General features: G+C 41.4%; 4 protein-coding genes across 5 annotated transcripts; all 4 read right to left on the reverse strand.

Moving 5' to 3' along the window:
- Positions 1-1,323: 1,323 nt before the first annotated feature.
- Positions 1,324-5,827, reverse strand: SPTSSA (serine palmitoyltransferase small subunit A). Its single transcript, XM_051621435.1, has 2 exons — positions 5,551-5,827; positions 1,324-2,564 (listed from the first exon to the last, which is right to left on the reverse strand). Exons 1-2 carry the CDS (start codon positions 5,651-5,653, stop codon positions 2,461-2,463), a joined length of 207 nt encoding a protein of 68 aa, XP_051477395.1. The 5' UTR covers positions 5,654-5,827; the 3' UTR covers positions 1,324-2,460.
- A 990-nt stretch (positions 5,828-6,817) lies between these two features.
- On the reverse strand, positions 6,818-12,892 carry EAPP (E2F associated phosphoprotein). Its single transcript, XM_051621434.1, has 6 exons — positions 12,607-12,892; positions 11,879-12,060; positions 10,504-10,602; positions 10,031-10,154; positions 9,090-9,209; positions 6,818-7,601 (listed from the first exon to the last, which is right to left on the reverse strand). Exons 1-6 carry the CDS (start codon positions 12,678-12,680, stop codon positions 7,337-7,339), a joined length of 864 nt encoding a protein of 287 aa, XP_051477394.1. The 5' UTR covers positions 12,681-12,892; the 3' UTR covers positions 6,818-7,336.
- A 116-nt stretch (positions 12,893-13,008) lies between these two features.
- On the reverse strand, positions 13,009-41,165 carry SNX6 (sorting nexin 6). 2 transcript variants are annotated; one of them, XM_051621478.1, is made up of 14 exons: positions 41,098-41,165; positions 40,902-40,949; positions 36,235-36,339; positions 35,287-35,397; positions 33,594-33,715; positions 31,518-31,641; positions 29,657-29,752; positions 28,104-28,209; positions 26,238-26,313; positions 24,945-24,984; positions 23,747-23,833; positions 22,672-22,831; positions 21,543-21,628; positions 13,009-14,852 (listed from the first exon to the last, which is right to left on the reverse strand). In XM_051621478.1, the coding sequence occupies exons 1-14, from the start codon at positions 41,101-41,103 to the stop codon at positions 14,799-14,801; spliced, it is 1,221 nt and encodes a 406-aa protein (XP_051477438.1). In that variant the 5' UTR covers positions 41,104-41,165; the 3' UTR covers positions 13,009-14,798. The 2 variants fall into 2 exon arrangements, with proteins under 2 accessions (XP_051477438.1, XP_051477439.1); XM_051621479.1 differs by lacking the exon at positions 13,009-14,852 and adding an exon at positions 14,859-17,893 and having other exon boundaries at positions 40,902-40,952; positions 41,098-41,125.
- Positions 41,166-61,313: 20,148 nt separating this feature from the next.
- On the reverse strand, positions 61,314-67,114 carry CFL2 (cofilin 2). The gene is made up of 4 exons (XM_051621681.1): positions 66,984-67,114; positions 65,173-65,480; positions 64,996-65,072; positions 61,314-64,904 (listed from the first exon to the last, which is right to left on the reverse strand). The coding sequence occupies exons 1-4, from the start codon at positions 66,984-66,986 to the stop codon at positions 64,792-64,794; spliced, it is 501 nt and encodes a 166-aa protein (XP_051477641.1). The 5' UTR covers positions 66,987-67,114; the 3' UTR covers positions 61,314-64,791.
- Between the last annotated feature and the right edge of the window lie 4,278 nt (positions 67,115-71,392).

Raw genomic sequence — 71,392 nt, forward strand, 5'->3', positions numbered from 1 at the left:
AAATAAGCAAAGACACTAATAACTTCAGTAAAGCTAGGGTTCAGCTAAGAAGTTTAAGGCCCACTGTTCATAGCTCCCAAGACGACAACAGTCTTCAATCAAATACACATTAAGTTCTTAAATACAGGAGATAAAACCATTATTTTCTCATGAGCATGCATTTGAGAAAATTAAATAAACCTAAAAGACAGTATATTTTATTAAAAAATAATTCAGTTGTACAACTTAGGTACAACTCCTGATTTCAACAGAAGTTGCATAAAAAATATAACAGGACTTATTAAAAATCACGATTATTCAGTAAAGGGTCATTTTTCTCTTTTTGGAAACTTAGAATCATAAAATCACTAAGGTTGGAAGGGACCTTAAAGATAATCGAGTTCCAACCCCCCTGCCATGAGCAGGGAACCCTACCACTAGATCAGGTTGCACAAAACCTCATCCAACCTGGCCTTAAAAACTTCCAGGGATGGGGCATTAACAACTTCCCTGGGCAGCCCCTTCCAGTTCCTCACCACCCTTATAGTGAAGAATTTCTTCCTAATATCTAACCTAAATCTCCTCTCTCTGTTTAAAACCATTACCCCTTGTCCTATCACTATCTTCTCTGATGAAAAGCCCCTGCCCAGCTTTCCTGTAGGCCCCTTTCAAGTACTGGAAGGCTGCTATAAGGTATCCCCAGAGCCTTTCCCTCTCGAGGCTGAACAGCCCCAACTCCCTCAGCCTGTCTTCATAGCAGAGGTGCTCCAGGCTTTTGACCATCTTGGTGGCCCTTCTCTGGACCCTCTCCAACAGGTCTATATCTTTCTTGTGCTGAGGGCCCCAGAACTTTACACAGTATTCCAGGTGGTGTCTCACCAGAGCAGAATTAGAAGTGCAGAATCCCCTCCCTGGCCCTGCTGGCCACACTTTTTTGATGCAGCTCAGGATGCAGTTGGCTCTCTGGGCTCCAGCACACACTGGCGGCTCATGTCGAGCTTCTCATCAACTACCACCCCAAGTCCTTCTCCTCAGGACTGCTCTCCAGCTATTCTTCCCCCAGCCTGTATTTGTGCCTGGGGTTGTGCCGACTCAGGTGCAAGACCCTGCACTTGGCCTTGTTGAACTTCATGAGGTTGGCACTGGCCCACTTCTCCATCCTGTCAAGGTCCCTCTGGATGGCGTCCCTTCCCTCTTGGGTGTCAACCACAGCACACAGCTTGGTGTCGTCAGCAAATTTGCTGAGGATACACTCAATCTCACTATCCAAGTCTCTGATAAACTGATAAAAGCAAGCAGCATTCAGAAACACATTACATTCTCAAATAAAGTTTTGCATCAAAGTTCTGCTTTTAAACTTTTATTTCTTAAACAAGAACAACAAAAAAATCTTCCACTTAGGAAAGTTGTCACCATCTTACATTTCAGAATACAAAACTGAAAAAAATCCCTATTAAAAAAAAAAAGACAGGACTTCAGCCAAGTATTCAGCTACTCATTGCTGTAGTTCTAACTCAAGTCCATTTAAACCCCTATGTTTTGGTCATTTGTAGCGAGAACATGTTTGGAACACTAGCAGCAATAGAAAACCCCTTTAAACCCTAGACATAGTTACACTGTTGTGTGAAAATTAGCAGAAACCATAACCATTGGAACATAATAAAGCGTCCTGTAAAAGTACAATTGAATTTGTAGCTAGAAAAACAGAGTTGATTTAAAGTGCTATCCCAAAGCCTTATGTGGGCCTACATTAGTAAAGAAGTCCTTTTTTCCCCCACCAGATAAAGCCAAGAACCACAGCACTACTCCAAAAATAACAAATGCAGCCTTCAACACCCCACCTCCCCCACCCTCCTCCAACAGGTAGAATACAGAAACTTGAAATAATTGCCAATTCCGAATTCAGGTTATATGCACAAATATACTGTTGAACAAAGTCTGGACAGCAAACAGTACACCTGAGTTGAGTCATACAAACTAATTTTTGTAAATAGGGTTAGACTAACATATCCATGTCTCTAATATGAATCTAGATGTATTTTCTTACAAAACGCATTAATAGAAATACCCAGGCAAATACATACCGTACAATAGCAAAAGCTTTAAGCCCCATTTAATAAGATGAGTTTCTGATTAAAAATAGAAGGCAATTAAGAATTACTCAAAATTACAATTAAGAAAAGCTTTCACAGTGCAATATTGAAACTGTCACAAAGTTAAGAAAATACTGATATCAAATTACAATCACAATGTTAAAGTAGACAAAACTACTATACAAGGGCAAGTCTCGTAAAATTAAAAGGAATGAACACAACATAGGGGACATCTCATGTCCCTGCTCTACATATCTTGTTTTCTAGTCTTCAGAGTCATAACGGTGTCTTTCTGACACTGGTAGAATTCTTGTTAGAACTAAGAGGTGCATTCTGCTTTGTAGATCAGATTTCAAAGCCCAGTTACTTCTTGAAAATACGTTCTTCATCACTGCACAATTTCAAAGTAGTGCAATATTGCCATGATGTGCTGAGGCATGAACACGTAGCCCGTGTACAGTGCCATTCCAACAATGGAAACCAACATGGAATCTGAATTACAGCTGAGGAAAAATGCATTTGAAACAGGAAGTGCATTACACATCATATAACTAAAGCATTAAAACTTTCCTGGTAACTATCTTACAACATTACACTTTTAAACCAGACAGGGTCAACTGTACGCAGGAATGACAGCTACATGAAGAACAAACCGAACACCAAAAACTAGAACACTGGTAGAAGCAACTGGCTGAATTATGGAAGTATGCTTTTCAAGTTATCCACTGCCTTGTCATGCACACAAAAGGACAGTCCAAGGTATGGAAAGGTGATGGAGGAACAGTTAATGGGTACTGAGAATATACAACTTTTTACATGCATCTTCCTAGGTGCTAGGCAAGTCTTGCAGAAGCCAGCCCCATTCAACCAAGCATAAAAAGTCAACCATCACAAAAAAAACCCAAAGAAAAACACAATAACATGAGTAGGTGTACTGAATAGGAGTTATTATTTGTGGATGAGCTACTCAATTTTAAGCAGACAGCATTAGATGCTGACCTCAGCTTCTTGGAACAGAATGACCTGATGAATTTATGATGCACAAAACACATCTGGTGTGAAAGCTGTACTGTTTACATAATACAGTCAGGAAGCCTCAAATTCATTTCTAGTTTCTAGTGTCCTCTAGGTTCTGAGTCACTACAATATTTGGATTATTTCTCCACCTGCATGTCACACTCAGACTCCTCCTCATGGGGAAGCAGCTCAATTTATGTGTTGTTTGGCATTACTTAAAAAAAAAAAAGTGACAAGTGTTAGCAACATCTTCATGTGCACCTTTCTATTTCACTCACAAACCCTCACAGCATCAGCAGGGGTTTAAGTCAAGTTGTGTACTCGAACAGACACTCATTAGTACTTTACTACAGCAGATCGCACTGCCATGATGCTATCACCTAAACACTCTTAAGATGACCACTTTATTAGGTGAACTCCTAACAAGGGCCTTTTGTAAAACTTACATAGAGAAGTGACATGATAGCTTATAATGCATATGTACAACTGGTCCTTTGTCAAGCTCTAGTTCTTGAAGCTTTGTAAGATTATGTCATTCAAAGTCTAAGGTTTCAGAAAAAAAGAACTTGACATTAATAATAATCTGCTGATACCATCCAACTACCTGCAGAGGTTCAGTAAACTTAGACAGGAACACTATAAAAAGCACTGGAGATTAACAAGCCCGATAACACTAGAGAGCAGTACTCGGTTTCCACAGGTGAAACCAGAGGAGCTGCACATGACCTATGTCTTTGAGAAATCAAATCATCACAGCAGACATGTAACAAATGCTCTGTGACCGACTTCCCCATGGCAGAGCAGAGGTATCCATTATGCTTATTAGACCATACTAACTGCTTGGTGTATTTTTAGTCCCAAAAGATTATACAGTAAGAGATACTAAAATGAAGGTCAACTCACAAACCCACGTTTCTGCATCAGAGCTGGCTTCTGATCTGGAGCGCAGGCAGCAGCAGCGAGGCATAGGGCAGAGCTGCACCCGCACAGCACCTGGCAGACCTGGCCCAGGCACTAAAGGATCCAGTTCGAGGACAAAAACAGTTTTGCTGACCTGAGATTGCAAGCAATAGTTGTGGCACTCATGAGATCTTTAAGTTAAGTGACAATTGCTTCACTGCAACGTGAGCATTTTATGGAAGTAATCGTGCACAAACACTTCCATTCACTTAAATATTTTGCGCAAGTTGAAAAGGTAAATGGTTAAGACAGTAACTCATTACTAGTATCATTGCAAGGAAAGCAAAAATGAAGTTTCCTCAGACGTGGCATAAAAAAGAGGAACATGTTAGGAACACTTTGAAGGTAAGAACATCTACCTAAACCACTGTGCACAGTAAGTCTGGAAATACTAGAAAAGAGAAACAGTAAGTTATCTCCACTTTACTGACTTGACACAGGAAAAAAGATGTCTGATTGCACAGCTGTAACTTGGATGACCACTTATATATAACCAATGTGAGTTTCTTTACAAAATTGACCAGTATCTCAAAAAAAAAGCAGCTTCTCACTACTACTTACATATTTCTGTTACTGTTTTGATAATTTCTCTCTTTGCCTCTTAACATTAATTGGAGATGGCTCAGGGACACTCATACGAGCAATCATTTTAAGTCAAGATCAAAACAGCCACACTTAAGAGAAAAACGCTTATGATGCCGTAACACTTGAGACAATGTACTGCCTGTACGGTAGGGCTGGGTAAAGAAGCAAACCTAAAAATAGTCCATACAGATGCCTTCACTTAAGCATCTTACCAGCTCGAGTAGTAAATACTTATCTGATGAAAAACGTGAGCGAGCACCATGCAAACGTAAGCTTGTAAGGTTTTGCAGCACGCACATTTACTCTCCACTAGACAAATATACAAAAGAATTCATGAAAGACACCTGTAACACAGGAAAGCTTGAGGTTTCAGTGCGAAAGACAAAACTACTGTTAACTCCACGGAAGAAAAATGAAAAGATAGTAACTGCAGGATACAAACTCGTGCTCGAGAAGAAACGGACTGGACTGCCGGACGCCCGGGGACAGGATGCGGAACGCCAGCAAGAGGACTGTTCCCCAACTCGGGCGGCATGTCGGTCAGTGGGGCTGAGGAGCATCAGCCCCTTCCTGCGCTGAGGGGGCAAGCCCGACCCCGCCGAGGCCGCCGTTCCCCTGCCCCCGCCCGGCCCCCCGCCCGGCCCCGGGCCCGCCGCCCCCCCGGCGCCCGCCCCGGAACGTCCCGCCGGCGCCACAACCGCCCCGGCGCGGCCACGGCCCAGGCGCCGCCGGGTCTCCCGCCGGGCACGGAACTCGCCGGGGCGGCAGCGGCACGGCCGGCTGGACCGCGACATCGGCCCCGGAGCCGCCGCCGGGTGGGGGGCAGCACACAGCGGGGGGGCAGCCCCCGGCCCCGGTCGCGGCGCAGCCGCGCACCCCGCCCTTCCCGCGGCAGGGCCCGGCGGCAGAAGGATACTGAAGACGGTGCGCTCCCAGGGCTCCAGCATGTAGAGCGCGGTGACCAGGAGGTACTGGTAGTACAGCCACGACATCTGCTTCCAGGCCGAGCCCAGCGCCATGGCGCGCCCCGCGCTCTCCCCGCCCGCCAGCGGCCGCGACGCCGGGCCCAGGCCGAGCGGAGGCGGGGGCAGCCCGGGCCCGCCCTCCCCCGCCGGCGGAGCCCGCCCCGCGCCCAGGCGGCCGCTGCCCCCGAAATGGAGGCGCTGGGGCCTGCGGGCGGCGGACACCGGGGCTGGCGGGCTGTCCGCGGGAAGCTCGGCCCGGTGCCGGGGCACGGCGCGGGCACACGCCGCACAGCCCTCCCTGCAGAGCCTCACGGCCTCCCAACTGCTATCGGTGTGATTGAGCTACAGGCCCACCGGGAACCTGGGGCGAACTGCCGGTCTCTTCTGGGAGATGGCGTGTGCTGCAGCCTGTTTGCTCTCATGTAACCAAAATGGACGTTCTGGGAATTACAGAGTACCGGGAGACTGTGCTCAGTAGGGCTCACGGGATACGTGGTGAAAATTCTCTGCAGGAGTCGTCAGTGGTCAAGAGAATAAAGCCCACCCAGAAACTTAGCTCAGATAAACGAGATGTTAACATCAGCCAACTCGGACTAGATGAATCCCATATGGATAGGAAAAATGAAGAGGGAATAGATCAATTGTTTACTGCGTTGCCAGAAACCAGAGGGTGTGGGCCAGTCCCGCCCTGTCTGCTAATGGGCGTAAAATAAGGACACATTCCCACAGATTGGCTGGGAGTGGGTGATTGGAAAGGCTGTTAACAGTCTGTACTGACACTCTAGAAGGCAAGTTACATGGTAATCGGGCACCTCGGCTAAGCAGGAAATAAAGAGGAGACATTACTATTAAAAAACAAGAGTTCACCTGTTGGAAGCATGCCTGAAGGAGAAGGATCCATTGTTAACGTTGCACTGGCTTCACAGACTAAGCAAGTCTAAATACCAAGTAGCAAAAGCTCTTTGTGCTTCCATGAGGAAGCTGTAAACCTACTAAAGAAACAAAAAGCATACAAACTAGCTCTGTGGTCATAGATCTCTTCTTAAATTTATTCTTAAATTTCTTCTTAAAATGTGTCATTATGAGGAAAAAGGCCTAGAAAAAAAGTTCAGTATTTTCATCATATACATATATATTTACATTTAAAACTCTTAGCTGTATTACTATGCATCAGTATGTTGGTTTAAATTATCCATGCCAGCAAACTTGATGTATGCGTATCTTCCACTCTGTATAAGAAGCTTTTATTTTTGAGATTTTAACAGGCCAAAAATCCAAATAGAACAACAATTCCTTCTTTATCAGACCTACTTGTGTGCAAATCTACGAATACCAGCCTAAAGAAGCCAAACACACCAAGTAAGAGATGTTTACCACATGCCATAGAAATGACCAATGCAGCTATGGAGAACCAGTTACTACACAGAATTTATTCTAAGCAGCAGTTCTAATACATACTGAAATAATAGGTAGTGTATATACAAGGAATGATCATAATACACTATATTTACAAAATTTTAAACCCTCAATGATGGAACCACCTGATGGTGTGAAAGAGTATTGTCTTCAAATGCATGCAGCCAACTGTACTCCCTTTCAACTTTGCAAAAATACAACCATTATGAAGTTTTCTGACGAAAACATACATTTAAATGACCATATTTTAAAAAGGCTAAGATGCCTACATTTCACACAGTCTTAAAAGAGTGCAGGATTTTTTCCCTCTGCTTTTGCACATTAGCAATGGCTGGCTAGAACATTGAAGAAGTGAAAAACTTCATCTTTATCCATCACAGCCACTTCAGTTGAGCATTCAGTACATAATACAGGATGATACACTTCCTCCTCTTCTTGGTTTGATTGTATAGAGGTAGTTTCTTTGCTGTGCTTCATCTTCTTAGTTCTTCTCTTTACTTTCTTTCTGTATTTCAGAATTTCCTCTTTATTAACAGTGCAGTTCATCACAAACATTGCTCTATATTGTGTTTTGTAAGATTCATGTCTGTTGAGAAGGAGAGAAAATTCGTCATACCATTGGTAAAACTCTGCTTCCAAGAAATCTGTTACCATCACTGGAGATGGGATTACAGATAGAAGTACTATGCCAAAGGGCTGAGAGCCAAATAAATACGAAAGTCTTATGAACAGAAGTCACAACTACAAAAATAATAAAAAATAGAATTGTAGCCATCTGTATTGTTTTTAATGCTGTTTTTTGCTGAAGTAAACACACCGGAGTACAATGGTATTGATACTACAGAATTATGCATTGCTACATAAAGCTGGTGACAGGCCATGAAGATGCGAGTGCAAATGACCCAATACTGGAATTTGTATCTTAAAATGTCTTGCACGCCTGAAATTCCTCATTTATAAGTAACAAGTATTGACACATCACCCTTGAAAAAGCATGTCTATAATAAAATATAAAATGTATTTTCAGCTGTCATCAGTGTAACAGCTGCACAGCTGGAGTACTAGCAAATTCAGGCCTGCACACAGCACCCTTCACGCTGCAGGGTTTTACAGTAGCCTAAACCAGTGTCACAGGTGGCTGCAGAAGTCATATCTCAAATGCTAGCTTTACAGCTTGTTCTGTGCTGAGCTATTTCAGTTTATCAAAACCACAAGAGATCAGTCTGACAATAAAAATGGACAGTTTTCCATCTGATTAGCAAATGGAAATTTTTAACTATAGCACAGAGTCAAGGAATACCAACAGCCAGCAAAGGGAAGATAGTGAGAAACAGCACCCACTACTTAGATTATTTTAGGCTGCCATGAAATTGTACCCTCAACCACCAAAAGTACTCAGTAAATGAGAGGTAGTTTATTCCATATTTTACATGATGTCTTTTGCTTTTCTTCTCAGTTTGAGAGTCCTTGAACTGGTTTAGCGCTGGTTAGTAGGACTAAATAGGTTTGCTGTACAGTCAGATACTGGTGAGCTGCAACACACACTAGAGATTCTCACCTAAATGCTTTCCAGGCACTTTTTAATTTAAGTATCCTCAAATCATAACAGCTAAGACTCAAGCCAAGTAAGACTACACTATCTTGGATTTGCTTAATTCTCCCCTAAACAAGGCACTTGCACATAAAAATAATAGTTAAACTGGAATAATTCCACGCCTCTAAACATGAAGCCAACATATATAAAAAAAACCAACAAACAACAGAAAAACAAACACAAAACAAATGACCACCCACAACTCACTCTGAACTTTATTAGTCTCTGTGAAATGATGTTTTTATATGTTACCTTTTCCACTACGTTCTACCCTGTTCTTCTTTATCTCCACGTTGCAGGTTAAGCTGGTCATCTTTCTGACAAACCAACACTCACCCCTAAATCTGATTCACATGTACCTGCCAGCTCCACCTCGCAAGACTGACTTGATGGTATCAATTGATCCAACAGAATGCACTAAAAATATAACTGACCAAGAAAAAGACATTGCACAAAGATCCCATAACGTTCACCAGTTACCTCTGACAGTCCAAGCATAAGGTTGTCATGCAAGCCGGGCAATTCAAAACAGCATCACTGTTTGGAACAGCTGAGGGCTTGGTCTGCTGCTGCAGCGGCGCTCTCCTTTGATTGCGGTACCTACCCAGCCAAGAAAGGAGGGAGACAAAAAGTGAAATAATGTGCCCTTGTTGTCAGATATATCAATTCAACCTCCAAACCTTTTTTATATTAAAATATACCAATACATGTCTCTTTCTGGACACCTTCTGCACTAGCTCAAAGCACATAAATAAATACATGGGGAAAACACATACCCATACATCTGTTAATTTTGTACAGAGGATTCTTATTTGGAGAAAAAAATACCTCTAGCATGAGAATTTGTGTCTAATAACCCTCTCCTCTGACAAGACAGTTGTCTCAAGTGCAGTGTCTACAGGCCACACACATGAATGTTAACCTTTTCAACATATTTATACGGAGAATTTTGCTTCTGCAGCAGCAACTGCTTTTCTACTTCACCCATCAAAAAACCCTCAGTAAAGCAGCTTTGTGCTGTTCCTGTATTATCTGAACATTTTGTGGCTTGCTAAATGCAAAATTTTCCAAAACCACAAATAAAATATTTAGCAGAAACACATATTAGTTTAGCAATAAAAGTAACATTGTGTATTAAAAATTTGAATGCCAATCTTACAACCTTTTCATCCTCAATATCATTGTTTAGATGAGATCAACAGACAAAACTGGCTCACTGAACTAGGAAGCTGTGATTTTTTTAAAACTGCAAGCTTTAGAATTGTGACATTTCAAAGGCTCAACTTCCATTACATACATGTAAGAATTGTACATACTTTTAAATGTCTATGCTGAACATTCTAAACTGTATTCACCATATGCATGTATATTTTCCCTTTTATGTTAAGCATCCTACAATTCAAATATTTATAGTCTCTTACCCCCTCCTCTGTGAGTCTACCCACTCTTGGTCTCTACTGTCTTCGTCTGGGTCATATAGCAGTTCATCATTGGAAAGAATCCGACGTTGCTGATGTTTTCTGTTTTTCCGGACATCCTGTGTACCTGGAAAGATTTGTGCAAGTACATGTTACATCCATCACACATACGATGAGTTTCCGCTTAAATAATCAAAATACCAGTTTTTCAATTTCCCTTTTCCATACTCACAATAGATCTAAACTAAAACATAAAAGTCTAGTTTGTCCCTCCTCCAAACGCACCACCCCAAAGCATTAAAGCACCTGACATACACTGGGATACATCACAAAGTTGGGGGTACAATGAGATGATACAAGGTGGTAAGTCCCCCTAAAAGGCCGCCTTCAGAACAGCCTCAACCCCCCAAAAGGATACTACAGGATCTGAAAGAGAGTGCTACTGTAAAGATGTCCTCCTCTCTTCAGCCATTTACCTATTTTATCTTCATCTTCTGAGTCGGAATCAAAGTAAATGTCATCATAGTATTTAGAAGTGGTGGCAGGTCCAGTCTGCCCAGTATCTGAGGAAGTACCTATGTGTGAAATTAAAGAGAAATATGGTAAGAACACCCTGCCAAAAGGACAAGGACACAGCCCAGAACAAACCTCAATTTTCAAGTTACTCTATGCAGAAATGCTCTACTTCATCTAGGTGTGTTTAGTAACAGCTCTCCCAATTTATTCCCACATCCTGATGACCCGCAGTGCTTCTCTTATATAATTTACAGAGCTAAGTTGCTGACTCCTTCCAAGATGAACCTCAGGTACAGTTCAAAAGAAAGCTCCCAAGGTACACTCCCTTTAGGCATAGAGGATACCACATCAAATCTGCCTGCCTCTGTCCAACATCATCCACAGTACCTCAAAAACTCCACAAATCTTCAGTCATGTGAAAGAAAGATACTGTTTCACAAACTCCGATTATAATAAAATACACTAAAAAAATCCCCAAAAATTTCAGAGCCACAGCAAAAAAAGACCACGATGAATTGCCAAGCACATCTGTCACAGCTAGGCTGCACCAAAATACTATTCTGTGCTGGATGGATGTAGTGGTATAACGATCACTACATCTTCTCAATCGCACAACTAAAACCTACAGATCAGATTTGCCCACTAACACAGATAAAACTATTAAACCTGCTGAATGCAGAGTGGAGTCCCCATGTTAAAGTGAATATTATGTCGACTCTCCAGGAATCACTTGGCTAGGTGTTTGGTAATAGGTGAAAAGAATACATGCTTTTCAAATGAACAAACAACCCATCTGCTGCACCCGTGGTACACAAACACCAGAATAAATACATCTTTAGCAGTTTCACTATTTGAGGGTACATGTAATTATAAGCAGGTAAGGTATGAAGAGATCAATATTTTTCCAGACTTTTTCCCCCCAACTAATTTGGGATCTCGATCTACCACATTACTCCCTTCTTCAAGAAAGGGCTCCACATATTGATAGCATCTACAGCCACCAGACAAAGTACAAGAGCCTGCTCAAGAGATTTCTATGTACAAGTAGAAAAACAAAACAGAAGCTATACAGGTATTGGAAAAAAGGGGACTGAGCCAACTAAACAGAACTCATGTAAAAGCAGTTCAGAAACACCAAAATCGATCTCAGAAAAGAGTAAACAAAAGCATTCACTGAAGTGACACCTGGTAACCACTTCTGCAGAAGCAACTTCAAACGGCCTTTGACTGCCACCAGACAAACCTCCAGCCACGAGAATCATCAATTAACTTCACACTTTAACTGGACACCACTTAACATGATTTCACATAAGAGAGGTGTTAAACACAATTTACCCGTTTCTGGTGATGCCCATTTGCCTTCCATAGTCCTCATGGTGGTGTTCAGCTCCGCATCCATCTCCTTTTGGAACTCATCATCACTGGAAGACTCGCTCTCCCCAGTCAGGCACTCCCGTATCAGCTTCCGCTTCTGGTCAGGAGTGCCGTGCAGGAGCACATCCACCTCATCTTCTGAGCTGCGAACGCAAGCGTTACACACCTGATGATGCTCGCCAGCTTAGAGCACTGACCGAGTCATTTGGAGAACGAGCATCTGAATTGCGTGGATGCATTGGGAAGCACACATTCATGCGTTTGCGGGAAATGTATTTATTAAAGTGCTATATGAGCTTGTTGGTGTTAAAACTCTGATTTTAACGCAAAGGGGACTCGGCTGACTGGCCGCGCCCCGTCGCGCCGCCGCCCCGGTCTGCGCGGCTCTGCGCGGGGACTGATGTACGCACTGGCACGTACAGGCTTGGAAATGCAAACACTCCGGTCTCAAGGAGGAAGTTCGCTGCGGCCGTTTCGAGGCGATCCTCCCGCACCCCGGGCGCCACCCCGGGCACCGGGCCCTGAGGCAGCCCCGCCGCGCACCGCAGGGCGCCGCCGGCCTTGCCTCCCGCGGCGCCCAGACCCGGGCCCGCTGCCGCCGGGACGGAGCCCCCTGCCCCTTCCCGCCGGCCTCCGGCAGGCCCGCGACAGGCCGCCCCGGCCCGCCCGCGGCGGGGGCTCGCTGGCACCTGCTGAGCGCTCGCTCCTCGTCGCTGGGCTCCTCCACCACGTACGGGTCGTCCTCCTCCCGCAGGCAGCTCATGGCGCCGCCCGCCTTCCCGCACGGCCCGCGCCGCTTCCGGGCGCCGCACCGGCTTCCGGGGCCGGGCCCGCCCGCCGCGCCCGCGGCCTGGTCCCGCCTCACCGGAGGACCGGGCCCCGCGCCCCCCGAGCAGCCCCGCTGCAGGGCCGGGGGCACGGCCCGGGCCGGGCCGGGCACGGCCCAACAGACCCGCGGTCCCCGCTCCCCCCGCCGGGACCGGCTCCCCCCGCGCCCTTGGAGTTCTAACTCCTCGGGTTACGCTTTAAGTATTTTTCTTGGCCATTACAGAGCCAAGGGGCGGAGCTTTAAGAGACACACCCGATACCAAGAGGCTTGAAAAAAATTTAATGAGCTCGTAACACTGAACAACGAGGACTAATCTAAAAAAAATGTTCCCACGTCCTACTTAAAATATTTACAATTTTGTTAACTGTATATATACATCGTGTAATCTTTGTCCCTTATAGCCTATTTATAGATGAGTTCCTTAGGAATTAGACCCGCTATGTCTGGAAGATGAACAGCACAGCATCGTTGTGGAGCCACTGCTGGAAAATGCCACGTACCCTGGTCACGGAGGCTGCGGCCGCGCCTCCGCAAACAGCACCTCCAGCCCAGAAACCTCTGCCTTGGAAACGGCCCGGTGGGCAAGGCGACTGGGCAAGCGTACTCTGCTGTGAAGTTCATCCAATTTGAGGGAAAAAAACAACCACAAGACAAGCCACGCACCTCTGTGCAGCAGTACAGGGAGTCTAATCACAGAGACATTGACTTACATTGACTGGCATCCCCACACATCCCATTCTCCCAAAATTACGCTGCCCTATCGAAGGTCTACAAACCTATATAAAGCAGCAATCTGATTGTGAAAAGTAACTAAGTAGAGACTAATTTTATGACATCCGGAAATTACACAACACAACAGCACCTTTTGGAAAAGTTTCATGGTTCAAGAAAAAGAGACAAACGAACACAACAAACACAACTGGACTTAACAGCCCTAAGTTTTACGTCCAGTTAGCTGAATGAGATCCTCTTCAGGCATTCCTTTATTTGGTATACCTTTACTTTTTATAATCTGAAGCAAAGCTTCTTACCTGTATCAAAGTGGGGCAGCATGACCTTTCACTGATATATAATGCACTTTAACTCCTTTCTGCTACTTTATTTCCCCTTTCTGGAAAGAAAACCACAAAGTTCTCTGAAAAGTATTTCTGCCAAAGAAACTGCAGAGTCAGCCACCTAGTTCAAAACAGTTTAAGTACACTGGGTGGGAAAGTCACAGACAAACTGACAGGCAAACAGATAAACCTGAGAATGCAAGTGGAAAATATAACTGGGAGAGTACTTCGTGTCAGACCAATCCAATACTTACTCCATGGCTTTACAGGATGAATAGAGAAAAAAACCTAATTAAATCAATCTGATTTACTAGAAAATATTAAGCTTACAGATGATACAATGTCTGCATAATTTTAGAAAAATCATTGATTTCATGGTTTATTTTACAATAATTGGATTAGTCTACAAGTTAAGGCAAACATACTAATGCATTTGCTTTTCTTTTTAAATCATAGTTATATAAAGGTTACACAAAGTTCTCCAAAATTTCTAAGAAATGTTCACAATTGAAAAAAAGATTAAGTTTCTTTATATCAGTACATGGGAAAAAAACTAAGACAGTGTATACAATGTCATTATAGTAACAATATTCAAATATCTAATGGTAATATTTAGGCCATTTGAACACTGTGCTTCAAATGGTAAACTTCAGAAATTACTTACAAAGATAGATAAGATTGGCAGCCGTATCATAGTATTCATAACATGAACATAATTATATTGGCTATTTTCACAAAAACAGAGCATTTGGCTTCTGAACAATGAAAGCATATCATGATTAAATAAACACAAATATGTATGTATAACAAGTATGCTGTTGCTTCATATAGACTGGAGCTATTTTCAGGTGCTTATTTTAATTCTTTTGAAAGCAGGAGCTTGCTCATGTGCACTTAGTCAAGTGTTTTCTCCAGGGAAGTGTAAATACCTATTTAAAGTAATGAAAACAAAATCCAGAGGAGGGCAGCCCTTGTTAGTGGGAGGATGGAGCAAAGCTTATGTGTCACCATTTAACACTGCCAGGCAGCTCTGCAGCAGCTGTAAGTTGCCCTGTAAAAATAACAAAAAAAATTGTGATCACATTTCCCTACTTTCTTTTATGTTTGTGGCAAAAATTTGTTTTTTAAATAGCAATGACACCACTAAATAACAACAGATGAGTATTAAGCTTATGTAGACATATGTATTTAACTTGTATCTTACAGAATTTTTGAATGTAGGAGAGTTGTGTCATGGAACTAAATGGAGGCAATCTGAGATTAAAAAATAAGCATTTAGTACCCTTCCCATGTTTACTCATAAGTTTCTTGCTAAAGATCTAGTGTGGCCACAAAAAACTGTTCACTGCAAAGCAGCATCTTAGCAATGAAGCTCAAAGTGATAATAAGTTTTAATTTTTTACATAGCATTGCCATTACTTTGTCACTGGAATATTATTCCCAAAGCAGAAGTATTCATATAGTATGTTGAATTCTGAATTGATCAAGAAATGTTCACAGTTGACAGCACTCAGTATTTCCTTGCCATAGCAGCCATACAAGCTCATAGCTCTGTTCAAGGACAGGCCTTGTTTGAAAGACAACAGACTGGTTTACATGCTTAGACAGGTGATCTAGCCATCAAGGTTGATTAGAGCCATTAGAGCTACAGAACTGATTATCAAAACAAAACTAAGCTTTATATCTAAGGCCAAATTCTGCCCTCTTTTCAAACACCTGTAGGTCAGGTTTTAATCTTACTTAAAGCATTCTGACTTTACCATAAAAACATACAGGTTGACTTTCAGATTTCAGAATGAATTTCCAAAACTGACACTTAAGAGATACCCTGGTGAATTAAGCAAATGCAACCAGGATTTACTTTGCAGAAAAAAAAAAACAAACAAACAAACAAAAAAAACAACACACAAAAAAACCCCACCACACAAACAAACAAAAACCCACAACACCAACCCTGGTATTCACATTTTTTGGTGCATTCATGTATGCTTAGATCACTTTAAACTACTGGCTCTTCACTTTTAAAGAGCTGTAGTGATTTGTTCCCAAACCTGAAATCTCCATGTAAGAAACAATGTTAGGCTGTTGACAGTGTTAAGAGTAATTCCTATCAGGTTCAGATAAAATGCAAGAACAACACAGTCTAAATGCCCAGTTATAGACATGGTTCCTTCTAATTTTTTTTTAATTGAAAAAGAAACCTAAGAAAACTTCAAACAAACAAAAGCTTAACAGTATCTGTAGCTGTGATTTGCATGTACTTGATAAACAGTCCACACAAGTATTAAAGAATTTCTAATTCTTACTTTTTAAGGTCAAATCATTCCAAATGACCTGTCGCAGACAGGCTGAAGGACACTCATCCCTCAGGCCAAAAAAAAGGTATGAAATCATAATTCTGTCCCCCATTAAGGTTCTTATAATCCAGATAAAGCAATTAACTAAATTAAAGGCTTCAAAGTAGATTCCCAGTTACATCCACTGAATCCTTTTCAACCTTCTCCAGAACACCACGATTTTATTTGGGCCTTCAATAGCTTTTTGTCCTTTTATGCCTATACTAGCAGAGGACAGTCACAAGCTATTTAAAAGGCTTGTAATTCTGTGATACAACAAGTTGAATATACATGAGATATATGGGGACCTGGTGGCCTATCTTTGTAGAGTACAAGATTCATAAATCTAAGTTCTCTGTTATTAAACAGCAACTATTAGTTGCAATGAAGTAATGACTGAAAAGGAGCATTTCAGACTGAAGTATAATTGTGGACTGCATGCATGTCACCTATAACAAAAGTGTGACAGTGACCTTTTGGCCATCCCCCATCAGCAGCATGAAGTATACTTGCAATTCACAGGACACTATGTAGCACTCTAAAGAAAAGATGCCCTTTACACATTAGTTACTTGGAGACTCAGCCAGTCAGTCTACCGAAATTTTTCAATCAGGCAAATAATTCATTTTCATTAAATCAAATTTACAAAGCTCACAAGAACAACCTTATTCAAATTATAATAAATTAAGGACAACAGAGGCTGTGAGCCATTACTCTTTCTGGCTGCAACATCTAACATCCTCGACTTAAATCAACATAGCTCGAGAACACCTATAAATTCAGTTTCAAAAGTGTTCCTTGGCAACTTGGACTCCTAAGCTCTAGATATTACAGTTATTAGCAGAACCATGGTGACAGAAATATTCTTTTCAGGAAAGAACTGCTGACAAAGCATTTAACCAAATCCCTTAGCACAGGATTTTGCTTATTCCTTCTCTCAGTTCCAAACAGGCATCTGTTGCTAGTAATGCAATAAATTCTTTTTTTCACAAAAACCCATAGAGAGGCAGGAGTGTAAAAAACAGTATTTGTAGAAAAAGATGTTTTGATTTTTTTTTTAAGGAGGTAGCTATCTTACTAAGTTACAATTAATATGCCAAAAGACTCTAAAGGTGTAACACCAAGGCTATAAATGCTTCAAGTATATGATCATAAACCTAGCAGTTTCACTAGCTATCAAACCTCCTTTCTTGAACATGAAATCCAACACACAAGGACACCTCAAAATCCTGCTGTTTAAAATACTGCTTTAAGTGCAGCTTTTGCACTAAATGCCCAAACACTTAAGCTACAGCTGCATGAAGTCATGAAGAAACAAAGAGGCAGCAAACCAGAAGCTAAACACTACCTAGAGGGATAGTCAGACAAAATGGCCACAGAAAAGGAACATCAATCTGTTCAGTTTATGTCACAGACCAAGCAGAATCTAAAGCTGCAGTTTGGCAGACATTTAAGTAGATGTACAGCACATACTGCTAATAAGAAAGCAGCTCTTTCTTATTCCCAGCCACTCCTACCAAAAACTGTGTGTTCTGACACAAGGGATGCTGTGAAAACAAGACTGAAAGTAAAGCTTAGAAAAATCCAGAGCAAGTTTTAGCTTCATCTTACTACACAGCTGCACACATAATAGTGCCAAGATAAGGGAAAGGAACAGTCATGCATCATCTTCCTTCCTGGCAGTAGTCTGCACTTGCATCAACTCAAAGCAATCTCAATCCACAGTCAGATTTTTAGCTTTTTCAAAAGTCTTGAGCTGCAATCAGGAAAGGATAAGAGGGTATTAGCAGATTAAAACAATTATAAGGAAGTAGCATAAACATAACTGGACAGAGAGGATGCACTTAATATTTGTATATACAGTGTCCTTAATTTACTAAAAGTTGGATTTCCCTGTCACCCTCCAGTCTTCTAGAGCCGCACAGCCACATAAAGCTCAGGAAATGCGACCTATGTCTCAGCACCCTTGGTCATTCTAACTTCTTCAGTGCAGCCATCTCTGAGTTTTGGGATCTGTGTTTTTCTTTCCACACAGAGCAAATAACTTTGAAGAGTCAGTCATACAGCAGCCTTCACTGTGGCTGAATTCCTCCCAAAGACAGCCTCTCAGGTGAATTCCAGCACCAACTGCTGCACCAGTGTGCCATGTCAGAAAGACCCATGACTGGACTGATTCAGAGACAGATGCATCTACACGACATCTAGCCTGCAGGTACTCATTCCAGAAAAACAAAACAAACTACAATAGAAGTCTTGTAGCAAAAGCTTGCAGCAGTGTTATCTGTTGCCCCCAGCCCCTGCTCCTGTCAGCTTTTTTGCTGGAAAGAGCACTTATACGCGAGTAACAGGTCATGTTGCAAAGTCTGGAGTGCTGTGCTCCACACGCTATTGACAAACCAACCCATTTCCAGCTTGGGGCTGCCAAGTCTGCATCTGCCTCCCAGTAGCTGCAAAAGCATTAAGACAGCAGCAGCACCAGGCAAAGTATTTTGTCCAGACCCTTAAAGCAGGGGGCTTTTCATCAAACTTCATTAATTCATAGCCTACAAGAAAAAGTAAGCTTTATTTTTGTTTTTACCAGCCCTATTTTAGCTCTATTGCCAAAGGAATTAAGTGTCTACAAACAGCACAGCTTAGTCCAGCCAAAACCAGGGCTTCTTAGTCTCCCTGAAATAGGAACATTGTTCATGATTTGCACTGCAACAAGTATAAAGATGTCCTCTCCAAGACAAGAAGAAACCTTCATATTCCACTAACGTATGGTACTACCTCAGAAAGTCTCCACCAAAGCATTTAATCCTTCAATACTCTGCAAAGACCAATAAAAACCTATCCATAAGACTATCCTCAAATATGCTGGTTATAGCATTAATAAGAACATTTCACAGTATGTAAAATTGAAAAATATTATCTATTGCACTTGTTAATTCTGTAACAATCCAACTCAGAACCTCTACAAATAAAAGCACAGCAATCAAACTGATCTGTATCTGTAGTAGCTTGTTCTGAATAAATACGAAACACAGGCTTTAAAAAAACAGAACTTTCAAACCTGTGAGAAACAAAATACCCTTTCAACATGTCACAACATTTGTTAACATTTAAATAACTGTCACCCTTAGTAAAAATTACCTTTTATACTGTCAAGCTTTTAACATTCAAAACTGTCTAGTGAATCTTACGCTGCTATTTGATAAGGATCAGCAAAAAAGTCACCTTCAAAAACAGGACTACAGTTCAAAGCTTCTATTAGTCTTCTATACTCCTTTGGTAGCCAATTTACTAAGACAAGGTAAGTCACAGACTGTCTGAAGTAATACATTTTAAACACAGGCTGTGGCAACAAATGAAGAACTGCTAAAAAATTGAAGCTTTTCCAAGTAAACTGAGGACACCAAGAAGCACACATCAAGTAAGCTAAAAGCTACGGAAATTAAGCATTTCCCCCCTGCCTTCTGCAGTTATTAGCTGTCCAAGTTGAAGACAGAGACAGTTTTTAAGCACTCCTTGCCGAGGCCTGTGAAGACTTCAGCAAGGGTCAGTTACAAGACAAGAGGAAAGAAAGAGTGACTTAAGCAGGACAGAAGTCCTGTGGATTCATTCCCTTATTAAAGCATGATTATGTTAAATCAATAAACATGGTTCCAAGTATGACTGTTATAACTATTAATTTCACTAAAAACAATAACCAGTACAGTCATGACCAAACATGGGGATTTCTGGGAGACTCAGGGCTGGATATAGACAGTATTATGAGAAGCTTTAAGAATAGGGGAAACATAGCTGAATTTCTGATACAGCACATTAAAGTAAGCATTGCTTATCTAAAAAAGGAGCCAAATATTCCAGACCTTACCGACTACTTTACCAAACTGAACTTACACCTACAAAGATTTAAAAAAAAAAAGTCCCCACAACAACCTTTTTTACACTGCATTACTTTTACAAACAATGGGATGTTGGCAGATGGAAGAATAACACTGTCAACACTACTGAAAAGACTGTAAAGCAGCAACAAGTTAACTGAGCAACACTATACACCTCTTAATTAGACCTTTCAACAGATATATTCCAAGTAAATTCAAAGCTTGCCAGTCAATGCACTTTCAGATTTGAGATGAGAAGAAGAAATGCTGAATAGTTGATTTTTTTAAAGAAAGCCACCTCCTGCTATAGGACTGTTAAAGAGACTTGTATTTTTCTATTAAAGCAGAGTAGCTAACCTGATGTAACAAAAAGCGTTAATTTTATTTGGATTAAAAGAATCAAATACATTGTGAAGTTGAAGGATAGTACAGGCCTCTTAAAGTTTTTTTTCTTGCAAAAAATTATTTTACTGAAGAGGCTACCTGCAACATTCCTCTGTTGGTAGCACTTTAAAGCCAAAAAGGTTCAAAAAACAGAGTAATGCTGATCTCACTTCAGGCATGCCTGTGTGATCTCACACTTAATAGTTGGCTTATCCTACACCTCAGCTCTCCAACATCTGGATAATCTTAGAATCATAGGGGTTGGAAGGGACCTCTAAAGATCATCAAGTCCAACCCACCTGCTGCAGCAGGAACCCATAGGAAAGATCACACCAGAACACATCCAGACAGGTCTTGAAAGTCTCCAGAGAAGGAAACTCCAAAACCTCTCTGGTTAGCCCGTTCCACTGCTCCACCACCCTCACAGTACAGAAGTTTTTCCTCATGTTGAGGTGGAACTTCCTATGTTGTAACTTGGTGCCGTTTCCCCTCATCCTATCACAGAGAGACTGGCCCATTCTTGACATCCACCCTTCAGATATTTATAGACATTAATAAGGTCCCCTCTCGGTCTTCTTTTCTCAAGACTAAACAGCCCCAGGTCTTCCAGCCTCTCCTCATATGACAGATGTTCCAGTCCCTTAATCATTCTTGCAGCCCTCCACTGGACTCCTTCCAGCATGTTCCTGTCCCTCTTGAACTGGGGAGCCCAGAATTGGACACAATACTCCAGATGTGGTCTTACTAGGGCAGAGTAGAGGGGGAGGAGAACCCCCCCTCTCTTCTTAGAGGAGAAACCCATCTCACAGTAAAATGGTGAGATGCAGTTTTAAAAATAAGCAGGTATTCAAACTGTGCAGCTATAAATATCAAATAAATAAAGAAACATAAACCTGAAGCCAAAATTGTCTTAAAGAAGATGAGTTTTCCAAAGGCATCTCAAGCATACCAATCCATCAGAAAAATTTCATCTATACTTTTTAAAATTATTATTAGTCTCTCTTTTATTCAAGGAAGTTCACATTTCTGGAGGATGCTTACCTTCAGATTGAACTTCCTGGATGTGAAGTGCATATCACACAAAACTAATGTAGTAAGTTTAAATATTATATGCTTGAATAACAGAAATCAGTTTAAATGCAGGCCAAAAATTACCTTAGCATGCTTTAATTCCAGTTCTGCTAGCTCCACGAGATTTTTTCTGAATGCTGCAACTCTTCTTGTCTTAAAGTCTATCAGTTCTATAAAAAATAGAAGTGGATTCATTAACCATACTACAGCTAGTGCTGCCAACTGTTAGCAGACATTCCTTCAGGATGAAAGAAGTAAAGAGAGAGAAAAGGCAAGAGGAAAAACTTTTTTTAAAAAGTTTCATCTCATCACGTTCTGGGATCAAAGATACTGCTGCGCTGTTGGATGAAAGCAAACCATCCTTACAGTTCCTCATCTCCAGCTAACCTTCCTGGACACAAAGCGCTGTTGAAAAAAGACTGCAATGTGGATGCTTTTAAACAGCTAATTCTTTTATTCCACGAGGAGTTTTATTTCAAGTCTAATTCATAAAAGTCTCTAGGGAAGATAAAAATCTAAAACTAACATGAAGAACAGAGGAAGCAAATATGCTTTATGGATATACATTTATGGACAATAGGTTTGCTCATCCTCCACTGTCTCACTTATAGGAATCACTGGCCAGACTTACAGAGTCAAACAACTCTCTTAATTAAACGATACAAACAGAAGAGCATGGTGCTTAAACCTTGAACAGATATGCCCCAAATAATGAGTCAGATGACTACTAACTCATAACAATCTTACCCTAAAAAAAGAGATGAAGTTTCCAGGAAAAATGCAACACATAAATAAAGTTAATTTTCTCTAAAGCTACTGTAACTTTTTAACTTCAATGAAATCTCATTTCATGATCCCTCCCTTTTGTAATGTAGTATCATCTCTGTGAGAGACTGTTGCTTTGACAGAAGAATGCATACCACCAAAAGGGGAATTTCAATCATTCTTTAAAAGATTGCTTGCTTTCACTGCTACCAATTATTATTTTGTATCCCATCCTATTCATATTTAAAAAGTAGTTAACAGATTGCATCTACACATTGCTCTGCCTAATGTAGCTATGATGATCCAAGTTAAAATATAATTTGAACTTTCTAAAAACACTGATGAAGTTCTGCTTAGGAAACAAATGTAAAAATCTATTATCATTAATAGCATCCTAAAATTTGTTTATTTTCAAGTAGTAACATAGGATCAAAGACCACCCAAATACCTTGTTTTGCTGATTCAGATATTTTCTCAAACTTCTGACAGCATATTTGCTGAGTAGTTTCAGCTTGCAGCACATCTTTATTTTTTGCTCTTGCTTTATCCAATGCCTTATTAGCATTTTCATAATCCACTAGTGACCTAGATCTTCTATACAGGAGATCCTATAACAAGAAGTATAAAGACTGTATAGAGTTTACAAGACTCTACCCAAGTATTTTAGAATATGACAAGTATTAAAAAGAAAAAAATGTCAGATTAATTTTGGCCTTTCTTGCTGTACGTCAGTTCTTATAACTTTATTTCCATTCACTTTATCACCCTGCAAAATACAGGAATGTCCATACTGAATTAGACACGTAATTTAGTATTGTTTGGTCTGCATCTTGTCTGACAGAGGTTAGCACCAGGTGGCTTAGATGATACTCCAAAAAGCCTAAGAACAGGCACACGTGGGAAATTTCACAGCTTCTTAGATAAGAAACAAACTACATTCTGAGGACATTACTGAACTACAGGGCCCAAGAAACAGCAATAGCAATTTTTGTGTAACAGTTACTGCTGTGATCTTCTAACTACTGATATTTTCTGTCAAATGCTTCATCCTTTTGTCACATTACTTAATCATCTTACATCAAGGAACACTAAGAATGACATCTTCTGTAGGTACAAAATATCAAATTTGGCCCACATGTTTTTGTATCAGCACTTGCAGATCATCTGGAGTATCCATTTTTATCATTAACAAAAAAATTATATTTGCTGGCAGTCTACAAGCAGCAAACACATGAACAATTCACCAGCAGCTCTTCCAGTTTTTAATTATACTGTATGATCTGGCCTTGATAAATGGATCACACAGTCCAAAATATTCAGTCCCACAGTCAGCAACTACATGGTTACTCCTTATATACAACAGATAAAAAGGTTATATAGTTGTGGGAGAAACTGCCTGCTAGAGGTGGCAGCATTTTAACCTAACTAACTACTATGTGCTTTGCAAGATGATCCCTTTTTTTTTTTTTTTTTTTTTTTTAAACAAAACATCATTTCACTTCACAAAAAAAACATCAATTCACCTTAGCAGCTTGAGACTCCCTTAGATAATATTTCAGAAGATCAGAAAGCTTAAGATCTTCATCAGCAGATACCCGGGCCTCTATTTTCTGGAAAAAGAGTAAGTAAACCATAAATTTAAAAACATCTGCATTTTGGGTATTCACTTGTAGGATGCAAATACAATGTAAAACATACAACAGAACATGACACTGTTTTTTTTCAAAAACTAGTATCAGGTATTTGTGACACAGTACTTTAAAATGCTGTGAGAAAGACTACTAGGATTTTATATTAAAATGTAATCAATAACCTACTGTGCAAGCAGTAATTGACGACTATATATTTTAAACAATGCTTTCTTCAAATTTGTTATATGCATTATATACTAGAAAAACAGCACAGAAACAAAAACTTAAGAGTTGCACAGAAGTTTTGTTGGTTTTGAGACCAAAGGAAAAAAATTTTTAAGGCAACTTTGCAGACTAGTTGTGTAATTGCATGCATTGCATGGCCCAAAATACCTATGAACTTATTTGCTTGTATTTAAAATGGACATGTATGATTTTAGAAAGAGTCTGCAAGTGCTTTTAAAAATCTTAATTTAAAATAATATAAAAGGCAACATTTTAGGTCAAAGCAAGTAATTCTGTTAAGTAAGTACTTTAAAGAAAATTAAATTATGCAACTACAACTGCCTGTGTTTCAGAAATGTACACATTTTTAATTCAAAAGTTTTCCTGACACACTGCATATATTTTCTGCTCTACCGAGCCAAGTAAATATGGTAACAGAGACAAGATATTTTAAAATCTGGTTAGAAGCAGTGATAGTTTCTTGACTCCAGAAAAAAGCAGCACTGCTGCCATTTTCTCAATTAAGGACTCCACTTCTTTTTCCTGTAACAAGTTCTGTGACACCCAGTATCAAGTCTGGAAGGCCCCTGAGCATTTTAGTGGAACAGCAACTTTACTAGTGTATTACACAGAATACAGGAAGACTGCCTAGAAATGTCTAGGAGACTGAAGACTCCTAAGGATCAATCATTTTACAAAATATATAACTGAAATGTTATGCCTTTTTATTAACTGCTTAAATGCTTCAAATGGAAGCATCCATAAAACATCTACATATTCATATTAACGTCTAATTGACACAGGATGTCCTGCCACTTTCAGGATGTACACAAAGAACATATCTAAAAATTTGCATAGTACATACCCTTGTTTTGTCAAATAACTCTGATACCTTCAGAAAAAACCTGCACAAAGGAAACAGCTTATATTACAACACTAATTTGAACAGTCTAATTACTTTCTAGAACTCAAAAAATAATCTGTGTCTGACATTAAAGGCTGTAAAGGCACTGACTAGAACTGTACTTCCGAGAACTCAGAACATAATTGTTTCAAATTGTAGCACTTCAAATATCTGGGAACTGTACTTCAGAAAAGGTAAGGGACAAAGTACAATGGACAGATGTTTTTTTATACAGAATAATTGTACAGTTCCTACAGTATTCTTTATGCTTCTGCAAATTAAACCCCAAACACTACCACCCTGGTTAATGGTCCTGTGTTATTATCAAGTGTCCTTCACTCAAATTTTACTGTACTTTTCTTCACACAGTAAACATGACACATGTCCTACTTGAAATTCAGGGAGGCTAGGCAACAACATGGCACATTTTCAGCACAGGAGACAATACAAGGGTTCAGTGTAAAAGCAGACTGAATTACAGCCAATTCACACTACTTAGAAGACAGATATAATTCCTGACAGATCCTAACAGACTCCATAAAATCTCAATACTATAATCAAAGTAATCAACATGTAAGCTATAACCACATTTGGAAGTATTTCACTGTAATTCAGGTAAATTAATTTTAAAAAGTTAACTTTCATACTCATCTCCTATCTGTCATCCCACTAAGTCTAATAAGAGTACATGCTCACAAGCATCAACATCTTGAAGCTAGTTAACTAAGTTTCACTTTTAGATGAAGCAAACTTCATATTCAGACAAAGCATTGAAAAACTGAAGGAGAAACATCTGGATACAGACCGTCTACTACTTTCAAAATTTTAGGGATCTTTGTAGACTCCTTTCTTTTCCTAAAGGCAGTAAAATTGCCAGAACAGCAAAACTATTTTTCAGGATGATATTAGAGGGAACACCCAGAAAAATCAGTATACTCACACTGAGACCTGTTCTTGCTGCACATGTCAAAGCACTTAAAACACTTCAAAAAAATTGTGAAGAGGTGGAGTTTTTTCTTATTTTACGAGGACTTTTCCACCTCAGTGTAATTTTCTACAAATTACAGAAAACAGCATTTTTTTTCCAGACAAATACTAAAGCAGCCTGCTTTAGTAGAAACAAAATACTTGAGAAGAAAATCTCTCCAATACAACTATAATAAAATCTGTTTTTCTCATAACAAGAAAGCTACTTAACTCAGCAGGTCTCCATTAAGAGTCAAATTCTCGCATAAATTATTATTAATATCTTACTTGCATATATCTGTGGAGTCCTGTGTTCCTAATGCATATAATGAAGAACCAATTCTGTTATAGTCATCTGCCACATCTAGAAGAACAAAAAAGATCTTGGTTTACTATTTCATTCTTCTGAAAATTTCTAAGTTCCTCTCTTCAAAAGTGGGTGTTTTTCTGAAAGGAAGATGCTTTAACAGAAAAACAGAAATGAAATTTCAATCATGTCCCTTATTATGAAGTGTAACTTCACACAATAAACCACTATATGCAGAGCATCTTCTTCAGTGCACACCTGATTTTCAGGAAAACCTCACCTCATCAACCACTGATCGTTGCTTGAAGTAGCATTATTGTTAAAGCATTTTAAACAACAACATTAGAAGCAGAGTTTGTAAAGAAGGCTGCCTGATTTGATGAGTGAGGTATTGCTAGACAGTAATCATAAAAATCAAATCTTTGCACAGACGGCTTTTTTAAAGAGCTTTTAGTATAAACTCAATCAATGATGAAGATGCTAACAGATCCAAGCACTGAACAGGAAAATATATTTTCCTTGCTATTTCTGAATTTTATATGCATTTAAGTAGATTTTTTTTTGTTTTTTTAAATAACACAACCTTGTTTTAACAGCTTGAGTGGGTCACCTTCCACCCAATTCATTACTTCATATACCCCAAGGCAATCCATGCAGGTGGTTACAGTGAATAATGGTATTAGGAAGCCATTAACCTCCCTTTCTACTCCTCTCACTTAAACATAAAAATAGATTTTCTGCTGTAAATAGAAAGTCAGTATCTTTGCAAGCCCTGCAGCTTTCTGTTGATCATAAATTTATCCATGAACTACAGACTGCCTACTTCCAAAACAGACTTCCCAAGTCATTGCTCTACTCTTTTAGCCAGAATTTCAAAAGGTGCCATTTGCCTTGATTCACAGTTTGGTAAAACCTGTCAGTAAACATCCAAGGTGATCTGAGCCTGAAAACCAGAGAAGTTTTGTCACCAGTTTGATCAATGCTTTCCCATCAGATGCTCCAAAATCTCATTCTTAACAATTTTCCTGGTGAAAGGTGCTCTCACTACTTAGTTTTTGGACCTAGCTACCATGAATGAAGTTCAGTGTTCCTTTTAAAAAGCAAACAAAATGCCAGAAACCACTTCAGGTGGGAAATGAATGAAGACACAGGGTCCTTTAGTGCTTCCTTAAGCAGTAGCTGACTCTCCCCATCTGCTAGCATAGATACTAAGGCTACAAAAGACTCAGGTTTCATGCAACAGCAAGAGAACCATCTGAAGAGGTCAGTAAATTCTTGGTTTAATGTCTCATTCAACATCCACCTTAGAATCCTTACCCATGGAGGGTCCTGCAAACCAAGCCTCTAAATGTACACACTCCAGTTTTCATTCTAAAAGGCTGAAGAATGGAAACCTGACTTCCCGGTCTAGAACTAATGGCCCAAATAGGAGTTTGCTGCTCAGCAAGGTAACAAAATGCCTAGCATGCCAAGAAATTGCACTCTGATGAATGCAAGTTCATCCAATCAAGAGCAGCTTCATTAGGAGTAAAATCATACTTCTGTATTACCCACCTTCCACCTTAAAGACTAAGAACCAAAGAAGTATTATTATGTAGCCTCTCTTCAGAGGGACAGCATGAAGAACACGACAACTTCAGTGTCACATCAGGCTGTTCTTACCCCATCTAGTCTATTACAGCAAAGGCTAAACTATGAAAGTCAAACTAAACTTCTTTAGACTAATGAAAGCCTATGCTTGGAGAAATTTATTCACTTTTCACATGCAAAAAGAAAACTAAGAATTATTTCTACATACTTCCATACGCTTTAACTAGTACTATTTACACCCTGGAAAAATAACTCACTTTTATGAGATCTTGTCATTCTATCAGATTTGGCAGAGGCATCTTTGACTCGGTTGTGATATTCTACAAGGAATGTTCTTTCATGTTCAAAGAAGTCATCCACATCCTACAAAAACCAAGAATAATTTAAAGAACAGGATTTCACTCAGAGCTATTTCAGAGTAAATTTGCATATGTTGCTGTTGCTCTAACATGAAACACAATGTATTTTTATTTCCTAAAACACCATTCAAGCAAGGTCATTTCTTCATTTATCATGATCCAAAGTTTTAAGGATTTTTAACAAGCGCCTTACAGGTCTAGACAAATAAACCTGAAGTGAAGGTAATCATTTCACTGCTAACTACCACTGTGGTGACAGAAAAAACAGAATTAATGCACTTAATAAAAGAACATCTACCTAAAAAAGGGGAGGGGCCAACAAACACGCCCAGTTGCACAAATGCTGCATTCACAGCAGAGACTGTATTAACTCCTAGCTCAGGAATGCTGATCTTGATGACAGATTTCTTTCAAGCTGGAAAATGTAGGTGAATTTTAATATTTTCTGTATTAAATTTGAGATATTTGGTTTATTTTAAAAAACCTCTGAAGTAGCACAGATGCGCAATACCATGGAATAGCCTACAACATGGGCTTTGAACAATGTGCTTATGAAACTGCTGGTCATTTGGACTTCATATTTTTCTCCAAGTCATAATTAATCCATGGTTATCCCCACTTTCCAGCAGCTTCAAAACTCCAGACTTTAGCTCCTCTAACTTGCTTGCAAAGTTAGAGGAAGGAGAGCAAAATAATCTTCTGCAAAACTTCTGCTTGTTATAAAATCAATCTTTCAACTTTTGGAAAAGTTGAAATTAAATGGAATTTTCATTAAGATTCTTATTTTTTTGTCTTGGTTACATTCTTGCGTCTACTGGGAAAAGCAGCGAGGAAATGGCTTAAGCTGCAATAGGGGTGGTTTAGACTGGACATTAGGAAAAAAAAATTCACAGAAAGAGTGTTTAGACACTGGAATAGGTTGCCCAGGGAGGTGGTTGAGTCACCATCCCTGGATGTGTTTAAGGGTCATTTGGATGTGGTGTTGGTGGATCAGTGATCCCAAGGGTCCTTTCCAACCTGAATAGTTCTATGATTCTATGATTCTTAGCTTTGAAACAGTAGGAGGATGCTGGAAGGCTGGTAAAATTCACACTGTGTTAATAACTTCTGAGCTGCAGGAGTTGTCAAAGCTTGTGCACCTTCCCACTATATAAAACGACAGGCCAGAACAAAAAGCAGATTATCAATTATCTATGGATTTAAAAAATGCTTAACACTATAAAATAGGGAGAAGAGTACTGAAAGGCCTCTTTCACAGGTGCAATCAGATAGTTCTCAGTTATCTTGCATCCAGGCTCACAGGTTCCTTCCCATGCTCTGCCTCTAATTCTTACGTTAGACATCACTACAAAAATCCCTTCTTTGTAGTGAAATAAAATTCTGCTTCATTAAAAAAAAGGGGACGAGAATGTTAATACACTTTAAATCTTGATATGTTAAGCAGGACTCACCTTTACTCCCGAAACAATGACACCATCTGCTGATTTAACCATATTTTTAAAGAAGTCTTCAAGTTTCTCCTTCTTATTTTTCCCACGAACACTCAACTGAAAAATAAATTCATTGATCAAGTCAGTTCATTTTCTGGAGGCAATACAAGCTTTTTCACACAATCACAATATGTTAGGGGCTGGAAGCAACCTCTGGACATCATCTAGTCCCACTTCCCTGCCAGAGCAGATTCACCTACAGCAGGCTGCACAGGATGGCATCCAGACGGGTTTTGAATGTCTCCAGAGATGGAGGCTCCACAACTGCTCTGGGCAGCCTGTTCCCAGGCTCTGCCACTCTCAAAGTAAAGAAGTTCCTTCTCATGTTTAGATGGAACTTCCTATATTCAAGTTTGTGCCCATTACCTTTTGTCCTGTCACTGGGCACCACAGAAAAAGACTGGCCCCATCCTCCTGACACCCACCCTTCAAGTATTTATAAGCATTGATATTGATTCCCCCTCAGTCTTCTCTTCTCCAGACTACAAAAATCCAAGTTCCTTAGCCTTTCCTCATAAGAGAGATGTTCTAGTCCCCTAATCATCTTCATAGCCCTAATAATCTTTGTAGGCCTTTTTTTTGGTTTTATACAAACCACACACCCCCAAAACAAAGAAACAAAAAACCTACAAACCACAACTTGCTACTCCTAAAACAGTTGTCCGCTCTCTGCCTAGTCTTATACTCTGCATTATTGGGGACAGGTCATCATGCACACAGACTGACACACTACCTAATTTCCTAGACTGTTCTTTATCACCTAAAATAGTATTCCAGTAAATAAATTTTAAAAAAACAGCAATATTCTAGCACCTACAGATAGCACCAAAGGTTAAGGTGTATGTTTCCACTACCACTCACAGTATAGCTGTTGAGTTCATCTAATATAACCAGGCTTTGCTCTTTTAAGTGTAGAATGGCAAATCTTCAAGTTTCAGAAATTACAGATGCATTTACCTCCTACTGCAGTGAAGATAACACTGGTTTCAGCCTCCTCACGCTTTCCCTGTCCATCTACATTTGCCCAATTTAGGTAAACTGAGTTTCTGATCAGTAAACATTACTACATCAAGCAACAAGAGGCTCCACTGTAACATATTTTGAAGTTAAGCACGTACTCAATTGAGCCAAGATTTGTGATGATTTCTTCAACATTCAATGCCAATTTCTGCAATTTTAAAAAGCAACTAAAAACTGTTAGCAGATTATGAGCAACCACTAACTCCAACATCAAAGAGTCACTATGAATCCAGAAAGACCTCTCCGTTAACTCAAAATTAGACAGCAACTCAGTATGAAACACGTGGACAGCCACACTAATGCAGTATCTCGAAAATAACCCATTAAATTTTCACCTACATTAGGAACAAAAAGGCTTTACTTGAACATTTCATTAGAAAACCTCTCTAGCATTGTTAGCAACTGAATTTAAATCATGGTTCCAAATCCTAAAAATGAGCATTCTGCCTGTGTTGCATCATCCTTCCCTGCAAAAAAACTCAACATTTGAAGGGTGGACAAGTATAACATCATGTGAAATCATCAGCAAAAGCTAATCCTTTAAATCCAAAACATATCAGATTCCCATTAATATTTTTTTATTCTAAGGCTAGAGCATATAGTGCATTTCATTCCCCAGGTGGTAGCAAAATGAACTCCTACAGGCTAAATTAATTTCTAACTTTTACAATACAAATATGTCTGGTGTGAAGAAATTGATGCAATTTACTCCAGGAGGTAAAGCACTCTTAATCAATTTTCCATTCTACCATAAAAGTACATCTTGTTTTCGCTTGCCAGCGGTTCAGTTTTCAATACTCACATCCTGATTATACTCCAAGAATACATGGAAATTTAAATCCTTTCTCAAAATAGGATGTGCTGCCACGCGACACAAAAAGACTTCATGCATTGCAACTGTCTTCTTGAATATTGCCAAATATTCACTGAAAACAAGAAACAAGACAGACATAAGTATTTCACAAGAAGCAATTAAGTTTAAGACAAACCTAGTGAGCAGCTTTAAGAGATTCTCAGTAAGGATAAAAAGCTGTAAGCTGATATAGTAGAGGTTATTACTCTGATATTTGGTATATAAATAAATAAAGGGTACAATGTTAATATTAGGGGGAAATTTGAAGCGCTAGAACATTACAGAGAGACTTTTAATGAAGACTCAACAAATACATTCTAATTTTTAAGGCTAGCTAACACAGACCTGTTTGCTGAAGTTGTAGCCTCATTTAACTGTTCTTTTCCCAACTCCTCAAAAATCAGGAAATTGATATACAGACTACAGTCACTAGGCACTATGTAGCTGATGTGCAAATTCCTTCCTCCCCATCTCCATCCCCTTGCCTATTTGCACCCTCCTTACTTATTATTTAAATGTTCATGTAGTTCTGTTAGCTCTTTAGATAGCAGCCTTTTATTCCACGTCAAAGCACCCAGCCTTTTGGGGCTGAAGCTTATGTGGATGTTTTGCTTCATAGTGGTTCTAAAAGTGAAAGTGCTGCATTTGGTAGGTACCAAAAAAAAAACAACAATAAAAACTGCATTGCCCAGTTCAGCCAACTCAACTTTAAAGCAAATATTCATTTGTGATTCAATTAAGAGAAGGCATTCTTATCAATACAAATTTGCTAGAATTCACTTTGCTTTGCAAACTCAATAAGCTGTAACTTGTCTAGAAATGAGGAAGGGACTCTTCCCCATTCTGAGGTCAGACAGTGAAATTATAATCAACACTTTTGCTTCCACTATGTGCAAGGAGGTTAAGATTTACATACCAGCAAACCAGCAGGGCCAGTGTTGGGAGATGTTTGATCTCAGTGAGAGTAGTAGTCATTCAGTGAAGACAAAAAAGGAGGATGCAGAGGATGGAGGTGGCAGTAGAAGAAACCCAAAGTTTTCTGTGTTATCCAACCCCTAACCAGACCACAAGAGAATCATGATCAGGGCCGCTGGAAAACCACAGATCCTTTAAAATCTATAGTGTTTTGCTAATTTCCAGTTTTCTGCATATGAAGTGTATATCTACTCTGCTATAAATTATGTTGTATGTAACGCTAATACAGAGCTTTTTAAGACATTCGCTCACAGCAGCTGGAGCTTGAAAAGAAAGAAGCAGTTCTAAGAGTTCTATGTATTTTTCTTGTCAATTCAGAGCTCTTGATAGAAGCAATCTAGAGGCAGCTTAAATATACACTTGAAAACTGAAACCAATGACAGGAAAAAGATCAAAGAAGTGAATGGATGATACAAAAAGTGGATGAAGCAAGGAGAAACTTCACTCAATATGGAACAAAAGGCCATAGAGTAGATATTTCAATACGCATTAAATTCACAGTAAGGGAAAATACTATTTTCAGGAAGTATATTCTCCTTGTGCAAAAAAAAAAAAAAAAAAAAGGGTCAAAAAAAAAGGATCTTTTAGCGATCTATTTCTTGGTGAACAGAAGGCTGGCATCTCTGTTTGCATCTCTGCTTACAGAACCCAACCACAGGCAAAAATCCCTAGTTCAACCACTACATGTTTAAACCTTAAAGTTCTATTATGCTTATAAATTCTGGAACACCAGAACAAAAAAGACAGAGGTTACCTCCTCCCTTTGCAGGTGTTCCGTGAAGAAAAGCGTCTAACTATATTTTTCCTCATAAAAGAATGCTCAAGAACAAGCTGTTTTTTCCTGCTTCAGAAGATCTTTAATGAAATTATTTCTACAATTTTCCTAATGGCTCTGATCATGATCATGAAGATAACCCTGGTTATGTAGTAACTGGATTCTCAAGCCTCTATCTCACAGAGAACCACTACAGTGAAATCAGAAACATGGGACAGCAAACAGCTTTAAAAGTTGAGGGATAAAAAAAAAAAGTAGTAATCAAGTCTACATACGCCTCCAGTTCTTGTTTCATCTTGGTGAATTCTTCTTTAGTCATTGATCCTTCCCCTTCTCCAAGTTTCTGCAACTTCTCCCTTGAGGCATCAAAGTCAGGCCTGGGTGGTGCTGGTGGAATCTGGAATTGAATCCAACTTTTTTTAAACTGCTCATCTTCTCAGTCAAACAACATCCATTCAGTACATAACTATAGACTGTCTGCAGCTTTTCAATATAGGGCTTCTCTCTTTCACCATTCATTACAGGAGAAAGTCTCTTGTTCATGAGTTAGACATGCTGAATTATACCAATTTTGGCCCAGTGTCCTTAAGATTACTAAAGGATTAACTAATGGCTTCAGTAGTTTAATTACAACAGAAACCAAATAATACATAGCTTTCCCAATACAGTGAATTAAAACTTGAAATCACTATTTTATAATTAGTTTTGGTTTAGCTTATTTGGTATGGATTGTTTCTTGTATAAAGAAAAAAAAAAGAATTCCACAGTTGTTTTCATACTATCAATTTATAACTCCCCAAAACTGTAAACCAAAACATCACATTCTATATTGTTTTCAGGTACTAAATCTATCTTGCAGCACTCTTAACATTAAAGATTCACCTGCACTTTGTTATTTCAACACAGTAAAAAAATCTCTAGGTAATCTTGTAATATAGTATATTAACACTGAAAGAGAAAACACCAGTCAAACTCATCATGAATTGCTATTAGTAAAGGGACACAGAATAAAGCTGAACTACGCTTAGATTTTAGTTCACCAGTATTTGCCCATTACACTAATACATTAAAGAAAAAAAGAACAATCCAGTATCTACTCAGTCAAGTGTCTGAAACTAGTTATTATCACACTGAAGGTCTAATCACTTCAAATAGCTTTTCTGACTCAAAAAAAGACTGAAGAATGGTATGACACATCACAGATCATATTCATCATCTTTTTAATTGACTAGTGGGTACATTATATGTTTACCTTCTGAATCAGAAGGCATCTCCAAACACAAACTGAATACCTAACTTTCATATCAAGATGACAAATATTTCTATTTGTAATTAAAGTATGAACAGCAGCACCCATTTTTAACAGGCAGTATCATAAGGTGACTATTTTGGGACTTCTGTTCCCCAGAGGCCTGAAATAAACTTCAAAAAGTGATTAAATTGTGTATTAAGGTTCCTCTGTCATTCTAGAGGGTATTTGCATTGGTTGTTTTTTTTCGTCTCCTACAGATATGACAAAGTAATTCTGATCTTCATAATGAAAAAAAGTCTGATTGCTAGAGCTCAGTTACTGCACTCTGCCATTGCAGCTAAAACAAAAGCAACATGAAACTTGTAACCAAGTTAAACATTAACTTGCAAAAAACAATACCACCAAGTTATACAGTTCACCTATCTCCCACACTTTTAACACAGTGGACTAAAAATACACTTGGATACAGATTAAACTACTCACTCATGATGAGCGAAAGGCAAGAATTCATGACTACCACAGTAACTACCCTCCAACCTTGCTTCAACCACTACTTTTTTGTAATTGCACAAAATGAAGTATTGGAACACCTGATCTTGGAAGGCGTATGCTTAGGAGTATCTGCTGCTTCCATTGCATGTGAAAGCAGCCACAAGTACTTCTGATCCAGTCTATGGAAAACAGCACGCAGAAACCAAAAGAACTGTAACACTTACGATATAGCCAGCATAGTCCTCATTCTCAACAAAAGAATCATGAAGCCAGATAAATTCCTCATGTTGCCGGACAACAGAAAATTCATTTTGTTTGAAATTTGGTAAGGAACTCTAGAAAGGGAAGAAGGGGAAGGAATTACGAAAAAAGAAAAAACAACAAACAAAACCAACAGAACGCCCACACACCAAAAAAATAAAACCACTGTGTCTTTCATTATTATATGAAAACCAACAAAAATACCCCTGTAAAAATAATCCAATCATCCAAGTAAGGATTTGACAAGAAAAAGGTTAGTACAGTAATAATTACCCGTCCTAATTAGTACCCCAGTCGATTAGAACGGCTTGCTCAAAAAGGTTGTGGAGTCTCCACCCTTGGAAACAATAAAAACCCAAATGGACAAGACCTGAGCAATGCACTCGGGTTCACCCCAACTTAATGGTGGCAGAGAGGGAGGATATCTGATTAAATAATCTTCAGAAATTTTTGTTCAACCTCAACTATTCTGTGATTTTGCAGTCAATAAAAATGCATATCTAGAAAAAAGAAAAGCTATAAACAAGCAGTAACTAAAAATTATTAATTAATGTAACTCCATTATTAAATACATTTTTAGAATCTGAAACCATGGAAAATAAAAAAACTATACTGAAAAATATTGATGTATATTAAAGATTCTACCTGCAAATAAGCCAATTAATAAGCATGGGAATGGCAAGACAATGTATGAGTACAAAAACCAGAACATCACTTTTCTTCTTAACAGTTTTTTACCCTCTTTTTAGCCAACTTTTTCTTAAGCACTGCAGCTACCAGTCCCTTAACCATGAGACAATGCTACTTTCTCAGTTCCTTTGGATTATGTTACACTTTCAACAAACAGTTTAAAAAAACTTTATTTTTTACATAATCAAGAAAATGTTCAGTATACAAATGCAGGCTTTTACCTTTGTATGGACAGTGAATTTAACTTTGTCCCTCTCACTGAGTGCATCCGAGATATCCACTTGCAGAGCAGCATCAGTCTGGAGATCTACATTTATTGCTCTAAGCTAAAAAAAGAAAATCTATTTAGCTTATATATTTTTAAAAATGTATTAATTTTACTGTATTTCTCTTATTATTCCCTTGAGAAGAACCCTTACCCTGCAATGCTGAACAACATCCTTAAAAACCAACAACAACAAAAAAACAAACCAACAAGACAACAAAACAAAAAACCAAATCCAAATTTTGTAGTTTCTTCAAAATCAGCATGAAAAATTGCAAAACTGAAAGGAATACACTTTTTTTTTTTTTCCCCATAAGAAAACTCTCTCACAAAATAATTCCAAAGTCACACAGAGAAGAGAATGAGACAATGATCAAATACAGGAAAATTGGAAGATTATCTGAGCACTGCAATGTCCGGCTGTAACCAGACCAAAGACTTAAACAGTACTGGGTGAAACTAATCTCATCCAGAACCCAATTGGAAATTCAGGTCCTCTCACCCTTGCACCCTTGTTCTAAATCAATTTGTCCCTTGAATATTTATTTCATCATAGCAATCAACACACATTCAGAATCGAAAATTTTTCATGACTGCATTCTGAAGTCTGCATTCAAGTATAAATAAGTATCAGCAACACACAGTACAAAGATTACACATAAGCAGATTTTGAAGGTAACACTGTAAGTCACTGGAAAAGCACAAGAGAGAAGCATTAACTGGCACATCTCATTTTCCACCAGTTAACTTAAATCATAGTGGTAAGCTCCCACTCTAGTTTTCTTATTAACTTCAATGCACAGGCAACTTACATAGCAGCAACCAGACTAACACACTCATTTTAAGATGAAGTAAACCAAAATCATGCAGTCTAGCATATTCCGCTGGGCTAGCAAAATATCACAGTTCAATGCCTGTTACACAAATAGCAATAGCTTTTCCTTACAGCAAAGCTGGAAATCATTAAAATCACCCCACAGTAACATATTCACAGATTTGACTCGGGCATCACTTTTTCTTTTGTTTTCCCAAGGTTTAGGGGGTCACTGCCTCACACAAAGGCATGTCGTCACGCAATGATCCATTATGGATCACTTCTCAGAGGCAGAATCTCCTAACTCCTACTGAGTTTCCAATGTGCTTAACATCTAATTTAGGAAATAAAAATACATTATGATATACCAATGTCTGCCTTATGTCATGACACCACATTTTTCAGCTTGTGAAAAAGTTCTCCGTAGTTACACTGTCTGGGGTACTGCTTGCTTTTCTACAGTCCCCTAGAACACATCAGCAAACAGAGTAAACTCAGCAAATATTCTGGATTATCCAAATGGCATTTTTATAGTCTTTCAAGCATCACATAAATGTTTACTAAAATGCTTTTTTCCTCTCCTTTTTTTAAAAAAGTGGTACAATTCAAACTGTGAAGATTAGGCATAGAATCCGCTTCAGTTTGCCATCAGAGTGTGTGCAGCCCCCAGTGCAGCTCACCCTGGTTCGATGCGCTATTCCCAACTCCAAAAGCAAAACACTCCTCTGTGTTGAGGAAATTTAAGAAGCCCCTAAACATGACAGCTTCACTCATGGCATACAACTGTAAAGGACTATTTGTTTGATTTACACTGAGTTAAGTTTGTAACAGTTTTGAAGAGCTTAATCATATGTTAAATTATGATGTGTAGCCTGACTGCCAACAGGGAACGTTTTCATCTGCAATGGTAATGAAGCATTTATGAAAGGTGTCAAAGACAATCAGAAATTTGAAGGACTTTAAAAGTATTCATGTGATACAATGGTCCATATTGCTTAAATTGTGTGGTGATATTGTCTGTGAATTTAATTCACAGTAATGCAATCTCCTTATCACCACTTCCATAAGAGAACTATCACCAGTGGATGGTTTTCTAGTCACGAAGGGAGTAGAAAATTAAAAAATAAAATGCTGCAGAAGCTGATTTGGATGAGAAGTCTGATTTGGATGAAAACTGAAAAGAAGATACCTTACATTCTGGAAAAAAACTGAAGTGGGATACAGTCTCTTTGTATCTTACCCTCCTACCCCCCCAGTCTAATCCATACAACATAGCACAGTAATTTTATGCTTAGATACATGCTCCAACAACAAAAGATTACAAAATGTCATCACAGTATAAAGTTTCAAGCAGATGTTCTAAGGGATAGCTCATTTCCCCTAAATGAGCAGACACAAGCATTAGCCAAGCTGGCTAAAGTTTATATAGATATAAAACATACAAGACAGTACTAGCAGAGCAATACTATACTACCTTTCAAAGAAGTATTGTTTACACTAGAGACAGCAAAAAAAAAAAAAGTAGCAACAGGAACTCAGTTACTCCAAGCAAACTCAATTGTATCTTCCTAAGTGAGATTCAGAAAAGCAATTCCTGCCAGTTCATTTTACACAGACTATTTATAAACTGCTTCTACAGACCACCCACTGCTACTTTCTCAAAGACGATCCTCAGTGCTGTGTTTTACAATTCTCCTGAAAAGGCTCCACGTGGTACAATGCAAGTATTTGAGAATTACCGTTCCATGTGGCATCAGCATAATTTCCAGCTTTCTTGTCATCCTGTCACACCCATGTGACATTAACACAAGTGTAGCTGACCAGTATGATTCTGAAGAGTTAGAAGTACAGTTGTCATTGCAATATCTGAATTTGAGAGAGGAAAGAGTACTGATTTTCAAACCTAAAGCTCAGTTACTCCAACCAGAAGTTGCCATCCACGCTTTCAAGTAAAGGTTTCACCTACTAATTTTTTTTAATTGCAAACAGAGGAAGATGACAAATCAGTGCAAGGGAAACACTTTAGGAAAAGCCACTTAGTTTCACTACTGCTACTAATATTAAAAAAAAAAGAAAGAAAAAAGAAAACAACTAGCTTATAGTTTTGAAGGTTAAAGCACAGCAAGTTCATTAATGAACAGACCAACAGTATTGCTTTTGACTAGATTTTCTTATCACAATCAAAATAATGCAGATAACAACCTGTGTTCTAACCCCAGGGATTTACACAGCAGTGAAAAAATTAAAACCCCAGTGTGACTGAAAATAAGAAACTTTAAAAAAAATGGGGAAAGGAGAAGGACAGTGTTCTTGTTTAATTCCTTCAGTGCTGGATGAAGATGGGGAAGGGAAAAAAAAAGGACTGCACTTGGCCAACTGATGATGCAAGTTGTCCAACCGCACAAACAAGCCTGCTAAGAGATTTCTTAAGGCTTTTAAATTACCTTGTGAACTCTGACAACCTGTAGCCTTAGAGGGAAAACTAACAAACAAATTTCACACCGGATCAGATCTGCATTGTTATGTTCTACCTGCATCTTCAGATAAAGACAACTGTGCACTTCAATGTCTGTTCCTAAATACCAGGGACAATGCACGAAAAATACAACTTCATAATTAACAATTTCTTCAGTCCTTGTTCAGAAGATACTCAAAAGGACAACAATTTCCACCATCTTTTTTTTTACACAGTATCCTTACTCAAGCAGCTGTATAATTAAAGGCAAAACCTCTACAGTGGCCAGGATTGGCCTAATACAGTATTAGAATTATTTTTTTAACTTGTGGTCATAAACTGGAACATTAAATGCACCAATCTCCTACCACATGCATAATCAAAAACCACTTGGTACTTAATGTTATCTCTGACAAGTGAGCTTGGCATGCATCATAAAAAGGTATACCAACACAGTGGTTTTCAGATATTTTTTTTAGTAATATACTGGATGTAGCCACTTTAGCAACCAGCAGCAGCCAAAGCAATCTCAGAAAAACTCATGAGGCTCCTCAAAGTCAGTCTTTTCTCAAGATACTAACCAACAGGAGTAATCAGTCTGAATAAGTTATACTGGATTAGCTGATTTGTTGCTTAAGTGAGGCAGGCAAGTTAAAGAAAGATGGATGCAGGAGTCAGATGAAAAAAGAAGGCCAGAAACAGCAGGGCAGAGAAAAGGGTTTTCTCGGTAAGAAACATAATTGCGACATCCTGTCCCAACAACAGAACTTCTTTCCAATAAAGAGTTTATTCTGCAGCATGTGCCTGCAATGTGTGAATGTCTCATTGTTATCTACGGGAGAGCCTCTAGGGCCCCCGAGAGAGGGGCGGGCAGGACTGCTCCCCGGGCCCGGGCTCGGGATGGCAGCTGGAGGCCGGGGCTCCCCGCACGGCTGCTCAAGCGGGCCGGGACCACCGCCCGACCCGGGCGTGCGCGGCGGGGGGGCCCGCATCCGAGCCGGGAAGGACGCAGGGAGAGAACATGAATCTCCAGCAACACGCACAACGCCCTCACAAGCTATTCCAACAAAAAGGATGGAAACTGCCCTTCCGAAACTTGGTAGACAGAGCAATGAAAACCTGAAGGCTAAACACGCGCAGACACAGTCTGGTTTCAGAGGGAGACGGTGCTGCTTCCGCACCAACAAGCCCCCAGACCCTCACTGCCCGTCGCCCCCCGGCACCTGCCGCCCCTCCCGGTGCCCACCCGGCGGGCCCGAGCCGGAGGGCCCCCCGAGGAAGGGGGCGAGCCCTGCCCTCCCCGCGCCCTCCCCCGCGGGCGCCGGGGTCCCCGGTGCCTCCCCGCGGCACTTACACCTCGGTCCTCCTCCGAGAGGAAATCTGGGCCGTCGTCCGAGCCTTCCTGCTGGCGGCGAAGAGGACGCGGCGGCGCGGCCCGGCAGGACGCGGAGGGGCCCGGCAGGAGGGGTGGGGGGGAGACAAAGCGCACAGGTTAGCGACCCGGCCGCCCCGGCCCGCCCGCCCCGCACCGCGCCCGCCCCGGCACCCACCATCATGGCTGCTCGCCGCGCTCGCGCCCGCCGGCCCTGCCCCCCAGCCCGCCCGGAGACCGGCGGCGCGCGGGGCGGGGCTGCGGCGCGCGGGGCGGGGGCGAGCGCGAGCGGCGCCGACCGCGAGGAGCGGCGGCCGCGCGCGCCGAGCCCGGCCCGCCTCCCGCCCGGCGGCGCGTGCTCGGCGGCGGCGCGCGGGAGGGGTGCGGGACGGGGGAGCTGCGGGGGCCTGCGGGGGGGGGGGGCCCGGCAGGCACCGGGGCTCCGTGTCCCAGGGCAGCCGCGCTTCGTGGCGGGTGTGGCTGTGCGTGCGTGCGTGCGTGGCGGGAGCGGCGCGGTTGGTGTGCGCGGAGCGCGAAAGGCTCGGCGCGCCGAGAGCAAGTGCGCAGAAGCTGAGGCGGTGCGCGGGAGCGGGCGGGACTGGCCTGCTGCCTTCCCGGACCTCTGTTCGTAGCCCAGCGCTCCCGTGCTGCCTGCCCCGCCCCGCAGCACCCGCCCTCGGACACGCGTGTTCACGCGGGTGTGCGCAAGGCGCACCGCAGCAGCTGTGCCCGGCGGCAGCTGGGGCGGCTGGCGACCTGGCTTTGGGTCATGGGCACTTCTGCAGCTGAGACTGATGGCTGCCTTGCTGCGTCCGGACGAGGGAGAGAAGCCCTTGGGTGCCTCTTTGTCTAACACCGGTGGAGAAGACCGGCATCCGCAGTCTAGACTGAGGAACAGCTCGGGGGGGCGGGAGCCCGTGCCCAAGACTGCGTTTCTTCTGAGCTAGGATCAGAGCTGGGACAGCCAAGAAACAGCCTCAGGGTGGGGTTTTGCGATCAGCGTGAGCCGATGTCGGTGTGTGACGCTGCTGAGAGATGGGGGCAGGTGCGGACACCAGCGCGGCCGCGGGCCGACGGTCGGACAGAGGAGAGCGGTGACCCAGCTGCTAATGAACCCTGCAGCGTCACTGGCTCCCGTCTCAGCCAGCTCCCTAGCCCGGCGGTGCCCCCGCTGACGCGAGCACGGAGGGGCGGCAGCTCTGCTTGCTCAGTGGCATCACGGAGTTAGACGGGGCTAAGTCGGCTGGGAAACGACCTCTTGAGAAATGCCGCTCGTGCAGTTTTGAGATAGGTGAAGAGAAACCTTTCTGAGCTCTGTACTGCTTGGAAACGTGCTTTGGGATTCGGAAATGGAAATTGTTTCTTGGAAATTGTTCTTAGCACAGCTGCAGAAAGAGGCCTTTGAATATGCATTTTGTAAATAATTGTAAAAGTTGTTCTTTATACACCTTTCCTGTGTGCAGTCTGTTTCTGTCTTGATACATGTATGTGTAACATAATGGCTTCCTACTCAGGTCAAGAGATGTATTTTTACTTCTTACTTCACTTTAAAAATATTTTCAAATATTTTTATTTTACAAGATACTAAAAGTACGTGACCTCTGTTTAAACATCAACCTTGCTGTGCCGTGTAACAAAGTTACACAGGAAACTGATTTCTGGGGGTTCACCTGCATGTGCGGGCACCCTGTCCTGTGCGCAGTCTGGGCTCTGTACCACAGTACCACTCCCCCTAGCAAACATCTGTTTTTCTGGAAAAACTAAAATCAGTGTCAGAATGAGCTTTTACTTTTTTAAAATTTTGTGTTATTTATTGTTAATATATTTTTGTAGGACTGAAGAACCCAAGTCAAAGAGTTGAGAAAAGACTTGACAAGTAATAAAGAGACAATTCCCTCTTCCAGGGGGCAGCTAAGTAGTCCATCTGACTGGCACAAACCTGACAGGATGACCATCTCAGATGCACCTACAAAAAAATGAGGTTATATTTTTTATGGCACAGAGGCTCACAAGGGACATATTTTAAGAAAAAAAACAGCAATATGGTGGCTCAAAAGGTGCCAAAACTGTTAAGCAGCAGTACTGTCCATGATAATAATCTTTTGTCCTGCCTTGATCAACCTATCCCAGCTCCATTTCCTGCCCTACTTTTGTCTCCGTGCCCCTCCCCGCTGGCAGAGCAACACTGCTGTGTGCTCCTTCTGCTTCAGTGGCTGAGGCTCATCATACATGCCATGGGGACATCCCAGCTAGTGAGTGGGAGAAGAGCAGTACCCCTTCTCCGTGGTCTTTTGCCAAGACTCAGTTTAACAAGCCTGCTCTGAGGCTGTAGGATCACATTCGGTTTCCTTTGACAGCTGAGCTCACCCTGCTTAAGGAATTTCCATCTTGGCTGTTTGCATACTCTCCTCTGTCTACACAACAACCATAAACCAGGTCAATGTACTAAATATAATCCAGCAAGAGTGGTATTACAGGTTGTAACAGAGGCAATCCAGCAGCTCTGTGGTACCATCACCCTCCTCGCCTCCTGCTCCACATACCTGTCTACTTTACACCAGCTCTGGGCTGCAGAGAGCCCTTGACTTCAATCAGCCTGTCTCACCAGCAGAGGAATTACACAGGGTAAAGGAAAGGAAAAGTGCTCTGACAGCTGAGTTGCATTGACCTGATAAGGTGTATGGATGGCCCAGAGCAGGATGCAGGAGTCTGAAGCCATAAAGGAAGCAAAGTCTTTGAGCTCTCAAATGACATCTTGAGAAATTATTCCCTTTACCAACAATATCTCACTTTTGCTCCAGGACATGCTTGACTCACTCAGCTACTATTTTTTTTGCCTTTTCCTCCCTTTCCCCACTCATTTTTTCTTTTAGGCCGCTGTGTTTAGGTCTCATTTCTAGCTGCTAAAATTCTGGTGCCAGGATCACCATTATGCGAGTTTACAGAGCCCTAAGTAGAAAAAGGGATCGATTCTACTCTAATTAGGGGGAAACTGCTGCACTGTTGTATGTCATCAGATTTTTTAAAAACATTCCCCTACAAAGACTCCTAATGTCAGTAGATGGTGCTATATACACATTTTTAGGAAGGCTTTTGGCCGAGGTTACCCAACCAGTAACGTTTCCTTTGTGTTTGGGTGTTTCTCTGGAAATCTAGAAGCCACACCGCTTAAGAAATTTGGCTTTTTTTCTGGGAATCACTGCAGAGATGTAAAGGTTTCCCCCCCCCTTGGCATCATGTCATATAGTACTGCCTGTGCTGTGTGAATAATCGTGGAGTGATTCAATGAATGCAAGGGTTTGATGTATGCAGGTACTGTAGTTCTGCTGATATATATATATTTTTAAAGTGTGAGCAACTATTCTTCATGCAGTTTTCTGTTTTGAGAATCCTCTTGACTTCCTTCACTAAACTTCATTACTCTCAGTTTCCTTCAAACAGCCTCATGTGTTGTTCATGAGGAGCTCAAATAGAACATCATACAAACTTCTGGTCTTCAGGACCAGCTTTCCTGTGTCTCAGTGCCAGATTGATTCCTCCTGTCGTTTCACCTTTGAGATGAAAGTATTTTATTCCGTTACATATTTCATTTACATTTTCTTTACTGCTGCCAATTGAAACTTTATTAAGGAACCATATGATTAAAGCTATATTCCAAGCAGAAAATTAAATTGAAAAAAGATTAATCAATATTTACCATTTATTGCTGTGGAAAGCTAGAGCTTTTAAGTGTAATGTTTTCAGAAGACTAAGGCTGAAGGGGAAAAAGGCTTCAAATCTTATTATAAAACCAGTATAAAAAAGCTCAGTTAGCAATAGTGGCTTTTTACCTGTTACAGAAACAGATTACTTTACAGCAAAAAATGGCCATCCAACTGACCATATTCCTTTAGGAATACAAAGATGGTGTGAGCTGTAAGGATTAAAATAACAGAAAGGGAGGAAAATGTATAATCTAGAGAAGAAAGCAAAATACAGCTTGATACAGTACGTGCCTAGCAACTTCTAGACACTATGAAGAATAATAATTACAATCAGAAAAAAAACTACCACCAAGTAATCTGTTTCTCAGTGTGGAATTTACTTCTGTGAATTCCAATGCATAATGGGGCCATATGCAAATAATAAGGATGTGTGGGTTTCTATTCAGACTGCAGAGACCCTGAAAAGGCTCACTCTGCAGTTTTAAAAATCCTGGCCTCCTTGTGCCAGATGCTGACTATACGTATGCATATACATTGTAATGCAATTCAGCACACTTCTTTCCTAGGAAAGAAAAAGATTTTTTCTTTCTGCCCTTTTAAAATTCATTTACATGGCATTATAGACACATTCAGTCTTTGTCTGCCATGAATGACTTAATGCTCATCTACAGAGACACCGATGGAGAAACTCAAACTATCTAAAGCCTCGCTTTTTCACCAGTGCTATGAACTAATGCCAAGAAGCTGTAAAGGGAGGTATAAATCACTTATTCTGAGCTTTGAACCATTTGAGGAGTTTTTTCCTTCTTTGGATTGCATACTGTTATTAACCTAATCATCCTATTTCTGTAACAGATTGTAGGCAATCACAGCTCTATGCAAATACTTTATTGTAAATGTGTGTGTTCAGGGAGACTGCATTTCCCATAGATCCCATAGGATTGTCTAGGAAAGATCCTATAAAGAAGCTCTTTCCTTCCCTGGCACACAGGAATGCAAAGAAATGTTTATAAATAAAATCACAGGCTGAGCAGCATTTAATCTGCCTACTGTGGAATTAAAGCTATTGAACTTGTCTCTTTTCCTCCAACTCCTGTCCCTTCTTCTTTTTAAAACCAGCTGAAACATGGAGCAGCTCAGAGAATATTCTGAGGGAATCCTTTTGTCTCACTCTTCCCAATTCTTAATAGGTATGTCTGTAAGAAAAAAGCCAGAATTTCTGGCCTCACCTTTTCTCCACTCTAAGGGTTTTATTTCCACCAAGTACTGGCACAATTATTTTTCTTTTAATTATCGTAACAGAATCTATTGTTATAACAGAAAAACCTTTTTGTTGACATCACAGCTGAAGCCAGGGAGATTCTTTTCCCATGTTGCTTCTCAGGTTTTTAATTTTATTGTTGCCTGGTTTAATCCCTCGGTTGTGGAGGGCAATAGGAATGCTCTGGGATATCAGCCTCACAGCAGAGTCTTAACTCTATCAATCAGTAGCTGTAATGGCAAGAGCATTATGAGAGACTTCTCCAAAGCAGTTTTATTACTCTTTTCGTGTCAGACAAGCCTGAGGTAAAAATACCAGAAGGCCATTTACACTAGGGCTGGCACTGATGGTTCCTGTCAGGTCTAATGAATAGTAAAATAGATTCAGAAAAAAAACCTCAGTATAAATAAGGCCTTGTTGATGAAAGTGTGACCAAGAGGGATAAAAAACAGATTTGCTAACACTGACCTCATCCACGTCATTCCTCAAAGGCCAGCTCTGCCCCAGCAGGGCTGCACCAGGCAGAGCAGACAAAGCAGCTCTTGTCATGTCTTGTCACTGGTACAATAATGGGGACCAGGAAGGACTGCACAATGCTGCTTATTTTGCCAGAACAGACTGAAGGACACTTTCTGCCTAATTCAGTAGAAACCTATTGTTGGGGACTATTAGTCATTATTATTTGTCTTTTGCTCTCTGATACCTTATTTCCACTTCTGCTAACACTTTTTTTTTTATCCTAACATGCTCTTTACTGTCTTCTTGCTCACTTGAATTGTATTGTTGCCCTCTTTCATGTCTGGCAGGTAGGCACACTCTGAAAATCCCCTGAAAATCTGAGATGTCTCCTAGCACGTTGCATGAATGCAAAGTAGTATTAGAACATCACTTGCAGCATGAGAGAATGTGATGACCACTAACCTGGTCTGCTTGGAGCAATGTTCACAAGCTTGCCCAACAATAACCAGGTGTCCTTGTTCTTCCTACATATATCAGGTGAGCTTCCTAAAGACTTCTGACCAAAAGGGTCTCATTCAAAATGATCAAAGATAAGCCAAGAAAAAAACACAAAAACAAACAAACAAACACCACAAATGAACAAACACCTAAAAACCACCAAAAAACAACCACACAACACATTATTTCTAATATATGTTTACCAGAGAAAAAGCTGAGATTAATAGATGCCATCAACCAGCATTAAAAAAAAATGAGCTGAGGCATTATTTAATGGCCAGGGGCAGCTCTTGAAACACGTCTGACTCAAAACCAAAACTGCTTCCATGTCCAGGTGAATCTGTTTTGACACTCATATTACAGCACAGCTACATAGGAGCAGCCATCTTAAGACACAGCTTATGTTTCATTCATAGTCTCAAATGCCTGCTTGCACAGTGGTCCAACATAAATAAATTAATTGTATTCTGCAACCAATTTTTTTCCTTTCTATATAACATTTTCAGAGCCAGAGACCTTACAACTGAGTTGACTTGAGGGATAGTCAGAAAAAATTAATAAATTGTGCCACATAGACATGGGCTGGCCAAACATATCATCCTCAAGGTTCTCCTTTCCTGACTTAACAGCTACAGAGATGCAGATGCTTGGTATTTTTGTGTTGGATAGCCAGTTGTAGTGAGAGGCATGGGTTAAGACGCAGCTGCACAAAGCACTCACTGTCAGGCTTCACTGCAGTTTTACTTCCTGCTCTCTGCTTTTGAGTTAACATGTCCTGAGACACTGCAAGACATCCAAGATGTGCAGGGCAATTGTAATAGCTGCTCTGAATAACTGATTCCAACAGTGTGACCACCAGCATTTGAGCTGCAGCCCATGCTTCCAAACAAGCCAGTTCTGCCTGGTTCATCACACCATCTCTGGATCTGGCAATGCTGAATGTGAAACAACCATAGAATGCTGTCTGGATTAAACCCATCAAAGGCCGTGCTGCTGCTGGAGGGGGAATCATGCCTCCTGCTCTGCCCCTACTCCTCTGCTGGCCCGGGGCTCCCTCTGGGGCAGATGAGGGAGCTGATCCAATTTACCTGCATTTCTCTCAGGATCAGTTTCCAACTGGCTCACTTGAGCCAGCACAATAGGAACAGAGGGAGAGTATGAAAGGTAGCATCTCACTTTTCAGCAGCAATGCAGTTTTAGATCAGCTTAAATCAATCAGAGAACCTCTCGGGGCATTACTAGTGGATGATTTCCACCTGCACTTCAGCAACATTGACCCCACAGGTGCATCACAATAAAGCACCCTGCTGTGAAACCCAGTGGGTACATCAGGAAAACTTCATGTGGTTCCCTGCTATGTTTTTTTTAGAGTGGTGTGGTGGTTTTCACTGATGGACAGGACATCCATTGGGCAGAGCTTGTCTCAGCACAAATTCAGCTGGAATAGCTTGCATCACTGCAGAGGTCTGCACAAAGCATGCCTGGCTACAGATAACAAAAGCACTTGTCCTTCAGCCTCTAGCCAGCACAACATTATGATGTCAAATAAGCCAGGCCATAATCTGGAATGAAAGCTAATGGAATAGCATTTGGATCTCCATTAGCACTTTATTGAGTTTATTGAGTCCCACGGTCAAGGCAGAAATAATATGATACTATGAGAGGTTATATCTTCGTAGGCAGAGATTAGAACTGTGATTTTGTATTTGAGAGCAAACAAGCCTTGTGTTGCAATGTGGGGACCTGAAGCATTTGGTATTCAAGACACTGACCTGTACTGCATGTGGTCAGAAAGAGAGCTACTTATAAGTGTTCATGAACAGGTCCAGGATCAATTAAGAAAACAACTGAGCAGTAGTATGGATGCTTTTTGTCCTAGCTGGTCAATATATGGTAGAGGGAGGAAGGGAAAGCATCAGTACTTTGTTTTTTATCTTTTTCCACACCTGTGCCTTAGAGTTTTGGATTTTTGCATCTGAGTGGATGGATCTGATGGTGAACAGGTGACCCAGCTTCACTGAGAGTTTTACATATGACCAAGGGGAATACTGGGCCACATGGGTGGCTCTGCAAGTGGAAACTGAGCACTGGGAACCACCCTAGGAAATGCTTCCAGTTCTCCTGCTGGGATCAAGCTCTCGTTCCTATGGTACAAAAACAAATCCAGAACATTAGTTTAGGTTTGTGAAGGTCAGCTGTGTTATCCTAAGTGCCGTGTTCAGATCTATCTGCAATCATCCCAGCAACCGTGACATGTAGAGTAAAATCCTGATGATACATGGAATGACGTGAGTACCAAAAATTACTCTGTCAGGGCAGTGTTTGACTCCATGCAGAAGGCAGGGTGTTCAGTGTGCTGTTCATTTCTGCTGGGCTCTCAGGCCTCCCCATTTGCTCCCTGCCCCTGTGGCTCAAGTTCACAGGGAAATACTTAGCAGGAGTGCAGCAGGGAGTTGTGCCTTGGGGACTGGTGAGGCATCCTTATCCAAACCAGGGGAAAAAAGCAATTAATACAGACCCTCCTCTGGAGTTGGTTCCTTGCATTTTGTGCACAAGGGCTGTTAAAGACAGCTTTGGCACTGAAAGTATAAGGACCTGCAAAATGAAACTATAAAAGAAACACAGAGCTTTAATAATCTTTATTTTTTACAATTATCTCAGGAAGATTACCCATATGAGCAAGACAGTCATGAATGCACCACTTTCCACTCAGCTCTTTTGCTAGTGCAAATCAATGTTCTTCCATTAAAGTCAATGGAGCTTTGCTGATCACATGAACTCCGGATCATTATGTACAATTTATTGGCTCTAGTCATTTGATAATACTCTACAACAGGAAATCTTTTGCCTCTGCTTCTATTATAAACCACAAAGGACCCAGAGAGTTTCAGATCATTATATTTTGCTCTAGTCCTACCTTCTCAAAAAAAATCCTTTTGTTATTTCTCACTTGAGGAGGCAGCTATGACTAACTGGCTGAACAAAACCTTCAGATTTACCAGACCTGAACTGCAGCTCGTTTTCCACCATTTAAGGAAATGCTATTCTTGGAATTTGCACTTTGAAATCTCCCCACCCAAAGAATCAGTGCTTTAGGACAAAGGTAGGCACCAGTGTAAATGCCCAGTGCAAATGAAATTTTAGCTTAAATTTTGCCTTTCCTATCTCATAGAAAAAGAGTTCTTTGCTGTATTTCTTATTTTACACCTCTGTGTAATCACCCAAATGTAGCACTGAAGACTGAGGAGTTCCAGAAATGCGTCCTGACAACGGATTCCCACTCTAGTCTGGGCTGGCCTTTCTTAGCTCTGGACTTCATGTAATCCTGTCTCCCAGTCATACAGTCATAAAATCAGCTCTGAGGCACCGACAGCTAAGACTTTGGCTTAATTGTGACTACTCTGTGTTGGAATGTACATTAATTTCTGCTCCATCAAACACCCCAGTGTGCTGTAGTGGTATGATACTGAACCAAATCCTGCAAGGACAGCAGAATTGAGTCACACCAAGTCAGTATCTATAGGAGAAGCTTAAGGGACAGAACAGCAAAAAGTGTCATACTGGTGATTCCTGAGGGGATGCTCTTCCCTCTGCAATGATTCAGAAACAAGGCCCTAAGGTACACAGCGCTCTGACTTCCACATGAATCATAAAATGTTTTGGCTGCTTGGGATGTGATTGTGTGTGACACACAATCCTTGTGATGAGCTAAAGCAAATAACAAGGTTCCATCAGGTTGAGTAAGGCTCTTTGTTAAATCTACACATTTTCAGCTCAAGTCCCTTCCTAGGATTCTAGAAGTTATTCTAACCCCCTCCTCTTTGAGTCACCTGCAGTTCACATCTGGTTCTGAATCTAAACCACATCAATGCTGAAATTTATTTTAAGGAAGTGCAATGTCACAGCTTAATCTGAAGTGCTGCCAGGTATTGATTCATATTGGGCAAAAAAGCTATCCTCTGGGGCTCCATGGGAATGTAACAGCATGCCCCATAGTTGAAAACTGACTAAATGATGCTCACAGGATTTGTGAGTGTGACCCACAGTAAAGTTTATAGGTGTTTCATTGGTTTTGTATTTTCCCTCTTCTGTACATTTCTGAAACACTGTTTTATAATCATTAACACAATATTAGAAAATAACTTAATTTGTTATAATTATTAGCATCTTTGTTTTGAATGAAGTACCAAATATTTGGGGCTAATTTATTAACAACAAAAGTGAGATACCAATCTCTTAATATTAAATTTAATATATATTCCAGAAAGGGACTATAACCAGGCAGCTGCCAAAGCATGTACATGTGAGCTGAATAATGATCAGGATTGTATGACACATTTGGAAGGGAAATTATAAAAGCTAAAGAGACATATGGAAGTGGGATAAAAATACCCACTTATCATTGATAAATTATTCTAGACTTGTTTAATATCATTATTTGATAAAACGATTGCCTGTTCTTTACAGAGATAAACACTAGACCTAATCTTGCTGGACTTCCTGAATATATTTTTTATAACATTAATTAAGATGAAAATCAAGACTAACATATGAACTGTAAAGCATATAAGAAACTAACTGCAAGAGTCTCTGTCCAGAGAAGGGGGCACTGTTAATGTCATTTCCTAGATTCACTCTGGGAACAATCTTATTTAATCTTCTCATTAGCAACCTTGGAACAAAAAATAGGAAGTAAATGAGCTCATGAAATCTGCTGACAATACAAAACTGGAAGGTATTTCTGATACAAAAGAGGACTGGAGTATCACTTATGACCTTGAGGACTGCAGTAACAGAAATAGGATGGAATTTCATAGTGAGTAATGCAAAGTGATGATCTTGGAGGCCAAAAGAAATTTCTATAAGCATGAGGAAAGAGAAGGAGAAAGAAGTAGATTTATCAGTCACATGATATATATCAGACTTTAATAGAATAAAGAAGATGATCCTGTGATGCAGAGAAAGGATGCATTTGTATCTTCATAATGTGTAGTGATAAGGCCTGGTCAAAAATATTCAGGAAAGATAAATCCAAACTGGGCCAGGTACCAAGAGGTGCTGCAAGGACAATTAAGGGGATGAAGAAATCTATCTTACTGTAAAGATCTTTGTGTGAACAAATAAAAGAAGAGAATACAACATCAGGGGATAAAAAAAGGGAAAGGGAAGGCTATTCAAAGTAAATAACAATACAGGTACAAAACAAAATGCCCAAGAGCATATTTAGACTGGGATTAAAATAAGGCTTCACAGCATTAAAGCAGGATTCTGGAACATCATCTCCATCATAGTAGCAGAAGGAAAAAAAATGAACTAATTTTTAGGTGAGCTTGCTAAACTTAGGGCAAAAAAAGAGGGCGGGAGGCCTATATGGCTTGGTAGCTGTCAACAGCAAGTGGTTGGAATGAAAGCCCTGTTGGATGCATCGGATTCTCCATTCCTTGTCAGCCAGGTTTTCACAGAAAAATTATGTGCAAACTTTCCCATGTCCAGCATGGAGTCCTGACCTGTACCACATCAGCTTACTGCAGGTTTGGAGCTCTGTGTTCAGAGTCACAGACATTTCAAGTGCTGTCAAACATGATATAGGCAGAATATGAGTAAGGCAAATTTGTGTTCCTTTGGCTGGGGCAGCCCTACGTTTCAGCAATGCACAAGACCAAACAATTCCCATGTGGGAAGAAGTGAATAAAATAGCTTTGACTTGTCCAGTGAGTCCACTCTGCAAGTCCACATGGGTGGTGCTGTATTTGCAGCAGAAATTGATTTTCATATAAGTAGCTTACAGAGATGCCTCTCTGCCTTCCCAGCCTGCTGGCATGTGCAGTATTTCTTGGTATTTCATTATTGCAGCTTAGGCTGACAAAAACACATTCACATCTGATAAATACAGTAATCTAGAGATGATTTCTGGGGGAAGTAAATTAAACACAGAGATGTTATGCCATAAAAATAAATAATTAATTCTTCTGAAAACTGAATCCAATTACTCAAAAAAAAAAAACCACCAGGCTTATTAATGAGAAGTATTAAGCAAATAAATAACATGAATGAGCCATGTGTTAGATGTGGAGCAGTTACTGTTAAAATCTCTACAAGCTGAACCTATGGGGTGCAAAGTGAGCTGAGCTGGATATGACAACACGTCATCACCACGATAGTACAGACATCACCACATCTGATTTCTAGATGTCTGCTCCCTAATCAGCAACAAGTGACTTCTTCGTACAAAACATCTGTACAGTTCTGGTGGCAGAAAACAGGCAAACAAGACCCTAACTAACAACCAGTGTCCTTCAAGATGTAAAGTGCTGCTGCATTCAGTGTTAGAGGGACTGTGTGTCACAGCACTTGAGAGGGTGATGATTGTACCTTGCCAGTGTCAAAGGAGGAGTCTCGGCCATCAGGCCAGGCTGACACACAGAAATACTGGTGAAGCTTCTAACCTGCAGTTGAGAGACTGGAGTCCACAGACCCAGCCAAGGTGCTACACGCAAATTAGAACCACATCTAGTCAAGAGAGGTGAATTCAGGCCTTTTCCAGAATGGGTGGGTTCTCTAATGTTTTTGTATAAAAAATTGAGGGGATTCACCCATTTTCTAATTAATATGGCAATAAGACTGGGCTCTGCAATGTCTGTGATTAATCCAGAGCTGTCAGTACTGCCAGTCATATTTAAAGTACCCTTACTACAACTAAGCCATGGGAAAGACTCAGAAAGGAGAGCCCAGCTTCTGCCTTACACATAGGCCTTGATGTTAGTGTTGTCTTCTCACCTTGAACTCACAAAAATGTGGTGGGCCTTTGTGCACATACAAAACACAAGTAGATAGTATGTGGATGGTGATCCAAAAAGGTCATAACAAATATAAATGCTCATACGGCAAACCAACAGCATTTATAATTCCTTTTCTACATTTCAAAAGTGAGCACTATTAGATTAAAGTAATAATGCATACTTAAAACAACATTTTGATTGGAAGAGCCATGGATACATTTCTTGTATATACTTGGAACTCATCACATCTCAGTCTGGACTACTGTCTTTGCTGCCTGAAGCTATACATCTGTGATGCATGCTCTGAAATACATATAATGCTGGTAAAATATTAGTGTACATCCACTGTACACCAAGAGCATTTCCCTGCTGCCATTACATCACTCCACAGAAACTAAATTAACAAAGCAAAGCCCAAAGTCTATAGAACTGCTGGCCCTCAGATATTCAAAGCTCTGTGACATGCTTTACATGGAGCATGCTTGCCTACACACTCAGGAATACTATGGCATGGCAGGACTCCCAGTCTCTGAAATGCTTGTAGTCAGCACTTCAGAATCTGAGGAATGTAGCTAATTCATATCACTGATCTTCATGGGGGAAGGGTGGCCAAAAGATTGTTAAAAGGAGTGAAGAGAGAAAGCAAGAGCTGGAGTCAGGTGTGTACATGTCTGAGGTAGTGCAGCTCCAGGTTTCACCTTAAATTCAGCATTACAATGTCTTTGCATGTCTTGTGCAGCATTATCAGTGTCTGAGAACTGATGGACTGGATTTCAGCACTGCTGTATATACATACAGGAGTCAGAGTACTACAAAACATGCAGTTGAAAGTATATATGTGACAAGAAACTGGGATGCAAGCAATCCTTGGGCTTTCCAGATTTTTGCCAGAAATTTGCCAGCAGAGACTTGTATGTCAGCATCATTCACTATCTGCCACAGACCCAGACATCTGATGCTGTTGATCTGTGTTTAATGTACTACGAATTTACATATCTGCTGTATAATATACAGACAGAGAATGTCCCGTTCTTCCTGGAAGAGCTGGACTTACTGTAGAAGATGTAAGTAACACAATAGCCAGGCGTTGCCTGGAAATGCACAGAGCAACAGGCAGGAGCACAGTAGCTGTTGTGAACACAAAGTACACTTAGCTCCACCACAGACACCCTGCATACCATATACTGAACTACCAAGGCTGAGGCAATTCTCAGAAACATCTGGAACATTTCAGGCAACATGCCTTCCTAAACAAGCAAAAATTAACCTTTAAAAAAAAAAGTGAGAAATGTAGATTCCTGTATTTACTGGCTTGTTGGGCAAGTATAAGCACCAGTAGAAAAAAAGGAAGAACATTCAGCCCAGCTTCAGTGGGAATCCCCTTCTCATCCCACATGTGTCATTAGATTGTCTTCACTATGTTGTCAAACAGCACCCTCAGATGGCCCTATTTCATATATGCCCTCATCACAAACTTTTCTCTTTAAGATCAGGAAAGGAAATGAAACATCCTTGCAATGCTGTTAGTTTCTAGTGCTGGGAGAATGAATTAGGAGATGAAATAAGTATAATACAAGGTTTCAGAAAAGGAAGCAGATTAAAACTCCTAAAAGAGAATATGTTATTCTAACTTCTGATTATACAAAAGGCTACTTCTTGCCCCTTTTCTATTTTATTTACACGTGAAGTTGGTAACATGACCTGTAATTCTTGTGGCAGTTTTCTACACATTTTATAATACTGAGATTTTCTTGATTTCACTAGGAAGTGTTAACCAATGAGCCATGCAATTGACTTTGAGGTTTTTATGTTGATACACAGATTATTTCACACTATTTCTACAGCTTCAATTTTCAATATCACATAAATTCATGCATCCATAGCATCTCCCCATAATGTAAGTAATTATCACTTTTGTGGAAGTTAACAGCTGAACCCAGATGCCTTAATGATTTCAAAAACAGGACAGCTCAGGCTTCTGACACTGAGGAAAATAACCCAATATGGTGATCCACCTAACGGGTGCAGTTGTGATTTCAGAGCAAAACTCCATGAGCAAAATGGAACTGTTGAAACATCTTGAGAGATTATTTCAAACTCTTTGTTACTTTGGTAAACTGTGGCCAAGTTTACTCTTCTAACAGTTTCTTCATATGTATAAGGCTACATATTTGTAACAAGAGAAACTGGTAGATGGATCAAAAAGTGGCTTGTTCTTTTTTCTTGTTCACTCTACGTTTATGATAAAGACTAAACTCCACATTGCTAATATGAGAGAACAGGACCAGAGGAGAATCAGAACTAGCAGGGAGCAAAAAGGGTGGAGATGAGAGGAGGTGAAACTGAGGTAACTGAGATAAATGGGAGGATTGGAGGAAGCAGATGAGCAATTCTTGCATGTAGACCAGACTGGGGAAGATGCTTTGGAGGAAAAGGGACACTGAAAGCAAGTCAAAGGGAGGGGAAAGACTCCATTTTGTCATTTTCCTCTTTAAGGAAACAAAGACACAGCAGTACACTTATACCCGTTCAAAGGGAGCAAAATGTCACTGTCTGTGAAAATAACAATTTCTGATCTGAGAATATTTTTTATTCCCTTTGCATAGAGCATGATTTGTAACTTCACTGCCATTAAATGCATTTAATGACAGTGATACAGTAACTGATACTATGGCACCACAATACCCTTCCTATGCATTCTTTCACACTGTGCCCAATAGATGGAAGAGCAAGCCTGATAGCATTATAGCAATTCCCCAAAATAGATTAAGTGAACTGGTTGCTTCTATAACTGCCACTTTAATTTTCAGCCCCTTAAAAGGACCTTGAAGAACTACGCTTCCACTAGCTATGAATCATCTTTTTAAAATCATAACAGAAGTTAAAACTTTGAAACATTCATCATAGGTATAAATATTCTATTCTATATTTATCTGTAGACCTCCAAGTTTATAACAATGGAAAACTATCTCAGACTAATATCATAAAGTATCTAGAATATTCATCTCTTTCAAATGCTGATGCAAAGTTGATGAACTAGTCTATGATTATTTCAGGATTAAGCACTACAGTAATAATCTCATTCCTACAAGTGCCCCTAAATACCCTCAGCAAACCCATTTGTCCCTTTTCCTTAACTGCAAACCCATCCTTCTAGTAAGAAATAGCTCCATACAATTGGGTCAAGCAAGCAGTTTACTCTTTCCTACAGTAACTGCATATTATATACACATAGAGTGCCCATCCTTTGATAAAAATTTAATCCAGCCCATATTAAACTGACACACGATGCAGCTCAGGGAAAGTGAGAACACCAAAACAATGTAGCTAATAAAACAGGAAGAAAAATGGGCAACTTACAACATAAAAGCCTTGTTAGCAGACAAAAATGTATATATAAGAAGCTGCTGATTTTTTCTCCCAAAATATGCCTTTTGCTAATTAGGTTTTCTCTCATAGCTCAAAAACTTGTACATGTTCATATTAATACTGTAAAATGTGACTTACAAAAATTCTATGTTCTTGCCCATTAACCACTGGATGTGATCCAGACACTATTTTAGGAAGAAACTGAGAGGATCTGTATTTGCACACAACATAAGATGCTGTTGCAAAGAGAAGTAACTCTTCTCATCTTCCCACAGTTTGCTATTACAGCGGAAGGACTGGTTATTACCACCATTTCTAACAAATAAATAAACAAATAAATAAATAAATGCTTACATAAAAGACGTAAAAGCAGGAAATTCCACATTCCTTAAAAATCTAGACAACGTTTAAAGCACAAACATGAAACTATATTGTTCCATTTACTGGTTATTAATTACTAAATGTTTGGAAAAATCTTATCCTCACTATATTTCAAATAAAACAGCTGTTAAAAAAATATTCTGAATTACCACCAGTGTGAAACTTTTTTTGTTAACATTATTACTTTGTGCATAGGATAACTGCAGATAAACATACAGACAGGTGCTTCTTGAATCCGATGTGAACAGAGGTATTATTGGAATTACCTCAACTTTGTATTTGACTGTTAGCAGCAGCACCAGTCCTAGTGTTCTTGAAGATGCCTTGAGCTGTTGGTCACTCCAACTTCTGAAGCAGGGTAGAGAAGCAATATAATATTCCTGAAAAACAAAGTCTACGGTAGGCATTAGCCTTGAGATATTTCAGAGATGTTGCAGGGACAGAGCTAGAGCACCAGATACTCAGACTCTCACCACAACTCTTTTCTGGAGTCTACCAGGACACATCCACAACTCCAGTTTGACAGGATCACATCTATCTGCTGGAACAGCCACAATAGCTGAAAATGGTTATGATGTCCCCTGTAATTCCTGTGCTGTATTTTGGCCTTACTCTGCACAGTACTATGAGAAATATTATTTTCTCCCTTCTGTTCATCATGACAAAAATAAAATTCATAGCTGAAAGGTTGACTGCATTACCATAAGAAAAAGCTGTAATTGCAGTCTGTCCATTGTATTCAGAATGCAAAAGGAGGTTAAAAGCTTTAGACATTCATGCCACAGTAACCTCAACATATCCCAGAACAGGATATTTATCCAGCTATGCAAGAAAGCACAGCAGACTGCTCCGATGTGAATGCTCCAACACCTCTTCAACACTATCATGAAGATCTATGGCAGGTGTTAAGCTCATTGGAAGACCACTTGACTTTTAAGAGAGTTGTCATCCTCCTTGCAAAACTGAGACCAGGCTGTAGAATTCAAATTTATTTATTAGCAATTTTGATGATGATGACTTTTTCATCTTATTTATGCTGTGTTGTGAACATTATATTGGCAACGCTGACCTTCAAGCAGTTAAAATTGTAATGGAGTTGAAGTGACTAAATTAAAATAATAATGAGAGTAAACCAGCTACCAGAATTATCAAAAGGTTATATATCTAAACATTCTCCTGAAGATACTTCCAACTATTGCACCTATCAAAGTAAATCTACAGAACTGGCTAGAATCAAAGCCAGGTGTTTTTGTCAAAACAGGTAAAAATCCAAAGTGGTTATCAGTGTGACCCTGGTAGCTGTTTCACTCGACCTTACCAGTGAACAAGGCATCCAGCCAGCCTGTAAAGTCTTTGTCTGAGAAAAAGTAAGACATTCTTTTCTTTTTCCACACATTTCTGGGTTGGGTTGCTGCACACAAACTCAAATGGACTCATCAGAATAACCCAACAATCAGAGATGGCGTGCAGGGCCAAACACGCTCAGTGGCCATGCAGGCTAATGCCATGCATTTGTTTCCTATGGGTGTTCTACAAGATGCCTTTCTACTTTAGTCACACAGAATAAATATTGTTTAGGAATTCTGGTTACTTGGAAGGAGAGTTCTGGGAACTGATTTTGAAGTGTGGATGAAGAGAAATAATGCAGCACTACACAGGGAATTGACCAGCACAGAAGAATAAAAACCTTCAGGTGACAGATTCTGCATCAGTACAGTAGAGCTAAAATTATGCCACTGCTTCTTAAAAGAATTTATGCATGCAATGAATTCTATGAACTGGGAAGTGTTTCAAGTCTATGTCATGCTTAAGCGATAGGGTTAAGAATCTAAAATATGATCATAAATTATATTTGGCACTTGCAGTCCCCTAATTAAGAACTACAGCAGTTCATCCTCTGTACTGTAAGCCTCTGTAATGGCTTAATTATTGTATTAAGTGTAATCAAAAAATAGACATTTTTAACAGGTTGTTCAAATGCAGCTTAGGTGCACCACCTGCATATCACTAACCAAAAGCCCCATTATAGCATGGCTTCATGTTTGTAGGAATAAAACAAATTTCACTGATACAGACCTGTATAACCACATTTTATTGCTTAAAAGCATCGAGCTGGTTGAGATTGTGGAATCAGTATATTCAGGCAGAGAAAAAGGTAACATAAGCTCAGTCCTTACAGTTGCAAGCTCATGTTGAAATTAAAATGAAACAGATCTTCTGCTGTAACCCTTTCCCCCCCTCAAATCTACAGGTCTCTATGAAAAACTGCGTCTTCTAAACCTTCTTCTGCTTCTCTGCACCTTGTTTGCTACATGCACATTCAATTTTCTCTTGAAACAGCTAAAATGGAAGGAAAGCTTAGCTCTCACATTAGCCTTAATAGAAGGTCACAGATGAAAGCAGTGCTGCCACTAAGAGGAAGCAGACACAAATACGGCTCTCTAAACCAGTTCTCAAAATCGCATCTCTCTATTTTTTTTCAAGCCAATGTATACTCTGCAGCTGTGCTCACCAAAGAGTAACTGATGCTTTTAACTTTCTGCATAATAGAAAAGCTTTTGAGGAGCATAATATTGCAGCGCTTAGGTTTTCTAAATCAAATCCCTACAATCACAAACAAGAGAGGGGGAAAACAGATACTAAAAGGTACAAGTGGAGATTGTCCGTAAAGCTTTACAGAAGATGGTGGGCAGATGGTAGGGATTTGCAGTGACACAGCTGTTTTTAAAAATAAATAGGTGGAAGAGGAGAAGGCACGATTACAGCTACACACACATTCCTAAGCCTGTTCACACAAGAATAAAAATTAAGCTAACAGCGGGAAACTGAACCGGGTATAGAAATTTTATAACCTGACTTTTAGAAACTTCTAATCAGCAGCACCTTCAAGTTTCTTTTCCAATCATCAGTTTTCTAAGTAAATACAAAGTAAAGCTGACAACAGAAATGCTAACCTCCAATGAGATATTTAAAAGACAATGCCAAAATTACTTTCAGTGCCCCCAAATTTCTATGAACAGAAGTACGCACACATTTTTGCTGTAAGCAATACAGAAAAAAAAAAACTATATCGTATCATCAAACATTATGTTACCTCTTTGAATTTCCCATAAAGGGCTTGAGTTTTTCACTTGTCCCCCCAGGTATTAGCAGATAGCAGATATAAATAATGCAAAGAACAGTAAGATGTATGGGGTTTATTGTAGATTTAACAGCATAGGGGGTGAGGCAGGGAAATGCCCAAATTCAACAGGGCATCAAGCACTGGATATGAATATAGTAAGAATAGGACATTTTTAAACTAAGCAGTGATTTAAGATATTTGATTTCATAGAAGCCTTTCGCTCATATACATTACCTGCAGCCACATACATAGCTTGTGTTAGGCAAACGCTAAAAAGATTGTTTATCTACAGTGTAAAAGCCTGTCTTCCCCAGAGAATCCAATTAATCTGTTTCTTGACAACTTTGTTTACAAAACTCTCTTCCTAGATCCAAGAAATTTTACATTAACAGGAGAGATAAAACTGAAACAAACAAAAAAAATAATCTTTTGATCATTCGTCATGGAGACACCTTTTTCACACCCCATCAGGCCACTTTCTTCCAAGTCTTAGTATAAACATACTCTTTGCTATCTTAAAAAATAACCAACACATCTAATTGTCTGAACATATGAGCTGGGACCCAAGATAACACAAAGGCAGCACCAAGCCACTGAAAATTTCCTTATACCTATCTCCAGAGCCACTGGTGCTGGCTTTTCCTACAGCTATTAAACTGAATGGGAAGTGAAACCCATTACAAAAATGCACATATTCCACACATTTACTCCAGCAGCTCTCTTTTCCAAGTGTCTGGGCTGCTGCCAGCCAACCCAAAGGCAACAGCAAAGTGATGAGTGCAGGTGCTGCCTATCACACAAACATACTCGACATCCAAAGACATTTAAATTAATTTTATTTATACCAGGTTTTCAAAATCAGAAATATTTCAAAAGAAATTCAATACTTATAGACAGGTGCTACATTGATGATTTTTCATCCACCATTAGTGCCATGTTTTCACTCTACAGCCAGTAACTCACCACCACAACCTAAGGGGAACTTACAGAAGTTTATAAAAAAAACAGGCAGACATGAAAATTTGGTTTACACTGGAATTGGCATAAGAGAGTAAAGCTTATTATCAAATTGTGGCAATTGCTGTATTCCATCACTTGTTCAGAGAATAGTACAGCAGAAAAAGACTCTTCCACTTAAAGAAACACTTTGGGTTTTAACTGAACATACTCAAAAAACATTTCATGACTGGACTAGGAGCGATTCTTACACTCAAGTCCATATAAATTTAAGTATTTGCATCACCACAAGCATAAACCTCACAGTAGTATTGGACCGATTTCCCTTTTCAGAGAAATCAAACCTGTATGTCTGTACCTCTTCCAGGATTTACCAAATCAAACAATACAACTGCTGGTTTAGAGGGGGCTCTTTTTTAGAAGAAAAATGCCTTTTCTGCACAAGCTACTCTCATGAAAATGGTATTTATCAATAAAATAACTGAAGCCAAGATACCCAGAAGTCATGTCTACATGGAGTCACACAGAAGATACTCAACTTGAGAGGATTTTCCTCCACTTCTCGATCACAATGAGGCCCTCACCATTTTGCATAATGACAGAAAACAACAGCTGACAAACCATTTTGGAACAGATGCCAGCTGTCTCTCATTTGTTTTATAATTCAAACAGAACAGTTCTGTAGCACTTTATTGGTGTGGTTTTGTTTAGCTTTTTTTTTTAAAGCAAGCCATCAAGATTGGACCTCACATCAGTCAGTCAGTCATTTCAAGAACAAACTGAAGGCAGGTTGATCCTTTTGGATCCAAAGCTTGTTTTGGTAGGAATCTTACATAAATACAGTTTGTGCTTCAATTTTATATCTACTTGGACTGAGTGAATATAGACCTAAGCTAGTTTAAAAAAGGAAAAAAAAAAAAAAAGTAACCTTTAATATTCAACTTAGAAGCCACAGACATCTTTCCAGAGTGTTTGCAGCAGAGACAAACAATAAATTTAAACACAGTACTGCTTAAAAAAGTTTACTGTCTAAAATGAACTTCAAACGCTTTATTAAAATGTAACATTTTTAGTTTTGGCTTTATCTAAAGAAACCATGTATACCTTGTGAAAATCAGTTAAAAGATCATTTCATTATACTGTACTGAACTCAAGTAAAACATAAAGCACAAAGTAGATTTTTACATTAAACTGGGCTCTGCACACAACGTGAATAATCAGAAATAAAGAGACTATTTTGAGGAATAAAAAGATAATTATTTTTTTTTATATCTAGACAACATGCATACCATCATTACTTCCTCAACCTTAAAAGGTACCTGAAAGGAGAGTTTTGTAGAACAAAACCAAGACTAATTAATACACTTAGTAAGTCAGTGGTCATCATGCCTTTTTAGTTAAATTCTAGGAAAATTTAGTCTACATAGAACAGCTAACACAATGAGGTGTGCGAGTCATAGGGACAGCCAGAAGCCTGAAACAAAGTCTTAAAGTTCTACAGGACAAGAGAGCCTAAACACAGTACCACTAGGTTATTTAAACTAGCGGGAAAAAAAAAAAAAAAGGCAAAAAATTCTGATTATTATCTGCTTCCTTGTTGAAAAGGGGTTATGGACTGAACATAAAGGGCCTGAATTTAAAACCTCCACAGTTCTACTCTACCAACTTTTTAAAATAAGGTAATGATAAAGAGCATTCCTTCAAGCAGCATGTACAGTTCGTCTGCAAGTGGCTGCCTAACTGCTCCTTTATGCATACCAGGAGAATCATGTCCAGTTTTGCCATTTGTGGATAACGATGACAAGATACAAAAGCATGTGTTTGCCATAAATAGCTCTGGCTAACGGAGGATTGCTCACAGAGAGCAGATCAAATTCTCTATAAGGAGAGCATTATTTGGCTCTCAGCCAAAACATGTCCCCAGTGCAAGCCTCCGTAGTGGCAAACACTTTCCAGTTCTATTTACACAGACACTAACAAAGCAGAACAGTTCATTTAGGCTATTTCTTGCACCAAGTCCATCATAACTGAAACACTCAAGAAACAGAAATTATTTACCAGAGTCAAATTTGCATATGGTATAACTCTCATTATACATAATCTTACCCAAAAAAAGGTGGCAAGCTGTAGGATTTCGTGCAAGATTTTACTCTGGCATGTAGAACTTTAAGAACATTCAGGTATGAAACACACTGTGTGGTTAATTACTTCATATTTTTACATGTCTGACACAAGCATTTCATGGAACTAATGGTCTCTAGTAGTGGTAGCTTCTTTACCAGTAAACCAGGATCGGGTCCTTTATCAAATGATCAGAACAGAGCCACAAAGTATTGTAAAGCAGCGCCTAAATCATTACTAGGAATGAAAAACTTGCATTATTTAAGATGAAATTAATGATTGTTTATCTTTACAATAGTTTCCACAGAAGTTATTTGAAATATGCTTAAATTAAACATACTTAAAAACTATTATTTTCCAATGAAAACAAGGCAACGTTCTGTAATAAGCCACAAGTTTTATTGCAGCGTGGCCAGTTTTTGATGTCAAAAAACAATGTTCCATTTAAGGCTCTTTTTAATACAGAAATTGCCACCATGACTGATGTTTTTACAGAACTTTAGTGTTTCGAGACTCACATGGTAAACAGATAACTTCTACTCCTGTTCAGTAGTGTACATTCAATGGAAAACAAAAGGCATCGTAACAGCTACTTCATTTATAAAGATATGCATGTAACAGGAATGAAACCGAGGTACTACAATAATTCGATGACACAGTTACAGCAACTTAATTGGCATTCCTTTAGGGGGGGAGGGGGTCAGGTCAAACATATTACAAAAAAGTGCTTTAAATGCATAGTGTTGTGTGCTGCCATGTCACAAAAATAGGCTTGTCAAGGCAGGTGAGGTGTATGAATGCACAAGAGCCTCATGGAACTGCAATCAAGTGCAACTGTAAGTAATACTGTATAGAGTCTACCATCCGACCAGTGGACAATACTTTCAAGGCATTCAATTAGCTTACCCTTTGCTGTCTGCTAGACTATTCACATTGACTATCACATTCATTTTACATGTTGCAAGAAATGCCTGCAACGTCAGTTTTGGCTAAGTGTATGACGTGAAAGCATTCCTTGGATCCTACATAAAACTACCAGGATTAAACAGTCTAATGGCAATCACTGGTAGACTGCTTAACAATGACATCTCCTTCAGGGGCATGAGGGAAGGGACTTATTTTTTAAGGAGGGAAGGGGATGGGGAGACTAATACTATTCCAATTGAAAGAGCTGCAGAAATGGAAGCTCCTTAGATCCAGATGGCACTTGTCTGTCTTTTTATAAGGGTTTTCCTTCAAGTGAAACTACCACGTTGCCTCCCAGTTTCTCTCCAAGTGTTGAGCGGTCCTTAATATCATCCAAACCATTTACTTGCCACTCATGTTTAATACCTGAAAGACAGATGGACAACAATGTACTTGTGAGAACCTCAACATCTAAACAGCACTGCAACTAATGAGCGAAAGATTATTAGGTCTGTACCTGTAAATTTCTTTTTAATGGCATCTTTAGAGCTTGCGTAGATCATCTTGCTTTTTAAAGGTGCACTTTCAGGAGCCCTTGAAAGTAAAGAAAAAAACCACAACAAAACAATTATTCAGTCATCCAGCGTTAACTCCAGAATATTCAATTTTAACAGCAAGCTTTGACTTTACACACCAGAATATAAATACCAGGTCTTCTTTCTTAGATTCCTTTGTCTCGTATGTGGCATCATACAAAGCGTATCGGCAATCATTCAAAGGTAGCAACTTCACAAAGGCTGTATAGGGGTCTTCCACAGTGTCTCCAATGTCACCAACCAATATCTGCTTTGACTCCTCTACAATTATTTGCTTTTTGTCATCGCTTAAGCAGAAGAGAACGGCTTTCTTTCTTTTTTTAATCTCCTCTGGGGTTGAAGATTTCCTTACTTTCATGTCATTAAAAACCTTTATGACTTCATCATTCACTGTTACTCCAGAAGCCTGTAAAATGAGATCAAAGTAATAATTTAAACAGCAAAAACTTAACACTTAGTAGAAAATATGGTAGCCCACACTGCTAGATAAAGAAGTCTGCCTGCCCCCGTAAGAATAAAAATACCATATTCAACCTGAACACGCTATGAATTTAGTAAACTTTGTGGGACTGGAGCAGAAGATATAAAGGTGTGCATTCTGTACTCTCTTGTTGCAGATCTCAGCCTCTCCAGCTGTGATCCTGGATAGCAGTAGTAGGCATACAACTTTACTAGTACTTCAGCAGTTTTCCATTACCTTAGAATGCACTTGGCTTATTTGGGGGGAGGAGGAGAGCGGGGCAAGGGGTGGGAACTGAACATAGGAGAGGAGTTTGTAGTTTTGTGTTGGGCTAGGTTTTTTGTTCGGGGGTTGTTGTTGTTGTTTTTTTTTTTCTTAGTGGAACAATCGCTACAGCAGCAGTTCACATCCAGCACCGTCATGACTCTCATTTGGTTGGGTGATGTAAGGCTCCACAAGCAGCAGAAATGTTTTCTGCATTGTGTCAGTTTCCACACCGCCCTTTAAAAACTCCTCAATTTTACTTGGTACTGCTGCACGAGTACTGCTCGATTCCACAAAAAATGCCAGATACAACGTACACAGCTTCCCACACGGCTCTCAAGCAGTTCAAAACCGGAGCCTCAAACAGGAAGAAAACAAAAAACAGCCCGGCCAAACGGGGAGCTGACGGCAAAAAGGAAATAATGTAGCACAGCCCAGGGCGAGGGAGCGAGCTCACCCCCTCCGCAGCGCCCTTCCTCCCGCTCCAACCATCGCGCCTGAAGAGGCGGGCGCTGCCGGCGCGGCTGCCCGGGGAAGGCAGGTGCAGACGCCCCGGGAGCCGCCGGCTTTGTCCCCGCGGGACCCGCCTGCTCCCTGCACGGGCTTTGTTCGCGGGGACGGCGGCGGCCTCCGGGGCACGGGCGTCCCGGGGCACGGGCGTCCCGCCGCCCCGCGCCCTCCAGCCCCGCTCGCCCTCGCTCCGGCCGCAGCGGCACCGGCGCTTCCAGCCGCTCGCTCCCCCGCCGGCCGGGCACACCCCCCGGGCCCGGGCGGGCCGCAGCGGCGGCCCAGCCAGAGCCCCTTCCCCGCAGCCCCGGCCGGCCCCCGCTCCTCGGGCACGCAGACCGCCCCTCGCACGCCCGGGCGATGCCGCAGGGAGCGCTGCGCCGCCCGCCCGGCCCCAGCCGCCGGCTCCCGGCCCCGCCGCGGCCCGCCCCGCCGCCCGCTCCTGCCCCGCGGCCGCTCCCACCGCCCCTTCCCCCGCACCCGGCTAAAATTAGACTAAAATGGCCGCCGGAGGCCGCAGGGACGGGACGGTCCGGGCCGCGCCGGGCCTGCTCTGCCCTGCCCAGCCCAGCTCAGCTCAGCCCCGCGCCCGCCGGGCCGCGCTGCCCCGGTCCCTACCCCCGCCGCCGCCGGCCGCCCCCCCGCCCTGCCCGCTCGGCCGCGCCGCGCCTCCCTTACCATGGCGCCGGCTCCCTGGGCGGCGGGGCTGCCTGCGGTGCGGGGCTGCTGCAGGCAGGAGAGCGCTGCGCTGCGCTGGGGGCGCGGCGGGCGGGGACTCGGCCGGGCGGGGGATGAGCCGCGGCGGCCGGGGAGGGCCGGTCACATGGGCCGCGCCGCCACCACGTGCCGCCGGGCCGCGCCGCGCCGCGCCGGGCCGGGCCGGGCCGGGCCGGGCCGCCCCCCGCGGGGCAGGGCAGGGCAGGGCAGGGCCGGGCAGGGCCGGTCGGGCTGCGCTGCGGCGGCGCTCGGCCGCCTTCACGCCGCCCGGCGGCGCGGCCTGGCTGCTCGGTGCCCCGCGGCTGCGGCTGGCAGCACCCTGGCGGCTGCCTCGGCCTCCAGCGTCCACCCTTGGCCAGCCGCAAGCCTACCCCGGCCGGTCACTGGCTTCTTCGGGGGGCGATACCGTCCCTCAGGCTGGCTGGGAGCACAAGGAGCCGGTAGTTGCCTCAGGTCGGTGGCGATGGCGGCACAGCTCCTTCTGGAGGCAGCCGCGGCTGCCTGCTGCGCTGTGCGCTCCTGCCCGCTGCGGCTGCCGAGGTGCTCGCTGCTGCTCTGCAGTCACGGTGTTCGTATCGCCACCTTGTTGAGGCTACACGGCCACGTGCTGTCTGTCTGTCTGCCTGCCTGCACGGGCCTGGCAGGTTGTTGTCAGGGACATTTTGTGTTTGGTGTGTGCTGTGGCTCCTTGCACCCCGCTCAAGCAAGAGCTGTGTTGTGCCACAGCTGCTGGTGGCCTCTGCAGGGAGAGGCTGGGAGCCCGGGCCCTGAGACAGCACCTTCTGTGTAGCTGAAAGAGCTGCTGGCACAGTGGGGTGCGACAGGACACATAAGGTGGAAGGAGCAGCATTAAAAGATAGGAAAATTTAAAGGAAAATCCTCCCAAGAGTGTCCCACTTGTTCATACTGAGCTGAACAGGGGTTCAGGCACCAAAGATGGAGCATTTTTTCTCCACCCCATCCAAGTGGACGAGGAGACTGTCTGTACTGTCTGGCGCTGTGCTCCCCAAACTGGTGGGTCTGAAAGCCAAGAGCTCCTGAAGATGCAGGGTCTCCATCAGCAGTTTGAGCATCCAGCCTGTGTTGTGGCTGCTCAATTGTCTCTTTTCTCAGCATGTAAATGCATAGATATTGTGGGAAACTGTTCTTTTCTTCCCCACATATATATTGCACTGCGTGAGGCATGTGGGATGTTCTCCCCTTCATGGCTATACACCACCATGTTGACCAGAAGAGCCACTATGTTTCCAAGTCTCCTTTTTGAGTTACACCCCACCCAAGTGATGCAAGACTGAATTTGCATTCGTCAGTATTCAAAATGTGGCCCATCAGCCTTGAAATCATCAGCCTGGAGCTTTGTTAACCTTCCAGCTCCTTAAATCCATGTGTTGAGGAATCTCCTCCACCACTCAGCTGGAAACAACGAGGGTGGTTTAATATATCCCAAAACAGTCTTCATGACACTGCAGCGTGTCGTGGCACGCTGTGCAAGACACATGCCTTTCTTAGTGTCCCAAGCAGAGGTCTGCACCCTTGCAGCCACACGCAATGTCAGGAAGCTGCTGTGGCAAAAAGCAGCATGGGGGTTCCTTCGCCTTTGAGCAGGCATGTGCTGTACACCTTCCAGTGCCAGCGACCACAGGCACTGGCTGCGGGCTCAGCAGGCTGCTCCTAATGCTTGTTCCATACCATGAAACTGCTGTGTGTGACCACCCTAATCTCGTGTCCTTGCGGTGCACCCTGAGGCACCCATGCAGGGCCTCTGCACTGCACATCCCAGGCTCATAAAATTAAAGATGGAGAGTTACCATCTCCAGAGTTTCATGGCCAAGTAGATGCTTCAGTGATGACAGCTCCAAAGCTGTGCATGACTTACCTTCCATCTTTACTACCATGGAAACTGAATTATGAATCAGAAGTGCCTGTTGTTCTCTTCACCTTGTGAGGTGCATACCTGAGGCACCCAGGTATGCAGGGCTGCTGCTGCACATCACTGACCCGTACCTGGCAGTCGTCAGAGTAAAGAAAAACCAAGTGCTGAAGATGGAGTGTTTTATGACTGTAGAAATCTCTCAGAAGGGATGACTTTACCAAAATCTGAGGGGTGAAAAACAGGTCACAGGTAAACAGAAAGGGGCTTCTCATTTTCAAGAAAATTAATTATTAACTCCCAGTGTCTGCAGCCATTGGAGAAGGAACTTCTTGTAGAGTCCAGTGGTGACCTTGGAGGCTACAGAAATAGCCAATATCCAGCCATGACCAATAAAGACCAAGCAAATCTTACTGCTGGAGCACTCTCAGACAAAGCTGGTTCCCCACCTTGGAATCTCACTGAACTCAGGAAGCACTGAGTTTCACTACCCTTGTACCACAAGACCTTCATCCCACCAGGCACCACCAAAATAGCCCTATGATTCAGAAAGCTCAGCAGCAGCAGCACTAAAAGCTTTGTGAACGATACCCTCTGCAGAGCACATGCCTCCGAGGAAGCCCTCCAAGCCTCCCCTCGCCCTCTGTGGATGGAAGAAATGACTCACCGTGAGGCAGAAGTCACTGTTCGTTTGGATTCAACTCCTGGATGCTCATTAGTGGGAAGTGATAATAATGGACTAAGTTACCTTATGCATTGAAGCTCTCTGAAATCATAGTTCTTCTTTTTGTACCCTGTGCAATTTCTTTGCTTCTCTGTCAACATCACTAAACTCAACATTGCCATTTAAGCCTTATTTCCCGCAGAAGCAAGGCCTATGCTTGGCCTCCTTGGGCATCCTCTCTCTCACTTGGGCAGATCCTTGTCCCAGTGACTTTTTAACTTCTCAGCTTATTTGAGTTAAATCTGGCAGAAGGATAGAGGTCACAAAAGTAATTAAGATCCTTAATTAAGTAATTACGTTTCATTAAAAAATTATTTGAGATAGAAGAAAGTGGGGCTGTATGTCTACCAGTTCAACTCAGGAACTTGCTGGTTTCTGCTAGGAGTCATAAGATCTGTTATGGTGTAGCCAGATTACCTTCAGGAAGAAGATTGCAAAGGGAAAGTAGCGGAACTTGTGTAAGTGTGCTCTGAAATAGCTGACAGTCCTAATACTGTTCAGTTAAAAAAATCAGTCATTCAAGAAAGAGAAATCCATAGGAAAGTGCATTTTGAGATCTGTTACTCAGGGCACTTCCTTTTTTCCCTTTGCTCTCCTATGTATCCCTGGGAAATGTCCAGTTTCTCTCTGACTTTTTGTATTTTCAGTGAGAGTGCAAGGAATATTGGATAATATCTAAGTTCTTGTAATGTCAGAGAGTGTTGGAGAAAACCCCAGCAAAGACAAACATTGAGTTTTTGTGTCTTTCCTTACGCTGCAGATACGTTCCTTTTAAAAACTTATATGGTAAACATATTCAGCTGTAAGTGGTGGATCCTAGCATGAACATGTGGCAAGTTATCCAGGCTCGTGGTGCCTGCCACGCGTGTGCATCCTGGAAGCCTGCAGCGAGGATCAGGATGCTGGGCTGGTGAGGAGTGCAGATTCCTAGCAAGCCCTGCTGCCAGACCAGGAGACAGATTTCCCCCTTAAGGGAAGGTTTGGCTCCTCTGTCCTTGGCAGGGTCACTTCTGTTTTGGGACCCGTGTGGTCCCAAAATCCCTCTGGGGCTCTGAGCTACCAGTCAGCTTCTTGACGGCTTGGGCAGGGCTGAGAACGCGCGAGGTGCTGCCACTGCTCCCTGAGGAGCTGGGCCATGCCCGCTGGCCGCTGCCCACCCGAGGGGAGCGAGCCGGGCCCGTTGCGTCACCCTCGCCGGGTGCCCCGGCCTCCCGTGCCAGGACATTCCTAAGGCTGAGTCAGGGCCCAGGCTGCTGTCCTGCGCTGCAGCTCCCGCCGCTCTACACAGCCCAGCGTGGCCCCAGGGTGCTGCCTCCCTGCCTGCCTCCCTGCCTGCCTCTCTCCCTGCCTGCCTCTCTGCTTCCCTGCCTGCCTCCCTCCCTCCCTGCCTGCCTCTCTGCCTCCCTGCCTCCCTCCCTGCCTCCCTGCCTGCCTCTCTGCTTCCCTGCCTGCCTCCCTCCCTGCCTGCCTCCCTCCCTGCCTGCCTCCCTCCCTGCCAGCCTCCCTGCCAGCTGCTGCCCCGGCATGGCAGGGCTGCCCACCCTCCCCGCTGCCTTCCCCTGCCACCCCCCAGCACTCCAGGAGTCTGACCCGCTGACCCTCTCACTCGGCAAGGGGCCAGATTTCCTCGAGCTGCAGTGCCAGCTGGAGTGCTGGAATATTTGGGTTAGTTTAAGCAGCCCTTTTCCCTGCCAAGTGGACCCACTTTTCTGACTGAGCAGTGATGTGGCTGAAGAAAAGCCCTTTTTTTCCCCCCGTCCCTTGGAAAGCTCTCCT

This window comes from Apus apus, chromosome 5 (genome assembly GCF_020740795.1).
Source record: "Apus apus isolate bApuApu2 chromosome 5, bApuApu2.pri.cur, whole genome shotgun sequence".
Taxonomy (NCBI): Eukaryota; Metazoa; Chordata; class Aves; order Apodiformes; family Apodidae; genus Apus; species Apus apus.

What these genes read in the sequence shown, in the direction of transcription:
- SPTSSA (XM_051621435.1), bottom strand. Translation starts at nt 5,653, where the DNA reads ATGGCGCTGGGCTCGGCCTGGAAGCAGATGTCGTGGCTGTACTACCAG. An exon ending in CTGGGAGCGCACCGTCTTCA is followed by an intron (nt 2,565 to 5,550) that starts GTATCCTTCTGC and finishes GCTGTAATTCAG; the next exon opens with ATTCCATGTTGGTTTCCATT.
- EAPP (XM_051621434.1), bottom strand. Translation starts at nt 12,680, where the DNA reads ATGAGCTGCCTGCGGGAGGAGGACGACCCGTACGTGGTGGAGGAGCCC. An exon ending in GTAGACTCACAGAGGAGGGG is followed by an intron (nt 9,210 to 10,030) that starts GTAAGAGACTAT and finishes TTGGCTGGGTAG; the next exon opens with GTACCGCAATCAAAGGAGAG. An exon ending in TTATGCTTGGACTGTCAGAG is followed by an intron (nt 7,602 to 9,089) that starts GTAACTGGTGAA and finishes CCTTCTCAACAG; the next exon opens with ACATGAATCTTACAAAACAC.
- SNX6 (XM_051621478.1), bottom strand. An exon ending in AATTCACTGTCCATACAAAG is followed by an intron (nt 35,398 to 36,234) that starts GTAAAAGCCTGC and finishes TTCCCTTTCTAG; the next exon opens with AGTTCCTTACCAAATTTCAA. An exon ending in GACTCCACAGATATATGCAA is followed by an intron (nt 24,985 to 26,237) that starts GTAAGATATTAA and finishes TCCTTTGTGCAG; the next exon opens with GTTTTTTCTGAAGGTATCAG.
- CFL2 (XM_051621681.1), bottom strand. An exon ending in GACCTGGTATTTATATTCTG is followed by an intron (nt 65,073 to 65,172) that starts GTGTGTAAAGTC and finishes TTTACTTTCAAG; the next exon opens with GGCTCCTGAAAGTGCACCTT. An exon ending in CATTAAAAAGAAATTTACAG is followed by an intron (nt 64,905 to 64,995) that starts GTACAGACCTAA and finishes TCTGTCTTTCAG; the next exon opens with GTATTAAACATGAGTGGCAA.